At 45.9% G+C, this 71,864-nt stretch overlaps 1 protein-coding gene across 1 annotated transcript; it reads right to left on the bottom strand.

Moving 5' to 3' along the window:
* Positions 1–21,847: 21,847 nt before the first annotated feature.
* CAPN14 (calpain 14) lies at positions 21,848–47,732 on the bottom strand. Its single transcript, XM_019448143.2, has 21 exons — positions 47,473–47,732; positions 46,150–46,219; positions 45,206–45,324; positions 44,933–45,069; positions 44,298–44,472; positions 43,625–43,690; positions 40,907–40,992; positions 39,566–39,640; positions 38,341–38,504; positions 37,050–37,213; positions 36,504–36,512; positions 34,073–34,278; positions 33,065–33,101; positions 32,258–32,314; positions 30,707–30,764; positions 28,075–28,139; positions 26,697–26,765; positions 25,736–25,814; positions 25,011–25,127; positions 24,603–24,658; positions 21,848–22,268 (listed from the first exon to the last, which is right to left on the bottom strand). The coding sequence occupies exons 1-21, from the start codon at positions 47,695–47,697 to the stop codon at positions 22,242–22,244; spliced, it is 2,061 nt and encodes a 686-aa protein (XP_019303688.1). The 5' UTR covers positions 47,698–47,732; the 3' UTR covers positions 21,848–22,241.
* Positions 47,733–71,864: the final 24,132 nt, after the last annotated feature.

Below are 71,864 nucleotides of genomic sequence, written 5' to 3'. Positions count from 1 at the left end.
TGGGTAAGGTCACTCATGTGTCCCACCGATATTTATTGAGAGTCCTCTGTGTGGCAGTCACTATTGTATGCACAGCAAAAGAAAGTCTACTTTAAAAAATATTTTTTACTTTAGAGGGAGAGTGGCAAGTTAGCAGGGTAGAGGGGCAGAGGGAAAGAGAGAGAGAGAGAGAGAGAGAGAGAGAGAGAGAGAGAATCTTAGGTAGGTTCCAAGCTCAGTGCAGAACTGGATGCGGGGCTCAATCCCACGACCCTGGGATCACGACCTGAGCCAAAATCAAGAGTCAGGCACTCAATTGACTGAGCCACCCAAGCACCACGGTAAAGTCTACTTTGAGGAGGTTACATCTTGGTGGGACAAATAGATGAGTATTTAATAGATACAAATATATCTGTATTGTAAAGGAAAGGAATAGAGCAGTAGAAAAGAAAAATCAGAGGAATCATTATTTAGGTTGGGTGGGGGGTGTTACCCAGAGGAAGCGTCTTTGAGGCCAAGACTTAGAGGTGTATGGGAGCAGTCAAAATGAGAAGGAGCAGCATGTGATGCTGAGGGAAGAGTAAATGAAGATGGCTCGGAGTGGGGAGGAGCCTGTAACTCCAAGAAGACAGCGTGGCTGGAGCATAGTGAACAGATGTCGCCTCTGCCTGGAAGGCTTTCCTTAGTCTTGCACAGCCCCTTACATGCACCCCTCATCAGAGGACCATGCTGATTTTTATAAACCTGAATATTTGGGTCTCTTTGACTAGAATATGAATCATGGAGAACGAGACTGGGTCTGTTCATCTCTGAACACCCAGCCTCACACAGCGCTGGACATGAAGTAGGTGCTCAGTAAACACTCATGGAATAAATGTATGAATGAGAAATGTACAAATCGCTTCTTCTATAAAACTCCCTGGGCCCATGTGATCGGGCCACAGAGTTACCCACATTGTAACTACGGTGCAAAAAAACTATTACTCTTTTATTTCTCCACAGCTGATCTGGTCTTTCTCACAAGCTTTCCCTTCTCTTCTCAATTACCTTCCATCTGCCAGATAGTGAGGTGGAAAATCCTATATTTCGTTTATCTGGTTCGATTTTTAGATGTATGTGTCAGCAGCCTTTCGTATCACCTGCACTCTTGAGGATACTCAGTCTTTCAGATTTCTTAAAAATTTTTTAATGTTTATTTCTTTTTGAGAGACAAAGCATGAGCGGGGGAAGGAGGAAGAGAGACAGAGAAGGAGACACAGAATCCGAAGCAGGCTCCAGTCTCTCTGAGCTGTCAGCACAGAGCCTGACGTGGGGCTCGAACCCATGAACTGTGAGATTATGACCTGAGCCAAAGTCAGATGCTTAACCAACTGAGCCACCCAGGTGTCCCTCAGTCTTTCAGATTTCTGCTCTGTTTCCACCAAGATGGCAGCCAGGCAAACAAAGGGGGCTTTTCTGCATGTGAACCATTAACTCTTCTTCTACTAGCTCTGCTCAGTAGAAAATGAATTCATCCATGTTGGCATGGAAACTGTTTGAAGCAAAAGACTACACTCTATCAGGCACTCTGGACAGTACTGAAAGTATGGAGTGAATTTCTGATGATACCAGTATCATTACTGGTTATAACTAAGGTGACAGACCACATCCCAAGAGAGAGTCAGCACTCTGTGACTAACTAGTAAAACAAGCTCAGGTGGTTGGTGACGCACTTTTTCCTGGTCTCATTTTCCTTATCTGTGAAACGCGGAAAACAAAAATATGGATAACATTCTTTGAGTTTAATTTACAAAATCGAGGTGAAAAAGACATTTGGGGAAGGGAAGTTGAGAGATCCAGAAAAGAAATCAAGACCATTGTCCTCACTCCCTCGCCACCCCTCTAATCTGATTTGTCCTCCCAATGTTGTTTGTCATTTCACCAAACATCAAGATCCCATAGAGTCATGTTCCAGGTTGTCTCCTTGGGATTCTAGAACTTCCACTATCTTCTGATCCTGCCTCCTTTTCCAACCTTGTCTTTCCTGGTTTTGTAACCTCAGGCAATCTGTTTTAACTTCTCTCTGCTTCAGCTTCCCTGTCTGGAACTACTCCTTCCTGCCTTACCACGGTTAGTGGCTTACTAAGTCAACCTGACATGACCCAGGCCAGAGAGTAGTGGCTCAGTATACATCAGTTCCTTCCAGGCTGGGAGGCCCACCCAGACAGCCCATGTTACATCAGCTCCTTCCTCCAGCCTCTGCTCTGGTCCTGGAATGCCTTCCCAGCTGAGGCCACTCCAGAAAACCTTCCTGTCCTCCAGAGTCCCTCCGAGAAGGGCAAGCTCCCCTCCAGGAAGCCACGTGAGAATTCTTCACTACACCACTTTCTTCCTTGCTGAATACTGTAGAACCATACATTTCAGGGCTTAAATCTCTTCCATTTGTTCCACGTGACTTCTTTCTTCAACTGGCTGTAAAATGCTTGATGACCATGTCTTAGGCATCGTAGCACAGAGAAGCCAAAAGGAAGCCTAATCTCCTCACACTGGCTGAATTATCTAGATCCTCCTCGGCCCCAGGACAAGCGAACTCAGACGGGGGCTCACAGAGGCAGAGCTAGTCCGCCCAGCCAGACACACAGGCTCCTGCAGCAGTTGGAGGTTGCTCCCAAACAGAGAAGGTGGTAAGAAAGCTGATTTGCCCTTAAGTAAGTAACTGTTGTAATTATGGAACATTATTCTCAACAGACCAGAGAATGGAAACCAATTTGCATAACAGACGTGGTTATTCATGGAAATGTTTGTGATTTATCTACCAAAGCAGATGAAGACCCTAAAATTAATGTGTGAATGCCAGCTCCAGTAAGCCTAACACTCACTTCCTCACCCTCGCCTCAACAAGGCGCACAACTTGCCAACAGGTCAGCTTTGGTGTCTTCAGATGTCTTTTGTTGGGGAGCTCTGACAAATTGCAGGTCTGAGAGAGTGGCGCAGGAGCAAGGGTGAGGAAACGCACAAACCACCAGCATTTTCCATTAGGCCATGAGGTGAGAGTTGCTCGTCTGATGGACAGGTGTCTGGTTTGAGTCTGGTATGTCCTGGAAACTAGGACCGGAGGGAGAGGGATGGAACACGTGAACCCTGACAAAGAGAAGTTGGTAGGTTCTGAAACACTGGCCTTTGCATATATCAGAAGCATTTAATGATTTTTTTTTGTTTTTTTAAATATGAGCTTTTGTGAAAACCTGGATTTTCACACCTTGGCCCAGAATTTCAGATTTAAATGGTGAAATAAGGTGCCTCCCTGCACGCCCAGGGAAGCAGCCATTCTAAAATGCAACCAATACAGAATCATCTGTAAACTTGAAGAATGTGACATGCCACGAAAGTGCCACGTGTTGAAATAAAGAAGGTGGTCAATGGGGCCCTAGAAGCTGTGTGTTTCAAGCCCCCCCCAGGACATTTGGATTTAAGGCTCCACTGGTTGGACACACTAGGGAGGGGTCCAGGTACCCTACAACGTGTAAAATACCCATGTCCTCAAGTTCACGGCTTGAAACCAAGGGAACAACGAAGGTAAAAGCCTCAGTTTTGAAGCAAACAGACTCCTTTCCAGACCACTTTCCCTCTGGGGCTGTAATAGGGAAGAGATCTTAGAACCAGTGAAGAGACTGAACTACAGGGAACAAATGGGTAATCCCCAAGTGAAACCTCATAAATCTGGGGCTCTAAGGAGGGAATTCACACTTGAAGATACAGACCTGGGGCTTAAGGTATTTGTTTCTCCTAAAGACTAGCTTTTTTTTTTTTATGAAATTTTTTAATGTTTTATTTATTTATTTTTTTTTTGAGACAGAGACAGAGCATGATCAGGGGAGGGGCAGGGAGAGAGGGAGACACAGAATCCGAAGCAGGCTCCAGGCTCTGAGCTGTCAGCACTGAGCCCGACGCAGGGCTCGAACCCACGAACCGTGAGATCATGACCTGAGCCGAAGTTGGACACTTAACCGACTGAGCCACCCAGTTGCCCCAAGACTAGCTTTTAAATGTCTATTAGCAACACTTGTTTGCCTACCTTTTTTTTTTTTTTAATTCTTTGCAAGGGAAAGAAAGCTTTCAGTTTCAAACTCCAAAACTCTTAAAATCAAAGGTTGGCTCTGCTTAAGGTCCCTGAACACTTTCAATTATTTTTGGCTCAGGGGATATTTATACAAGCTCCCATGGACTCCTAGCAACATTTAAGGTAGCAGCTATCAGTTAAATAAACCGACCCATGTGGTGCTTTAAGGGCAGTCTGCAGGGTGGGTCACAGAGAGTCCCTTTGCTTAAGCTTAAGGGGAGCCCACACTCCTGAGAGGGATCAGCTGAAGGGAACTGGGGTGTGGGAGTGACTCAGAGGACACCCATGGGTGACAGAGGGTCCGCCCACACACTCAGCGATGCAGGTCAACACGAAATCATCTGTAGAGTTGGACGGCGTAGATGGCCGTGGAAGCTCCATGTGTTCACATGAGGATGGTGATGTCACACAGGCACGAGCACAGATGACAGTAAGTGACAGCTGATGGCGTGCAGCCAGGAAGCAGAGCTCACCGCTGTGAGGGGGCCGTCAGGGGGACAGGGGAGTGCACAGCTGGCAGCACAAATATTTAATCACTAGGAAGGCCTTTGCTTCAGCGGCTCAGGCTTGTCTCACTGTTTAGCCATCTAATGATTTGTTTGCTTTTCCAGGTGCCCAGAGGTGGCCCTTCCTGGAGGGCGGGCGTCCCCATCTTGTCACTCTAAAGGAGAATCCTCTATTGGATGTTGATGGACTGAACTCTCAGGACACATTACGGATACGTGAGAATAATGGGTAGGGACCCAGGTTCCCAGAGACTTGTCGCTTCTGGGTGCCCTGACCTGGGGATTTCTGACCAGCTGAGCCTTGAGCTGGGAAGGTCCCACAGGCTGTTGGAGGCTTAGCTAGAAACTAGCCTGCTTCTCTTCTCCAGCCTCCCACTGCCTCTCATTAAGGAGACTTCCAACATGCTTTATCTCTCTAAAAAAAAAAAAAAAAAAAGACATCTGATTAATATATGATGTAGAAAGTTGAAAAAGGCATTAGGAGGGATGCTGGGCATACCCAAGAAATGATGAGAAATCCTGGGAACTGACTACATGGAGACCGTCCTCGGCTGGGTAGAATGAAGTTACAGATATGGGATGGAGGGAAGGCATCCCAATTGTGGAATGGGAGGGCTGTAGGTAGCTGAGAATCCTGTCCTAAGGCTGGGCTTCTCCCCTGTCTTAGGAAAGTCAAGACTTAGGAATAACTGACCACACTCAGCTCAGCTCTGCCCTCTACCTCCTGGGGGTGACCAGCCACAAACTGCCTGTGTCCTGCCCGGTCTCTCTGGGGCAATGCCCCCCACACCCACCCCACCTTCCACACACACATGGCCAGTGCTGCGTGGCTGAGTGGGCTTACCAGGATCAAGCCCCTCCGGTTGACAGACCAGGGGCTACGACTTCCAACCTGGTCTCCACCAGTAATAAAAATGACACTTAGACTAGCTTTGTCTTATTTCTCAACTTATTGAGAATCTGGACAAGGAGGAGATATGTTATTTATTGGGGCCCTCAATGGCTTTGGTGGAAAGAGCACAGGGTTTCAAGCCAGGAGCCCAATGTCTGAATTTGGACTCTACTTCCTTTTTTTTTTTTTTCAGTATATGAAGTTTATTGTCAAATTGGTTTCCATACAACACCCAGTGCTCATCCTAAAAGGTGCCCTCCTCAATACCCATCACCCACCCTCCCCTCCCTCCCACCCCCCATCAGCCCTCAGTTTGTTCTCAGTTTTTAAGAGTCTCTTATGCTTTGGCTCTCTTCCACTCTAACCTCTTTTTTTTTTTTTTCCTTCCCCTCCCCCATGGGTTTCTGTTAAGTTTCTCAGGATCCACATAAGAGTGAAACCATATGGTATCTGTCTTTCTCTGTATGGCTTATTTCACTTAGCATAACACTCTCTAGTTCCATTCACGTTGCTACAAAGGGCCATATTTCATTCTTTCTCATTGCCACGTGTATATAAATTGTGTATATAAACCACAATTTCTTTATCCATTCATCAGTTGATGGACATTAAGGCTCTTTCCATAATTTGGATATTGTTGAGAGTGCTGCTATAAACATTGGGGTACAAGTGCCCCTATGCATCAGTACTCCTGTATCCCTTGGGTCAATTCCTAGCAGTGCTATTGCTGGGTCATAGGGTAGGTCTATTTTTAATTTTTTGAGGAACCTCCACATTGTTTTCCAGAGTGGCTACACCACTTTGCACTCCCACCAACAATGCAAGAGGGTTCCCGTTTCTCCACATCCTTGCCAGCATCTATAGTCTCCTGATTTGTTCATTTTGGCCACTCTGACTGGCGTGAGGTGATATCTGAGTGTGGTTTTGATTTGTATTTCCCTGATGAGGAGCGACGTTGAGCATCTTTTCAAGTGCCTGTTGGCCATCCGGATGTCTTCTTTAGAGAAGTGTCTGTTCATGTTTTCTGCCCATTTCTTCACTGGATTATTTGTTTTTCAGGTGTGGAGTTTGGTGAGCTCTTTATAGATTTTGGATACTAGCCCTTTGTCCGATATGTCATTTGCAAATATCTTTTCCCATTCCGTTGGTTGCCTTTTAGTTTTGTTGGTTGTTTCCTTTGTTGTGCAGAAGCTTTTTATCTTCATAAGGTCCCAGTAGTTCATTTTTGCTTTTAATTCCCTTGCTTTGGGGGATGTGTCAAGTAAGAAATTGCTACGGCTGAGGTCAGAGAGGTCTTTTCCTGCTTTCTCCTCTAGGGTTTTGATGGTTTCCTGTCTTACATTCAGGTCCTTTATCCATTTTGAGTTTATTTTTGTGAATGGTGTGAGAAAGTGGTCCAGTTTCAATCTTCTGCATGTTGCTGTCCAGTTCTCCCAGCACCATTTGTTAAAGAGACTGTCTCTTTTCCATTGGATGTTCTTTCCTGCTTTGTCAAAGATTAGTTGGCCATACGTTTGTGGGTCTAGTTCTGGGGTTTCTATTCTATTCCATTGGTCTATGTGTCTGTTTTTGTGCCAATACCATGCTGTCTTGATGATTACAGCTTTGTAGTAGAGGCTAAAGTCTGGGATTGTGATGCCTCCTGCTTTGGTCTTCTTCTTCAAAATTACATTGGCTATTCGGGGCCTTTTGTGGTTCCATATGAATTTTAGGATTGCTTGTTGTAGCTTCTAGAAGAATGCTGGTGCAATTTTGATTGGGATTGCATTGAATGTATAGATAGCTTTGGGTAGTATTGACATTTTGACAATATTTATTCTTCAAATCCATGAGCACGGAATGTTTTTCCATTTCTTTATATCTTCTTCAATTTCCTTCATAAGCTTTCTATAGTTTTCAGCATACAGATCTTTTACATCTTTGATTAGATTTATTCCTAGGTATTTTATGCTTCTTGGTGCAATTGTGAATGGGATTGTTTTCTTTGTCTTTCTGTTGCTTCATTGTTAGTGTATAAGAATGCAACTGATTTCTGTACATTGATTTTGTATCCTGCCACTTTGCTAAATTCATGTATCAGTTCTAGCAGACTTTTGGTGGAGTCTATCAGATTTTCCATGTATAATATCATGTCATCTGCAAAAAGTGAAAGCTTAACTTCATCTTTGCCAATTTTGATGCCTTTGATTTCCTTTTGTTGTCTGATTGCTGATGCTAGAACTTCCAACACTATGTTAAACAACAGCAGGGAGAGTGGACATCCCTGTCGTGTTCCTGATCTCAAGGAAAAAGATCTCGGTTTTTCCCCATTGAGGATGAGGTTAGCTGTGGGCTTTTCATAAATGGCTTTTATGATCTTTAAGTATGTTCCTTCTATCCCGACTTTCTCGAGGGTTTTTATTAAGAAACGTTGCTGAATTTTGTCAAAGGCCTTTTCTGCATCGATTGACAGGATCATATGGTTCTTCTCTTTTCTTTTATTAATGTGATGTATCACATTGATTGATTTGCAAATGTTGAACCAGCCCTGCATCCCAGGGATGAATCCCACTTGATCATGGTGAACAATTCTTTTTATATGCTGTTGAATTCGATTTGCTAGTATCTTATTGAGAATTTTTGCATCCATATTCATCAGGGATATTGGCCTGTAGTTCTCTTTTTTTACTGGGTCTCTGTCTGGTTTAGGAATCAAAGTAATACTGGCTTCATAGAGTGAGTCTGGAAGTTTTCCTTCCCTTTCTATTTTTTGGAATAGCTTGAGAAGGATAGGTATTCTCTCTGCTTCAAACGTCTGGTAGAACTCCCCTGGGAAGCCATCTGGTCCTGGACTCTTATTTGTTGGGAGATTTTTGATGACTGATTCAATTTCTTCACTGGTTATGGGTCTGTTCAGGCTTTCTATTTCCTCCTGATTGAGTTTTGGAAGCGTGTGGGTGTTTAGGAATTTGTCCATTTCTTCCAGGTTGTCCAGTTTGTTGGCATATAATTTTTCATAGTATTCCCTGATAATTGCTTGTATCTCTGAGGGATTCATTGTAACAATTCCATTTTCATTCATGATGTTATCTATTTGGGTCATCTCCCTTTTATTTTTGAGAAGCCTGGCTAGCGGTTTATCAATTTTGTTTATTTTTTCAAAAAACCAACTTGGTTTCGTTGATCTGCTCTACAGTTTTTTTTTTATTCTATATTGTTTATTTCTGCTCTGATCTTTATTATTTCTCTTCTTCTGCTGGATTTAGGCTGTCTTTGCTGTTCTGCTTCTATTTCGATTAGGTGTGCTGTTAGATTTTGTATTTGGGATTTTTCTTGTTTCTTGAGATAGGCCTGGACTGCAATGTATTTTCCTCTCAGGACTGCCTTCGCTGCATCCCAAAGCATTTGGATTTTTGTATTTTCATTTTCATTTGTTTCCATATATTTTTTAATTTCTTCTCTAATTTCCTGGTTGACCCATTCATTCTTTAATAGGGTGTTCTTTAACCTCCATGCTTTTGGAGGTTTTCTAGACTTTTTCCTGTGGTTGATTTCAAGCTTCATAGCACTGTGGTCTGAAAGTATGCATGGTATGTCTCAATTCTTGTATACTTATGAAGGGCTGTTTTGTGACCCAGTATGTGATCTATATAGAGAATGTTCCACGTGCACTCGAGAAGAAAGTATATTCTGTTGCTTTGGGATGCAGAGCTCTAAATATATCTGTCAAGTCCATCTGATCCAATGTATCATTCAGGGCCCTTGTTTCTTTATTGACCGTGTGTCTAGATGATCTATCCATTTCTGTAAGTGGAGTGTTAAAGTCCCTGCAATTACCACATTCTTATCAATAAGGTTGCTTATGTTTGTGAGTAATTGTTTTATATATTTGGAGGCTCCTGTATTTGGCACATAGACATTTCTAATTGTTAGCTCTTCCTGATGAATAGACCCTGTGATTATTATATAATGGCCTTCTTCATCTCTTGTTACAGCCTTTAATTTAAAGTCTAGTTTGTCTGATATAAGTATGGCTACTCCAGCTTTCTTTTGACTTCCAGTGGCATGATAAATAGTTCTCCATCCCCTCACTCTTAATCTGAAGGTGTCCTCAGGTCTAAAATGAGTCTCTTGTAGACAGCAAATAGATGGGTCTTGTTTTTTTATCCATTCTGATGCCCTATGTCTTTTGGTTGGCGCATTTAGTCCATTTACGTTCAGTGTTATTATAGAAAGATATGGGTTTAGAGTCATTGTGATGTCTGTAGGTTTCATGCTTGTAGCGATGTCTCTGGTACTTTGTCTCACAGGATCCCCCTTAGGATCTCTTGTAGGGTTGGTTTAGTGGTGATGAATTCCTTCAGTTTTTGTTTGTTTGGGAAGACCTTTATCTCTCCTTCTATTCTAAATGACAGACTTGCTGGATAAAGGATTCTCGGCTGCATATTTTTTCTGTTCATCACATGGAAGATCTCCTGCCCTTCCTGTCTGGCCTGCCAAGTTTCAGTAGAGAGAGCGGTCATGAGTCTTATAGGTCTCCCTTTATATGTTAGAGCACGTTTATCTCTAGCTGCTTTTAGAATTTTCTCTTTATCCTTGTATTTTGCCAGTTTCACTATGATATGTTGTGCAGATCGATTCAAGTTACGTCTGAAGGGAGTTCTCTGTGCCTCTTGGATTTCAATGCCTTTTTCTTTCCCCAGATCTGGGAAGTTCTCAGCTATTATTTCTTCAGGTACACCTTCAGCACCTTTCCCTCTCTCTTCCTCCTCTGGAATACCAATTATGCGTATATTATTTCTCTTTAGTGCATCACTTAGTTCTCTAATTTTCCCCGCATACTCCTGGATTTTTTATCTCTCTTTTTCTCAGCTTCTTCTTTTTCCATAATTTTATCTTCTATTTCCCCTATTCTCTCCTCTGCCTCTTCAATCCGAGCCATAGTTGTCTCCATTTTATTTTGCAGTTCATTGATAGCATTTTTTAGCTCCTCCTGGCTGTTCCTTAGTCCCTTGATCTCTGTAGCAAGAGATTCTGTGGTGTCCTTTATACTGTTTTCAAGCCCAGCGATTAATTTTATGACTATTATTCTAAATTCACTTTCTGTTATATTGTTTAAATCGTTTTTGATCAATTCGTTAGCTGTTGTTATTTCCTGTAGATTCTTCTGAGGGGAATTCTTCCGTTTGGTCATTTTGGATAGTCCCTGGAGTGGTGCGGACCTGCAGGGCACTTCCCCTGTGCTGTGGTGTATAACTGGAGTTGGTGGGCGGGGACGCAGTCAGACCTGATGTCTGCCCCCAGCCCACCGCTGGGGCCACAGTCAGACTGGTGTGTGCCTTCTCTTCCCCTCTTCTAGGGGCGGGATTCACTGTGGGGTGGCGTGGCCCGTCTGGGCTACTTGCACACTGCCAGGCTTGTGGTGCTGGGGATCTGGCGTATTAGCTGGGGTGGGTAGGCAAGGTGCACAGGGGCAGGAGGGGCAGGCTTAGCTCACTTCTCCTTAGGTGATCCACTTCGGGAGGGGCCCTGTGGCAGCGGGAGGGAACCAGTCCCGCCGGAGGGATCGATCCGCAGAAGCACAGAGTTGGGTGTTTGCGAGGTGCAAGCAAGTTCCCTGGCAGGAACTGGTTCCCTTTGGGATTTTGGCTGGGGGATGGGCGAGGGAGATGGTGCTGGCTAGCGCCTTTGTTCCCCGCCAAGCTGAGCTCTGTCCTCCGGGGCTCAACAACTCTCCCTCCCGTTGTCCTCCAGCCCTCCTGTTCTCTGAGCAGAGCTATTAGCTTATACCTTCCAGATGTCAAGTCCCGCTTGCTGTCGGAACACACTCCGTCCAGCCCCTCCGCTTTTGCCAGCCAGACTCGGGGGCTCTGTTTGGCCAGCGGGCCGCCCCTCCACCCCGGCTCCCTCCCGCCAGTCTGTGGAGCATGCACCGCCTCGCTGCCCTTCCTACCCTCTTCCGTGGGCCTCTTGTCTGCGCTTGGCTCCAGAGACTCCATTCTGCTAGTCTTCTGGCGGTTTTCTGGGTTATTCAGGCAGGTGTAGGTGGAATCTAAGTGATCAGCAGGACGCGCGGTGAGCCCAGCGTCCTCCTACGCCGCCATCTTCCCAGGATTCCTGGACTCTACTTCCTAGTTGCAACTTGGGCAAGTCATTTAGCTCAGCAGTCCCCAAGGAGAGTTTGTGGGTCCTTCCAGGGCCCAGATGAGTCAAACTGTATAAATAAAAGTGCCAAGCTGTTTTTGTCCTTGCAGGTTGTGTCGACCTTTACACCACTGGTGCAGAAGCAATGGCGGGTAAGCTGCAGATGCCCTGACACGAATCTACCTGGTTGTAACTGGACTGCACACTCTCATCATGTTCCTCCCCACCACACACTCACAGTTAAAAAAGGAGAAGAAAATATGCCAATTTCATTTAAGAAGGTATTAGATGAAGCAGTAAAAATGACTTGTTTTATTAAATCTTAACTCTTGAACTCATGCCTTTTCAGTATTTTGGGTGAGGAAAGTGCACCTAAAGGGAGTTTAGCAGCAGAAACCCCTGGTGAGAACCTTCCCATGAACAGCTTTCCCTGGTGCCCCAGAGTGCAGATTTCCAGCATGTTCCAGCAGTTCAGATTTCCATAGGTTTGGCTATATGGTACCACAGTGACTTCTCTGCTATTCATGAGCCACAGATGTGCCCTCTTCATTGAAGTCTGAATCAGCTCTGAGTTGGGGGAAATGCGCTCTTCCTTGGCCACCCTATCACAGTCCCAGGGAGGGCACATGACTCTGTCCCCGCTCATGGCACATTATTTCACCCTCTCATTATGTTTTATCACCCAATCTCTCCTTACATCAATCCCCTGTTAACGGTTACAAAGTCTTTACATGAAGCTTTCTTGATCACCTTCCTGTGTATTTCTCTCTCCCAATTGGGCCCTGATGGAGCCTCCTACAATAAGACAGTTTCCTCCAAAGGACCATCCCCTAGAAAGGAAGCCTTGTGGTCAACAGCCCCCCAGTGTTTAGTAAGATCCCATGGTAGTATAAAGGGGTTTTTAAAGCTCCTGCCCAGAAGGCCTGGTCTTACTGGTGTGAGTCTGGGTGGAGAATGCCTTGTCTTGTCCACTGAGTGCCTTGTTCACTTCTTGGACTGCATCTATTACACATCTCACAAGACAGATGGAACAGAAATTCCTTTCTGGCTGAGTCCTGAGAAGAACCTGTAAAGCCCCTATTAGCCCCCTTCCTTCCCTGCCTCCCTCAGTGCCCTCCTGATAGAGCATGGCCTGGGCAGGACAGCAAGGCTTGGGGCGGCCTCTTGTACAGCCTGTCCCGGGATGCCCTGTCCTCATCATACTTTCAACCTGGCCTTTGTCTGGGTCTCTGAGACGTGAGGTGGGACAGGGTGGCCTCCTCGCCCCACCTGCCTCTCTGGAGCAGCTCATCCTCTAGCCGTGAGGGGTTGACAGCAGACCTGTCTGGAAAAGCATCTATCAGGGCCTTCTGGGGTTCCGTGACTGGAGGAGAGAGAAGGCCCAGAAGGAGATAAATCATGAGAACCTACCACTTCCTGTGGACCTTGGGTAGGCCGCTTAATGTTCTCTGAACTTCCCATTTCTACCTCTGCCACTCTGTCCTCTGCTAAGCGACTAGAATGATCTCTCCAAAACACACTATATCCTGCCACAGCCACTGTCCCTCTCAGTCCTGTCCCATGTTGTTCCTTCCACCTGATCATCCCTCTCTCCCCGGGTTCCTCTTAGCATTCACACCCAGCACATGTCCTCCAGGAATGCTTCCAAGACTCCCAGGTTAATCTGAGTTCCCCAGTGTGCTCCTCATGCTCTGTGCTGGGCTGGCTTTCTTGCATTTTCCTCCAACCACCCTTCAACAACCTCCTTAAGAACAGGAACTCCATTTTCATCCCTGGGTACTGGGATCTAGCCTAGCCTATTTTTTCTCACAAAAACTATATAAATAATAAATTCAAGTACATATGGTAAAGTAAAATAAAATAGAGGCCTATCTGTCTTCTCTGTGCTTGGGGTTGTTGAACAAACATAAGCTGTTACTAGAGCCTGGTCTAACAAAGTAACCAAGACAGAGTTTGACTAAGCTTAAATCCCACAGCTAATATGTGGTGGCGGCTGGACTCTGACCCTTTTCTTTCCTCTTCACTTAGGACAAGGGGAGGGAGCGGCAGAGTCCCTGGGAAATGGTCCAGGGGTGTGGTCTTCAGCATTGCTCAGTGCCCTGCATGGGAGTGGGTCTGTGTGCTGAGGGCTGGTGGAGAGGGGGCACTGAGGGGCCACCCACCACACATGTAGACATAGCACCCACATCTCAGTAGCCAAGCTAGACACTTGGAAGCTCCCATTTCTGCCCCAGCCCCCACTTCCCTGCTCTGGCCCCGGGTGTCCCGGGGGGAATGACCCTGTTGCAGAGGTAGACGCCAACCCCACTACCAGTGAGCCAGTCCACTCACCAAACAGACGGGCTCACGACCAGAGCAAGAGGCTCAGATCACGTGGTCAACTGGATCAACTTAAAACACAGTGGAAAGCAAGAGGGGAGAGAGGGGGGAGTTAACACACTTAAAATGCCGTGGGAGAGGGTGAAGGACTACCCTACTGAATCCTGGGTTGCACAATGCCCATGTGTCTGTCCCTCTGCCACATCAGCCCTTCCCACTGATGGTGTGGTCACAGCACCAGAGTGGAGGCTTGAGCAAGGAGCCCAAAGGACAGAAGGGGCTGGAGCCTAGCTGCACAGGGGCTCCGTCAGAGAGACACGGGAGGGAGGGATGGCCAGCCACAACTGTAGCTCACCAGTCAGCTGGGAAGCGTGGCTCTCTACCTGCACTTCCGGGGCTGAGAATGGGACTGTATGGGTGGCACCGATGGGCGGCTGATTGGACATGGACAGCCTTGTATGTTGGGTCTGTTGTATGTTGGACTTTTCCCGAGTGTTTGGTGCTTCATATGCCTCATGTATATTCAGTGAGTCATGAATATTCTGTGTCTGCTCAGCTCCTTCCTCCCTTCCTGTGTTTACACACGTGCTTCCCCTCATCTGCATCTAACCTGTCTCTCAAGCCGTCTGCTTCTACACTTGCTTTGATGTATCCTCATTAGTTGGTTTCTCTTATTTTGGAGAGCAGAATCAAATATTCTCAAATAATCCAGCAAAGGCACATAATGCCAAGTCTGTTCCTCAAACTGGAACCCCCAGCTGGGTGCAAAACCCCTACTTTACTGGGTGCAAAGCTCTCTCACACTGAAAATCTTATCTGATCTTTGCCACGGTCCTGTGAGGCAGGAGTTACCAATAAATCAGAAGATGAGCACACCAATATCCGGAAAGCGACATGACTTTCCCAAGACCACACAATCACACAGCCCGTTGGTGGCCAAGGGGATGTAAGCTCAAGACCTCTGGCTTCTGGTCAAGTATGTTTCCAATTTCACCAGCACCTCCCCCTACAAGATCAATCATTTCAACCCCCTGGAAGACCCCACCTTTCACAGCAGACCTCACAGAATTCAGACCTCTCTTCCCATCTCCCGAGCCTCACAGCCTGGCCCAGCCTGATCTGAAGCCACCATCATTCCTGGAAGCCTGAGTGGAGTGTGCGTGCACACACACACACACACACACACACACAGAAAGGATAGGGAACAGTGCACAGGCCTGAGCAACAATCTCACAGGAGCACTTCTAGGTGATGCCTGCAAAACTAACTGTATATTACAACCTCCTAGAGTCCACAGAAAGCCTGGCTGCAGCCCACTCCTTCCAGAAGTTCCTCCATTCATGAAGAAACGGTCGTAGTTTGAGGGAAGGAATGTCTGCACCCCAAGAACAGCGTGGTCCTCTCAGCGCTAAACCTCAGGCCAAAGGCACTCTAACGATCTCCGATTTCTCCCTTCTCAAGGAAGCCAAAGACCAGGAAAAGAATGTTCTTCGCGAGTTAAACATCTGAGCTGCACCCAGAGAACCCCCAACCACATTCAGTGGGAATGAGGGTTAGCACACAGGCCAGCCTTGCTGAGGGGCCTGAACCAGGCCCACGTCCCCTAGTGTGTGTGGTACCGAGGGGTGAAAGGTCAGAGGAGGCAGCCTGGGGGTCCGTCCATTTAGCCTGAGCCCGTGCTGCTGCCAGCTGTGTGGCCTCCGCAGGGCTGCTTCCCACCGTTACTGTTGATGAACAAATTGGCCTGAGAGCTGTGGGAGTGTGAGCTTGGTGAAGCTCCCTGTTGGGGGAGCCTTGATGCGAGGCCAATGCGAAGCCAACACAAAGACAATGATCATTTCGATCCTTTGATTCGGCCAAAACGAAAATGAATCTGGAAATGGGATCTTTTGTACAAAAGCTTTCCAAGAGATGTTTTCCGAACAGGATCGCAGCTTGGGTCTCAGGCATCAAGGGCCTTGTGGCCTCTGGTTTGCTCTGGCTCAGAAACCATTTAGCTTCCCCTTAGCCGAGAGGGCACAGCACAGGCCTGGCTCTGTGCTAAGCAGTTTAAGTACGTGGTCACATGTGATCCATGGAGCACCCTCTGGACTGTGGATATGAGCCCTGGTGACTCATCAGGGTAACTTATACCAGTCAGTGGTGGAGCCCGACTCAAGTACACATCCTTTTTTGTTTTTTTTAAGGCCAGCCTGGGCTCTTGCAAATTTGCTAAGCCCAGCCAGAGGCAGATTTAGAAATGATACAATACAATCTCCTCTAACTGCACACATGACTTAAAAAAAAAAAAAAAAAAGTTGAATTGAGAAATTAGGGAATTCATCTGCAGCCCATGAATAGCTGGTCAGGGAAACAAAACAACACCCTGACTCCCTGATAAGGTGAGGCCTGAGCCTTCTGCCTGCACCCCCAGCCCCCCCCCCCCCCCGCCCCCGGCCCCCCTGTGTTGGGCTGCACAACTTCTGGTCTCTTTCTCTGGCAAGCCAGAGAAGCTGAGCACACTGAGGACAGAGATGATGACTTACCAAGCTGGCCTCCCCTCGGGCTGGGTCTGACCCTGGGCCAGCCACCTCCTGCTCACAAAGCTTCCACCGTCACTTGTAACCTGAAAGCAAAAGGCTCTGGAACTTGACCCAGCTGGTTAATGCTTCTGGGAGGGTGAATTCTGAATTTGTAAAAGAAAATGATGTTCAAGTCCACAGGATGTCAAAATAAGAAGAACGTCCCCAGGATGTCAAAATAAGAAGAATGTCTTCAGAAGAATGTCTCTTCAAAATAAGAGAAGTCCCCAGAATGTCAAAGCCTGATGAGACTTTCAACAGTTGTTTGAACTGCCCCTGGGACCAGGGCACGGCACAGGACATCAGAGTAAACTGTACCTTAAGACATATCAGAGGGACCCTTTTACAGGTAGAGGAAAATCGTGTTTCTTTAACCAACCCTTATATGCTACCATCTTTGGTTAGCATCTCAAACACACCCTGACTTTTCAAGGACAGGATTCACCTGAATTACTTCAAAAATTGTTCATCCATTCAGTAAATCCCAAACATGAGCTAAGCATTAAGTGAGGTGCTAAGCTATGTCTTGCGGTACCTGGGTGAGTGGCCTGGACGCGGTTGAATCTCCCAAGGAGCTGCGTTCACAATAGTTTAAAATGGTTTTGCTTTTTCAGAAACAAAAAGCTATACATTATTTAGGGGACAGTATTTGTAAAACAAAGTACAGGTCATCCATGAAAAACTAAGCAGAAAAAAACCAGAAAGGAAAGTGAGTTCCATGGGACTGAAGCTGGTCTTTTGAACCGGTCGTGCTGGCGGGGCACTGAAGCAGCCCAGTTTCCCAAGCTGGAGACTGAAGGTGTCACTTGCCCGCACCGCGAAGGAGCCCTTGCGTGGGGACAGAGCGCCATCTAGTGCTGGTGTGGCCTCAGCACATGCCACAAACGGGGGAAGGCAGGCGCCTGCCTCCAGGTAAATCAGGTGGAGCTCACAAGGGCACTGACAAATGCCAGAAGAGCTGGCATGTTACCTCTCGATACTGTGAGGTGAGTGTTGTCACCATTTTATCAGTGACGCTGCGGGGATTCAGAAAGATGAAGTCATTTCACCAAGGTCCCCTGAAGTAAGGCAGGGATTTGAACTCGGTTCTTCTGACTCCCAGGTCATTGTCTGCACCCTGTTGACTTCCTAGCTTTGCTGGGGGAGAGGAAGGGCCTGAGCACCTCAGGATGAGGCTTGAAGTTCTTGAGTGATACCTCAGCCCCACAGGAGAGGACCCGGATGCCATGACAGAGCTTGCATGGGCCTGGCCACCGCCTGCCTGTGCCACCTGGGCCCACGCTGCTCCCTCAAACAGAGCTGAGCCCTGGCTCCTCTGCCCCACTGGCTGTATTCCTGACATTCCATTCCATTCTGCACTTTCCTCACTTCTGGGTCTTTTACCTCCCCGCCCCATGCAGTACATTCCATCAGGAACCTTGTCTTTCTGCCCTCAGTGTCTAATCTGGTGCTTCTTTACTAAGCATCATCTGCCAAGAAGCCTCGCCCCACCCGTCCCAGTACCAGGCCACCTGTCAGTCATCTGCTGCCCCAGCAGACGGCCACCCTGGTCCCCAGTGCCTAGCACAGTGCCTGATCCACGGTAGGAGGCTGACCAGTGTCTTCCGACAGGTGGATGAATGTCTGGCTGGATGGCTGGATGGACAAATGGATGAGACGAGAGCTCACTACCCAACTGGCCTCACCACTTCCTGACCAGTCAAGTTAGCCGATGAGCCCGTCAGGACAGAGCATCATGGTGAGGACAGAAGTCTAAGGGCGACTGGCTGCATCCTGGAATGTGGACTCGCCACGCCTTCTCACGATTAGGTCAGTTCTAGATCACACCTGAATTGCCCAGCGGAGTGTCTGGAACAGGTGCTGGCAAGTATACGGTCTCATGGAAGACAATCCCAGAAGTTGCCTGGTCAGTGGTCCAGAAAACCCCCAGCTGGCAACCTGGGCTCTGATGCGGAAACTTCTCTGCTCCCCAGGTTGCAGGCGAGCAGAGGGCAGCGTCCTTGTCTGATTGACTTCAGAGGAGCCTTAATAACGAGACGGTCACTTTCTCAGAGGTCCCTAGAGCTGAGTGCCTGACATTGGAGAGTGGGGCAGTCCTCCTAAGGCCACACTTCAAATGGCTTGAACAAACAAATGGCTTGAAATGTTCAGAACGGGGACGTGGAGGGAGAAGAAAGTGGAAATGGACTACAAAATCTTGGGTGTTTCCAAAGAGCTGTCACTATGAGGGAGACGATTGATTTATTGAGTGCCCATAGTACGTTGGCACTATTTCATATTCATAATGAGCCAGTGATGTAGACATTCCGGGCTCCATTTTACAAAGGGGTAAATTAAGGCCCAGCTAGAATGCTCCTTCCCAACCTCTCTTCACTTTCATTCCTGTTGGGTTTTGTACCCCTGAGTCCTCAGAGCCCTGGAAAAGAGACAGTACTCAGGACATGAGGTCAGCGACCCCAGATGGCCATCTTTCCAAAGCTCCCTGAGAGCCCGACACACAGCCTGCTTCTCCACTAAGCCCAGCACAGCTGGCCCACTTTGGCCTACCCCTGACCCGTGCAACTCATTTCCTCCTTTTTTCCCATTATAAACATAAATGCATATATTTCATTGGGGAAACATCAGATTGAGAATCCCAGAGGCTCAAATCATTTCTCTAACCCAGTGTGACGGTGGCAAGAAAGAAGTGCTATTTACTGTCAGCTCCCGACTGCCCTGCCCCATGCTCCAACTGGAATCTAGAAGGTTCTCTTTGGTGGCTGAGTTTTTATACAAAACACGAGAGATGGAAAAGAGAAAAAACACGGATAAAGAAAGGGCAGGTATTTTAAGTCCCCTCTTGTAAATGTCCTTTTCTTTCACCAGGTAGGGTCCTTTTCTTCTTTTTTTTCCTGGAGATTTTAAAAGCTTGCACAAGTGCTCATCCCGGTGTTTTCTGCCTGTTTAGGCTGGATGGGTGGACAACCCCACCTTCTGGATCCCTGACCTCACCTGTCTTGGCACCAGAGGACCGATTCCTTGTTCTTCCTTCATTGGGCTTCTGGTATGCATGTTTGCTGCTTATCTGGGTCATGATAAAACTTTTGGCTTTTGACTTCCGGGAAATAGAGATGTCCACCTGTCAGACCTTCAACCTGGCTTCATTCTGACCCTTGTGCAGTGTATCCTGTCCCAGATCTTTACTTACCCCACATGCCCTGGAGTAACAGAGGATGGGGAAGAGATATTTGGGGGGAGAAATGGCTCTGCTCCTGGTCTCCAGTACTCAGCTTTGGGGGACATTGGAAGGAATGGAGGAGGAAGTCAGCAGGGCATAAGGCATCTCTGAGTTGCCACAATGACAGCCTCAGGTGAGTGAGGATAACACATGAGTGACATAGGAGGGCAGTTCAGACCATCGAGAAGCTAGAAGGGAGATCCTATCAGGCTTAACTAACTTAGATAATAAATACCATCTGCACCACACCATCACACTGTAGCCCAAGTGTCATGATCGAGATGATAGTATCACGTTCCCAAACCCCAAAATCTTCCAAAGTTCCTTCATGGGACCAAAGCAATAGCTGTTTAATTAAAACAAACATTTACAATAGCAGAATCTAAAGACAGAGATACTGACAAATAAATAAACATAAAAATCTTGGCTATAATACACGATCATCATTTATAAAATTGGTAATATCTCATGTACCTGGAACTTTATGGAAAACCATTTCACATTTCATCATTTGGAATCAATAAAGGTTTTTCTAAGTAAAATTCTTTTATACTTCCTAAGCCTGGCTTACAAAGTGTTTGCTCCTGCTAAGGGTCCATTTATCTGACCGTCAAGTTTCCTTTTGTTCTGCCAATGGGCACCCTTTTATCCCATCATTCAGCTTCCTCCTTTAGTTTTTTATGGGCTTGGAAACCAGACAGTCATGTTTATTAGACAGTTTGAAAATCGAGAATAAATAGGATTTTAATGAGTGGCTCTGTGTTGCTAACCTATGCGTAAAATGTATGGGCTTTGGGAAATGGCTATTATTCTGGTTTTCTTCCAGGTTCTGGGTTGGTTGGGATGCTGTTAAAGTGAGGCAGCATGGTAGTGCAAAAAATCGAATATACCCACCAGCACTGATTAACTCTATGATATAGCATGGATTTGTTGTTCTTCTTTAAAGTAGCACAGAGGGGTGCCTGGGTGGCTCAGTCAGTGAAGCGTCTGCCTTCAGCTCAGTTCATGATCTCATGGCTTGTGAGTTCAAGTCCCACATGGGGCTCTCTGCTGTCCATGCAGAGCCCACTTCAGATCCTCTGTTCCCCTCTCTCTCTTTCTCTCTCTCTTCAAAATAAATAAAAACTTAAAAAAATAAAAATAAAGTAGGTACGGAGAGGGTATGGAGAATTATTTGAAATGGATAGTCCATAGGTCAAGTAAACAGATTGACACTTGTTACATGCAGAGAGCCCTTTGAGAATTCAGGTGTTTTAAATCCATTTGTTCCCACCTACTGCCCCCCTACCCCGCCACCCAATTCAATCATCTGGAGATATGGTAGCAGAAGACCATCCAGTGACCTCAAATGCCAGAGCCAGCCCAACCCACCTAGACTCTGCCAAGCCTCTCATATTCTGTGTTCTTAAAACTCAATATAGCCCCACCCCACCTCCACACAAATGAAATTTAGCCTATGCCTCCACCAATTTATAGATGCTGGTACAGTTGTTTAAGGACATATTAGTCCCTCTTCAGATCTTGAAACCTAGACTATTACTCCAAATGGGATATTTGGCTAAGGCTATTTAAGGTTAAGGCTATTTAAATTGGATAGCCATCATCTTCAAGCGACCAAAATGTGATCGACAACAACATAAACTGTAAAAAGGCTTATCATTGAATTAGCAGTAAGTCTAGAGATAGATGATTCCAGAGTTGGTTGAGTAGCTCAATAAAGTCATCAGTGGCTCAGGTTCTTTCCATCCATCTGCTGTGCCAACTTCACACATTGGATTTCATTCTCAGCCTTGTAGCATAAGCCTTGAGAGCTGTTGTTATTTTCTCTCTTGTAATGCAAGGGTCTGACTTAGGCTTTGGTTGACCAGTCATCTTGAATAAACACTTTACCAGCCATAGGACTAGATAGAGAGATCTTGGTTCGTTTCTATAACTGACCATTTGAACCTCTTGTTTCTGTTTTTCCCCCCTCTTTCCACTTTAAATTCCCACTCTTGTGTTAAAATTCACCAACAGAGAATGAATCCATGAAACCCTGCCCACAACCCCAATAAAAGGAGAACCCCAGGCATTCTCTCCCTCTCTCTCTCTCTCTTCCCCTCACAACGACCTCACTGTGCAGCCCTAGGGGTGCTATGTAATTTCCAGGTCTTATAAGTAATAAATCTTTATTTTTTCAAAGTTAAAAAATAATAAATTGGACAGCCATGGAGGCAGTATTGTTAAAGGTTGACATACCAACTCTGGAGTCAGATTTCTTAGACCACGTCAGCTGACATCCCTGCTGTGACAAGGTTGTGGCTGGAGAATGACAATTGGTCTTTACAAGTCCAAGGCAATCTTTGCTAATTCCTTTCCCTTTTTGCACACTGCCTATCCAAGGGGAAGGTCTGCAGAAAAGAAATCTTCCCAGCTGAGAAGGCGATGACTGGAGACACGGTCCTGAAGAACAGTAAATGGGCTGAATGTGGATTGGTTTCAGTCAAAGGCTACCTTTGAGCCACATGCAGAGTTCTCAGTGAAGGCAGACAGGGCTCCAGCCTTCTCAGGAGTACAGAGTCATCATCAGCCACTGAATATATTGGGGAAGCAAATTACGGTCAGTGCAGGCCCACCTGTGACATTCAGCTAAGGGTGCTTCATTTCTCTGTCACCAGACCCTGGAGGCTGACACAAGACTTAGGACCTCCTCCCCCTCATTCCTGGGAAGCCACGGAGACGGGACATTAATGGATGGTTTAGCCAGAGGGACCACACCATCTGGTAGTAAGTATAAATCAACCTGAAATATAATCAACCTTGACTTCTCATGGTGCCGGTGAATGATGATAACCAAGATACAGGCTGATTCTGTATTCAGTTCTCAATGCAATTTTCCGTCATGAATTCAACTTGGCATGCTCATGACAGCGGTGTGCAGGTGTGTGGACCAACTGGGTAGCAGAAATCCATTAGAGTATATTCTACATGTTTACATTTAAGGGCCCATTTATCTGACAGCTTTATGTGGGTGTGATGAACAGCCCCTCTAACTCACACACCTTTGGAGAAACCACTCCCCAAGCCAATTACATCAAAATGGTGATACTGATGATGGTGGCGATGAAGATGATAATGTGAAGTTACCAATGGCGTCAGAGAAAACCTGCGTGAAATTCTAACAAGTTGGCTGCCACTCCCTGTAGGCCTCCTTGGATGGCCCTAAGGATCTCTTTTTCATGGAGCCAGAGGTGGTTAGAGCTGAAGAGGGCCTTAGAGACCACCTCGCCCAACTCATTCATTTTACATGTGGGGAAGCTGAGGCCCAGATCTATTCAAGTTGATTTGCCTAGGGTCTCACAGCTAGTTATAGGAGTGCTGTGGGTTCTACCTGGGGCTCAGTCCAGTTCTCTTCCCGTGATGGCACATTGCATTGCTGGGGTCTGCTCAGGCTGTGGACTACCCTGTTTCATGGTGTCCTGCTCTCCCAGCTCTGAGTCTGCACTATAGAAGCACTGCTTGGGATCTGGACATGAGCTTGGGGATTTGAGATGGAGATGGACCCAGAAGATTCTAACCATTGTCCCTCTAGCTGAATCTTACCTTCACACTCAGACGTGGCCATGACTGAGGTGAGACGCATGCTGAGGGTCCCAATATCTTGGGAAAATATTACATGAAATGGACATTTGAGGTCAAGGAAGAAACCTCAGCTTTTACTAGGACCTTTTTAAGCAGCCCAAATAGAAGATGTGTTTTTACAAAGAAAGGGCAGATGGTTTAATTCCAGATTCCAGTGTCTTTGCAGCAAACCCAATTGGCACCACATCTGACACATAGCAGGTACACAGAAAATCCATGAGGTTTGAAGGATCGGGCAAGACAATCAGTGTCAGGCACAGATTTGTCCTCTCGGTTTATCGCCTCTTTCACTCAACAAACATTCGTGAAGTTCCTATTACATGCAAAGCACACTGTATGAAGTTCAAGAAGAGGACATCCAGACAGATCAGAATCCCTACCTTTATGGGGAAGGCTAAGCCAGCTGTTGAGAAAGATCTGACCCTGATCTTTCCAGACATCTTAAGCCAATTTTGTCATTCTTTATACTCTAGCCAGGACTGCACACAATGTTCCCTCTAGAGGAGGGAGCCTTTCCTACTCTCCACTCTGCCTCCCTGGCTCCTTCTGATCTTTAAGGTTTCAACTTCGATGTCACCTCCTCCAGCAAGGCCTCTGTGAAATGCCCTATTCAGACCAGCTATCTTATTACTGTCTGTGCTGGACTTCATTGCTGGCCTGGGTCTTCACCCCCCTCTGTGTCCGTGCCCTCTGCAAGTGACTTTGATGTTCCTCTCATGACGAAGAGAAGGCTCTTTCCCCAAATGCTGGAAGTAGGCTTGGCCACGTGACTTGCTTTGGGCAACAGATTGAGTTGCAAGGCACGATGTGCCTGATCTCAGACACCCTGCGTGTTTAAGCTCACTTCCCTGTGCTTCTGCTATTGTCCTGAGACCATGAGACTAGCCTGGCCAGAGCTTCCTCAATGAAGGTACCCCAGAAAAGCCCCCCGTTCACCCACTGATCATGAGCCAGCCAGCTGAGACCCACTGACTTCCAGCCACGTGGCTGGGGAGCTCCATGAGTGTTGCTGTCACTGCTGAAGTTAGGTGGATTTGTCACATGGCATTATTGTAATCATAGTTATTGGGTCCCCTGAGTCAGTCTCCTGGTCCCTGCATAGGTGCCCAGCACAGAGTGAGTGCTTCGTAAAGAGCTGGCAAATAGACAAATAGGTGTAGTCAAGGCAGGGCTACATCCCAAACTCAGTAGAATGAAGGACCCAGAACCCTGGTCCTTCACATGGACATGCCGTGACCACCTCTCTCTAAGATGAGGTGTGTCAACCCCACAGAGAAGGGCTTACCTCTGGCTTCTGGAGGTAGATCCCTTTGCCATCTTGGGTTAAGTTCTGAAAGGCATCTGTGAACATGCACCAGAAAGGAACACAGATGTGTCTGGAGACATTACAAACTGGTTCCTCCATCCATCCCCTCACCTGCAAACCCGGTTTCAGCCTGTGTGCAGCCATGTGTGCACTTTACAAGTGTAAGTGAACTGCCTCAGACCTTTGCCTCTTGGACAGGCAGGGTATACATGAGTTTGGAGCAACATAGCTGGGTTTCTTGGGTGCAGAGCCAGCGTGCCCCATAGCTCCTGGCCTATTGTTTCCGCCCTGGTAGCTGTCTTCTCTCCTGCTTGGACTGGGGGCAGGTGGGCAATCTGTGAGGCATGCAGAGGAAGCACCGGCCCTGCCTCCTTCCCCCCAGCTTACCCTCCATGTTCTCTGCACGCAGCATCAAGTGGACGAAGCTGACGAAGTCCATCTGGAGGTTGGGGCCGCCATAGCGGATAAGCATCAGCTGGCAGACGTCATTGCTGAGCATGATTCCTGCATTGAACACAGACTCCCGCCATGTGTGCTGGGGACCTCATATCCCCTCCCCTCCACCTGAGGCCCCTTGATTGAAATTGTCCCTCCCCTTCCAGGACCTGCATCCTGATAACACGGGGATCTTCTTTTGTGGGGCTCATTAGTTTAATTATTAGCCAATTTTCTTTGTCTCATCTCAACTCCCCCTTCCTGCCCCCTTCGGCCACCAGCATGAGGATCTTTTTAGCGAGCGGGTTACCGACCTTCAAGGCAGGAGGCAGTCTATGCAGCCCTGGTCAAGAGCATCCGCTTTTGAGCCTGATCATCCTGGACTCAAACTCCAGACAACTTACCTAACTTGCCTGAACTCTAACTTCTCCCTCTGTAAAGTAGGGATTATCCCACGGTGTTGAAGATTACATGAGAGAGTGGATGTTCCAACCCCCCCCCCTCAAATGTTAGCTATGACCATAGTGATAGCAATAATAAATCCTTCTGTTATTTGCAGATCCACATCTTGGGGCCTCTGGACTCAGGGAGCAACTGTGCACATTGGAATTACTTCAGAAGCCACGCACCCCTCCCCTCTCCGCTCCGCCCGCAGCATCTGCTCGGCCTGCACCTACCTGCATCCCTCATGGCAGCCTGCAGCTGGGTCCTGTTCAGGTATCCTGAGTGACTGCTGTCGTGCTTGTGGAAAACCTCCTGCAAAGAAGCCACACCAAAGGCTCGGGAACCAAGCATTTCTGTGCACCACATGAGAGCCCCCCCCCCGCCCCCGCCATGCCCCAGCATCCATGCTGCTATTCGCCAGCGTGAGGCTCTGCCAGCAGCACCTGCTGCCAGCATGAGAAGAGGCAGAGGGTCCGGGCTTCTGAGAAAGGGAGCGTTTTTTGCTTTTGTTTTTGTCACGGGGATGGACAGTCTGGGTATAGCAAAATGTACTTGATTGAGGCACGTCATCCTAAACCTTGAAGGGCTTCCAACTTTCTGACTCAGGAAGGTGAGAGGGACAGTTGTGAGTAATAACTGGAAAAATGGGAAGAAGCCACTTGATGCAGGACTTTAAATGCCATGCTAAGGAGTTCAGACTTTATCAGAAGACCATGGAGAGTCTCAAACAAAGCAACATGATCAGACGTGCACTTTAGAAATCCAGGAGACTATCGGGGCGCCTGGGTGGCTCAGTCAGTGAAACATCTGACTTCGGCTCAGGTCATCATCTCACAGTTCGTGGGTTCGAGCCCCTCATCGGGCTCTGGGCTGACAGCTCAGAACCTGGAGCCTGCTTCGGATTCTGGGTCTCCCTCTCTCTCTGTCCCTCCCCCTGCTTGTGCTCTGTCTCTCAAAAATAAATAAATGTTAAAAAAAATTAAAAAAAAAAAAGAAAAGAAATCCAGGAGACTATTGCAACAGGCTTTCTGAGTTTGGGAGAGAGGGAAGGCTGGCCCACCGGAGGGAGAGCAGAGCAGATTGGGTGAAGAGTGGGGTACATGGGGCTGAAGGGGTAGTGATGCCTCACCCAGCTTTGCAGAGCTGCTGCCTCTGCCCCTCCCACAGGGACGTGTGGTGAAGACACGCTCTTACCTGACACAGCATCAGCTGCTTCCACAGGTCCCTGAACTCCTGGATGCTCACGGTACCCGACGCATTAAGCTGATAGAAGGTTAAGGTCAAAGCCGCCAGGGAGTTGCACTCACACCTCTGAGAGCGGCAGCTGGCCCTCCACACGACGGTGCGTGATTTGTGGACAGCCCTGTCCCGTGTCTGATCTCCCTACTTGGCCTCTGCTGGCTGGTCAGTCCAGCCCACGGCTCCCTCGCCCTTGCTAGGAAAGGACAGAATGAGCCAGAACACAGCCACACTGGGAGAAGTCTGATGACGGCGGTGATGATGGTGATGAAAACAGCTACCGTCTAGTGAGACAGGAGAGTTCGACCCAGCCAATTTGATGCGATTTAAATAAAAAACAGTAACTCTTTTTATGTTATTAATTGCTCAAACCAACTTCTGGAAGGGGTCAGTCACAGGGTGGCTCTTTTATTTAGTCATTTTAGAAAAGGTTAAAAGCTTAATGAGTGGCTTTGAGCCATGTCCAAATACCCCTGCCTCAGAGAGACTGGGTCAAAATATCGTCACACACAACTCCATCTGGGTCCTTCGGGTGGCTCTAGGGCCGAGTTACACACTGTAATTATGTTACTTCATTTTCACCTCATAGGTGAGGTGGGTACTCACTCCCCTCTAGAGTGGATGATAAAAGGGGGGCTGATGAACTTCCTGCATCTGGTGATGAGGTTGGGACCTCCTGCAATGCCTGCGCACCTGACTCCCGTCCCGTGATGTCCATGCTGTCTGCCAAGTTTCTATAAAGACTGCTTTTCTATTCACAACCCTCCCACCATGCATTCACACACCTCTCTGTAGTACAGATAATTAAACCGTGATTAAATGGTTCACGTAGAAAGAGGGTTTGCTAGAAACATCGGAACCAGGAAGGCAGAGTCTGTGGCATGCACTGAACTTACTGAGCTCTGATTTCCTGATCTGTCAAGGCGAGCAGCCACTGCCCTGTCACCAAATGAAAACTTGGAACCCTGAGGCTCTTGTAACAGTTTCTTGTTACTTGGGGGATTGTAACTAACCACCACCCAGCAGCTGCCTCATCCTCGCTATCAGGAAATAAGATTATTTTTAGTAATAGCTAATAGTGAAAATGTAATTGATGACAGCACTAAACACTTTGCCTGGGTTTACCCCATTTGCATTCTTCCACTGATACTACAGAGGAGCTGTAGCATCTCTATGGTGCACACAAGGACCTGGAGGCACAACGAGGCTACATGATGTGTCCGAGATCACACAAATAGTAAGTGCTCGGGCTGGGATTCAAACCCAGGCAGCCTGGCCCAGAGCGAGACTCTCCACCAGCAGCATGCGTCCTGCCACAAACCTGAAAAGATACATCCAGTAGGGCCAGGATCCCCTGGCAGGCGTCCAGGCTGAAGAAAGGCTGGGCACTCCCCAGACCTGCAGAGGGACAGAAAGAGTCTGCATGGGGCCCCGCCCTAGGACTGCACAGCCCTTTTCTTAACAGTAAGAGCCAGCACTATCTAGGCCACCTGTAGGTTCTAATGACTGTCATTCATGGGGGGTAGCAGGAAGTAGGAACAAGAGGGCAGGGAAAAGAGAGAAGGCTTAGTGGTGATTCCTACACCCAAAAAGCACCATAAAACCCTGCAGAGAACACCTGATTATAGCCTGGTCTTCTTCCACAGAGGGTCAGATGAATGGAGCCCTGTGTACCTAGGAGAGAGGTACCCTCACAGAGTCACGGGCTCCCAAGTCTGAAAGAGATCTGAGACATTAATTTGTTCAACTTCCACCTAAATGGGAGGTTTCTTTCCTCAGGTGGTTGGTGGATGGTCTGTCAGTTACGGGTGCTCACTTTTTCACATGGTCGGATAGCTCCAGTCAGGAGAAATTTATGTTAATTCCGAAAGAACCGCCTGCAAAATTCAATCCCTAGTCCAAGTTCTGCCTCCAGAAGAGCATGAACAGACATCTGTCTGCTCTTCGATGTTTCTCCTGCATTCTAAACATGGCTTCTAAACCCTCTCCACCTTCTTCTAGACCCTATGCTTTGCCACCTTCTCTCTAAAATGCAGAACCAAGACGGGAACGTACTCCTTCAGCTACAGTTTGATGAGCAGAGAACAATGGGGCTATGACTTCCCAAATTTTCAAGCTGCACTTCCCCAAAATTATGTTCCAAAGATGATGTTCTGCAGAGAAAGTGTTTTGAGTTCAAATACATTTGAAATATTTTGTATCTATAGACCCTTTTTCTCCATTCACCATGCATCTTAGCATATAATAGGTACTCAGGAGCCAACATGGAAATTTTGTTTTTGTTTAATGAAGAATTTCCCAAGCACAACTGACCGCAGAATCTAACCCCTTTTATTTCATGGAACACTTCCTAAAACTTCTTAGTCTCTAATCTTTCTTGCAACACAATTTCAAAAATACAAATTTAAATGTTTTCATTAAATATAGCCTGAATTCAGATGAGCTGATTTAGCAGCAACTTGAAACTGTTAGCTTGTGTTAAGCTCCAGGTCAATGAAATTAACCAGATATCTTTCACATAAACCTCCACAAACATGAGATCTCTTCTGTTAGGAACTTATGCAATTAATTTTTTAAAAAATAATGAAATGGCAGTTTTTCATTATCAACCCGACTCTGTTTCATCTTTTTGGTTTTGGGCACAGTCTGTTGTGAGCATTTTCAATTCTGCTATCTGTTATGTTAATGATTCCTCCCAGCTTTGTGCCATCTGCAGATCTGAAAAGCCTACCTCCCATGTCTTCTTCTGAGTCATTGATAAAAGCTGGGGAGATGAAGGGCACCAAGGGTAGAAACCAGAGACCCTCGTCTATACTTAGAGACTCTCATCTATAACATAGAATTACCCCTCTGGTTTTATATTTATATAACTCTTGGGAATGGAACACATCTCTTGTTGCTACTTTCCAACCCACATGTCATAATTTATCATCAGATAGTTTACCAAGTATTTTGCCCAAATCCACAGTTCTCTGGTCTGCCAATCCAGAAATTCTCTCAAAGGACTACAAGAAAGCAATTTGCCCATACACTCTTTGGAACACCATTTTGCATGCTTGTAATCAAATAATCTAAAAAATTATAGATGTGCACACGCTATCTCTTCTAGATAATTTCCCTAGATTTTTTCCCCCCAAGATGTGGGGGAGCTCTTATAGTCTATAATTTCTAGAATCTCTCCTTCTGGCTCTTTTATGATACCTGAATTTGGCTTTGCGGAACCATCTGGAAATTATTCCAAGCCCTGAGCTATACAACACCCTGGACTACAATTTGTTTGGACTTGAAGTCTTGGTTTCACATAAAGGAGAAGTAATAACATATCTTCGGTGGCAAATACCCTTTAACTGTTTTGTTTACTTTTTTCATTTTGAAGTCCTTCTTCCTCCCCAGAGAAATCATGTTCTTCTCTCTTAAAATATACATATAAACATTTTTCCATGGACTTTAAGCTTTCCTAATAATTTATCTCAAGCGTCATATGAAGGCATCCACACTAGCCATTTGCAGCCCCCTAAGGGAATGTGCTCCCCTCCTTCGATTTTTATAGGTTGGTCAATTTAAATACGAGTTCATTAGAACGTTCCCTGGTCAGCTCGTCAATACTTAAGATTTATGTACCAGCTTGGGTATGGTCTTCCACACAGAATTTATATGCCAAGAAGTACTCGGATATTCTACTCAAATTCTCAAGCTAGCAAAACTTCAGAAATATTTATTTTCACAGCCATGTATCTCTACACACTCCAACTAAGCAAGAAAACCTCCAAAACCAAAACACTACTTTCCAAGCTACATAAACTTCTCTACTGCTTTCTCAGACCACATGACCCCCTGATGTAAGACACAGCTGTCTGGGGGACCATTGTGCAGCAATTCATGTGCTCACAGGGGAAAGAGAACAGACCCAGGGTTCAGCAACGTTGTGTCCCCGGAGTCCTACAGGATGACTCTGAAATACTCACTTGACCAGGTCATGTGGTTCAGGACCTTCTGCAGCTGCACTGCGTTTATTTCTGGATACTGAAGGGGAAGCAGAGTGGCAGGAGAAAACCATCGTTACCGAAGGCTCATTAGATGCAGAGCTGCCGCCACAAAAGAGGGCTGGGAGTCCACTCCCGCATCAGCTCAGCATGGTACACATGCCATTTCTGGGTGGAATAAGTGATTCTGAGGGTCAAGTCCCGAGGACCCCAGCAGGGCAGGGCTCTTAAGAAGCAGACTAATAATGGTGATTTTCAAATTGGGTTTTATCAAGATCCTTCAAATTTCGGCAAGCTATTTGGTTTGAATTTGATTTTATTTTTTAATGTTTTATTTTTGAGAGACAGAGAGACAGAACATGAGCAGGGGAGGGGCAGAGAGAGAGGGAGATAGCAGAATCCAAAGCAGGCTCTGAGCTGTCAGCACGGAGCCCAATGTGGGGCTCGAACTCACGAACTGTGAGATCATAACCTGGTCCGAAGTCGGAAGTCAGATGCTTAACCGACTGAGCCATCCAGGTGCCAGTGAATTTTATTCTTAATAAGGCATCTTCAGCCAAGGCTCCAAATTTTAATTTCAGAGTTTCTCAGAAGCAATCCTTTACATTAACATTTAACTTTAAAAAATATAAATGAAATACAAGCAACATACAGTTGAGCTTATGAAATAGATACATACTCACAATATACCTTTTTTTTAATCTGTTTTTTACATATTGGGGTTCTTGGTGAGATTCCATTAGATAAAAGGACTGCAACAGAAAATGTTTGGAAACCTCTGGTATGGAGGAAAACCTTTATAACAACTTATGTAAGAGTCTGACTATCCTCTCTGACTACATTATGCAAAATTCCAGGGGTGAATATGAGAGAACATAGGTGCAGGTATATTGTGAATTAAATCCAGTGTTATGAACACAAGGAGCTCATGGTCTTCTAGTTTTAATGACCTCACTAAGGTGTCAGACCCCATATTTCTAGAGTATTTCTTGCTGTATTCCTCAATGGATTTAGTGTCCTAAAGGTTAGGGACAGAGGGGCCTCCAGAGCCTTGCACACATATCACTGGCCTCCTGATCTGGGTCAACCCAAGGAAAGAACTCAAGGGAACCAGGTATGTAGCCCCAGGCCCTCCTCTTCCCTAATGCCCTCTTACCAGCCCTATCCCCTCTCTAGGTGACCACCCAAGGGATCTTTCTCCTTGGGCTCTCCCAGAGTGCTAGGGCTTGTCATGACCATGCTCTGAGCCACTACCGACACTGATTCTTGGCTCTACTATAGTCCATTTTCTCGGGGATTAAAGATTAAAGCTGTTTCTCCTACAACTGATCAATGTTGCTTCCAAGAAGAGATATGCATTTTACAGGAGCCTTCTGGAGACAGTCCACTTTCCCCCAGTTGTCTAAAAACTTGAGGACTTAAATAGAAAGTGGCAGTCTGGCAGAGAGCAGCCTTACATCATGCTTCGTACACAGGGTCAGTACATAGTCCCCGGCTTCGCCCACTGCTCGCCACCACACCTGGTCAACTTACCTTTTCAAAGAGTTTAGTGAAGAATTCATCCTGCCCTTCATTTTCGTCTGCTATTTCCTATAGGAACAGACACACAGAAAGACTTAGTCGTTCACCTGGATACGTGGACACTCATGGGCACACTAACGTCTCATGACCTCAGGCCCCAGAAATCCCTAAGTTTGACCTTGCGCATTGTCTTAAGTTTTCTACCACCATGTTCACATTCTTTGTTTCTCCAATTCTCACTGCCTTTGGGGAAGTAGCAAACAGTGAAATGGGCAAAAGAAACACCAGGTAGAAAGTAGCAAAAGCAAGTAAATGTATCACTCATGTACCTGGGGCTCTGGACCCTCAATGACAAGGATGTGACCAGAAGGATGTGACCAGGACAGCTCCTCTGGTGCAAAAACAGCAGAACCTGGGGGTGCCTGGGTGGCTCAGTCGGGTCTGACTCTTGATTTCAGCTCAGGTCATGCTCTCATGGTTCATGAGGTTAAGCCCACATCGAACTCTGCACTGACAGCACAGGGCCTGCTGGGGATTCTCTCTCTCTTCCTCTCTCTCTGCCCTTCCCCCACTCATGCTCTCTATCTCCAAATAAATAAATAAATAAATAAATAAATAAATAAATAAATTTTTTAAAATTATAGAAAAACAGCAGAACCTGGGTGCCCTCAGGGCACAACAGGTAATGAAGTATGGGTGCCATGGAGTAGGGTCTGCAGGATCTGCCGACTTTCCCCCACAGCCTGGATGTGAGGGGAGAAGCCCACCATCTTGGCTTTGGAAACAGTCCTGCATGTAGAATCCCACTTGCCTACGTACCTTAGAGAGGACAGCACTGGAATTGCATCCAATTTCACTGAGGGAAAACAGAAGGCAGAATTACTTCTTGGGATCATCTGGGGAGCACTTTGGCCAACAGTCTCCCTCCCCTGGGAACACATCTTCCAAGTTCCTTAGCCGTGTGCCATGTGGGCTTTGCCCAGCTCTCATGCCTTACTCTCACATCTCCTGCTTGAAGTCGACAGAGCAGCCATGTGGCCCAGCACACTGCTTGTCCCTCCCAACATGCCTGGCACTGTTCCTCATCTCCCCACCTTTGCTCACACCAAGCCCCTTTTGTTGTTTCCACCCACATTGAACTACTCCTACTCATACGTATGACTCGGCACCGACAGGCAGTGAGGCTTGAGGTCAAGTCAAACTACCCAGAGCCAAACCATGGAGAAAAAAAGAAAGGGAACTGGATTCTAAGCATTGAAGGGCTGTCGTGTCAAAACAATCATAAACAGAAGAATAAGTTGGGCTGGAATGTGTTTGTATATTGATTCACCTACACACACTTATGGCATCTGAGCCTGCTCATTGATGACGGCCTCTCCTCATCTGCCCAATCCCCTCTATGCATCTCCTAGAAACTAACACCTCCCTGAAGTCAGCCCTGTCTCCCCCCAGGACCATGGAAGGTTGGCTCAGATGCTCTTCCTTGGTGTTCTCCTAACACCCTGTGCAGATAAATGCTTGCACTGGATGCAGGATAACATAAATAACTACTCATATGTCCCATCCCTTCCAGGCCCTGAGCTTCCAGAGGGCAAGGGCCAAGCCTGTTGTAGCTCTTTCTCTTGAATGTCTAGCAGACTGTTCATTTGTTAGAAGGAGAGCGGGGAGGAAGAGGAGAAGGATGCTCTCCATGCAGGGAGCTCCCTGCTCTCCCTACCCCTCTTCTGTGTTGGCCACAGACCCCGTCCTCTGCCATTTCCACCTCACCTTCTGTATCTCCCCTAGCCCCAAAAGCCCCCCACCTCCAGGGAAGTCCCATGTCCTTACTGAAAGATGTGCTTCCTGGAGAATACTCTCAGGACAAACTCTGCTTCCTGGCCAGCCTTGGATGTGCAGGGCACAACGAGGTATGTCCCTGGCTCCAGCTGCAATTCCTGACTCACTTCTTTCTCTGTGAGAAATGCTTCAGGCCATCTTATGGGGGCATTTTTCCAGAAAAACTCAGAGGGCAGTCTCCTCTGGTCACCATAGTGCTGTGGGTGGAGGACGGAAGAGTCCCAGTTAAGGTGATCCCCAGGGTGTGTAGCCTGGCCTGGGGCCCTTGGCCAGGAGACAGGATAAGGTGGTCTCTGATTAGCCAAACCCTACTGCTCCAGGGGAGGGGTGAAGGGGTGAGGAGTAGAGATGAAAGAATAGACCATGACAGGAATGGATACCGTTGCTGGAACCCTGTGCGAGGCTGAGTAGACATGTCAATTCACTTGACTTTATGTTAAAAACAACATCATATACAAATGATGTGAGAAATGTCACCAGGCCTGTACTTTCCATTTACAGTTAAGGGTGTGAGGCTCAGACAAGTCAGGTCATATACCCAAGGTCACCTAGCTGGTAAGAGTCTCGGCCACGGTTGGAACTCAGGGCAGCTGAGCCTCCAATGTCCATGTCCTTTACACTTCCCGTGGCAGCCCCCATGTATGCGATACAACTTCAAGGTTAATTATGACATGATTACGGTCACCCATACAGGTGGACCGCCAAACATCTCCCCGCCTACATTATAACAGCTACGTATGGATAAATTGGACATTCTACATCATCTCAGTGGAGGGGAAAGAGAGTAGGACAAAAGTTCAGAGGACCTGAATCAGGGCTCCAGCTCTGACATTGCCTGGACACGTGTGGGTTTTTTGTTGTTGTTGTTGTTGTTGTTTTATCTCATACTCCCTTTCTCTTACTCTCTCTCTCACCCTCATTCTCTCTCTCTCTGTCCTTTCTTCCGCCTTTATTTCTCTATCTTTCCCTATCTTTCTCTCTTGCTGCCTTTCCCCTTTGTTCTCACTCAGGGTTGTGGAGGGAGACAAGGACCATAAGCAGGATCCTCACTCTAGTTTATATACAGATAACAAAGACGTGACCTATCCACATAAAAACATATTTCACAGATTCTACTCAAGGCCACAGAAATAAAATAAATCTCCTGATGATGCATGCTTTCTTTATCAGATGATGAGAACTAGGGAATCATCCTATTGCCATCTTTGCTTGGCCTCTAGGAATCTCAGAACTAAATTTTATACTCAGCCATATTAGCTGTCCTAGGTTTAGGGTTCCTGGTAGAATCAACTGCTTACTTTATCCATGTATGACTTTTTTTTGTGCCTTTAAAATTTTTTTAAACTGTATTTATGTTGTGAGAGAGAGTGGGAGGGGAGGGACAGAGAGAGAAGGAGAGAGAGAATCCCACACAGGCTCCACACTATCAGCACAGAGCCCAATGCAGGGCTTGAACTCACAAACCACGAGATCATGACCTGAACCAAAATCAAGAGTCGGATACTTAACCGACTAAGCTACCCAGGCGCCCCTTGTCTTTTAAATTTTGAACTGGCTTATAGTTTTGTTCTGTCTATAATTTAATTGTAGGTTGACCCATATATATATATATATGGGTCATATATATATATATATATGGGTCATATATATATATATATATATATATATATATATATATATTTGGAGAGAGAGAGAGAGAGAGATGCATGATATAAATAACTATTTTTAAAATTTTATAGGCAACTTTGGGAGCCTTCATCTTCCCACAGGAGGGAAAAAACCAAAACTGACCCAAGATACCTAATGCAAAAATGGTTTCTGTTAAAAAAAAAAAAAATCAGTTAAATTTAGTTTAATCAGTTTAATGTCAAATAATTAAGTTTTCCACTCCTGTTTCTTTGGGAAACAAAACAATAGCTGCCACCCTTTTGGAGGCTGGGATACCTCAAACCTTAATTGATCCTTCTAGGCTGCCACTGCAGGTAAGGGACAGAGTGGTTCTTGCCCTCTGCCTGGATTTCTGTCCCACTTTCCTGAGCCTTTGCCCCTTGTCTCCAAGGAGATGGGCTGCATGGTCTCCCAATGTCCCATATGTTATAGATCTGTTTTATTATGAGCTTCAAAACTCAGGCAAGGATGTGATTACCATTCTCCCTATGCTGTGACAGCCTCTAGCTATTTATGTAGGGATTTAATAAATTCTAAAATTTATTGGTTCTGCAACAGGCTCGGAGACCTCCCTATAGATGCAGAAGGATTTCTCAGGGTCCTTGGCAAGCACTCATTTCTTCTACACACACGGGAAGCCAGCATTTTTGCCAGACATCCTCGTAGCTCCTTATGTAAGGCTGCTACGGTCAAGCTGAACCTCACGGGTGACATCACTCCAAACCAGGGCCAGCTGGTCAAGTGTGGAACTCACCTTGCTCAACTGAAACACACAAAAAAAGAGAGACCTCATTAGGCACAAATCCAACTCTTGCACAAGCCCTAAGTGACAGAGGCTGATGTATAGGGAGGCTCTAGCCAGAGACCCCCTTCCCTCCCTTAAGACTTGCTGTTCTAGTCAGGGACATTTTAATCCATCATCAAGAATTCTGGAAAAGGGTGAGGGAAGGCAACCTTGGCTCCTTGGGAGAGGAAAAGAACACCAGCCACCAGTACTGATCATAGAAACTGCGTGCCGGGCACCACAATAAAGTCCTGGTGCGTGATGTTCTTTTACTCTACCCTTTGCATAAATATCATCGTCCCCACATAAATATCACTTCCCCACAGAGGAAGCTGACGCTCAGGGGCAAGGAGGTGACTTATTCCAGATGACATATTCCTAAGGGACGGAGCCAAGGCCTGCACCCAGGTCTGTTTGTATACAGAGGCAGATGGGGAGGAAGTCGGGAAATGGAAGAAAGGATGACCAGTGGTGGGAGACGCCCTGCGAGGCTACATGCCCCCGAGGCCCACCTACCCTAAAGAGGTAGAAGCCAATGGCCAGGTAAGGCTTCCAGTTGCGGTGCCTGTGCCTGGGCTTCTGCAGCAGGGACACCAGCACACTGCAGGGCATCGGGAACCTCCTGCCCTCCTGAAGGCTCCAGACAGACAGCAGGAACTGCGGGTTCTTCCAGAATGTGTCTGCAGCAGAACACAGAGAGGTGGGTCAGGCCTCCCCACGCCCCTAGCATCTGGCTCCCACAGACCCAGGACGCCTCCCCTGGGCTTGCCACCCAGAGGTCCATGTGGACAGAGTCGGGTTCTCAGCCTCCCCTCTATCCACCCTCCCACTCCACCTCCTCACCCCGTGTTCTGCCATAGACATGCAGACCGGAGTATTCTTGCTGCTGTAGCCCCTTCACCCAGCGCACTCACTGCCCGATGAAGTGACTGCATTCATGAATGGAGGAGAACATGTCCATGACCTCAGGGAGGTTTGCATTTTAACACGGACCAAGCCTTAGCTGAAGGGCAGCTTGAGCCTTGGGGCGGACCTCTCTGGCAGGAGGGGGGAGCCGGAGCAAAGGGCGCCTGGCCGGCTGAGACCGTACCCCATGGGTCTTTCCTTCCAAAGAGATGGCTCAGCACCTCCATTGTGGAGAAAAGGACACAGTCACCAAACCTCTCCACTTGGAGAGTTCAGACACATTTGCCCCCTGTAACCGGTGAGCTAGGAATCCTTGATGTTATGTCACTACCAAAACTGTAGGCAAGGAGGGGCTGATACAGATGATAAAGTTACCATTTCACTCCTGCCTTTAAAGGGTGGTTATTTCGGGGCGCCTGTGTGGCTCAGTCGGTTAAGTGTCCGACTTCGGCTCGGGTCATGATCTCACAGTTCGTGAGTTGGAGCTCTGCGTCAGGCTCTGTGTTGATAACCTGGAGCCTGCTTCAGATTCTGTATCTCCCTCTCTCTCTATTCTTCCCTCGCTCTCTCTCTCTCTCTCTCTCTCTTAAAAACAAAGATAAGAAAGAAAGAAAGAAAGAAAGAAAGAAAGAAAGAAAGAAAGAAAGAAAGAGTGGTTATTTCAGCATGGAAATGACCTCGTCCTAAAATCAAAGATTTACTGTGGCATGTGTGCCGAGGAGGACACAGCCCAGGGCCAGAGCACACAGCTCGGTCAGTGAAGTCCCTCCATGCCTCAGCCAGATGGCCCATGCAGGGTGAGGGCCTCACCACCATCCCCAGCAGCTCTGTCCGCATCCCCACCCCTGCTGGCCAAGCTGCCACATTAGCCCCAAGGGCCGGCTCCTGTGCACGTGCTTACCTCGGGGTGACTTCATCGGGCCACCGGCCGTGATCCCCTTTTCCCATCTTCCCTCCCGCATGGTGTATGTCCACTTCTGGCCCACATCCTGACTCAGCAGGCCCGGGGTCAGTTTACAGATGACCAGAAGCATGAAATGTGTTTTAAAGTCCTTCAGTGTCATCCTGTGGAGAGGAAGAGGGAATAGCATGACATCTCCTCATCAGGACCAGAGTGGGGGCTGGAACCAAGCTGCCCCACCAGCCCCAGCCCCACACCACACCCTGCTGAGCTGGCCTTGGACACAGGAGAGCAGAGCTGGCTAGATCAGCGTGAGGGTGCATCGGGGGTGATGGACCACCCCCCTGCCCCCTACCCGTGGCTGCAAGCAGCCTCCCACAATGGGTGCCTGGTGGCAATGTTCTTGTTTCGCTGATTGCGGTGATAAAGCTGAACTGAGGCACTCATAACTAGCCAATTAAGATACAAATGTTTGATAATATTTGCACAAGTCAGTTCTCAATTATAAATTGATAAAATTCTTAGCCCCTACTTGCCAACTTTGTGGCTCAAAGCGTGCTAGCCAAACTGGCTGATGCTCAGTTTACTTATCTGTAAAGTGGAAATAATAGTATTTTTAGGGCTTTGGAGTTCAGTGATGACTTCCAAAGAGAGAGGGGTCGCAGCGGTCTAGAACGGGTGCAGAATGGGAGAAGGGGGCCCGTGGGAACAAGGGTGGAAGAGTAAGGGCAAAAAGCGAAGGGCAAAGGGAACAAATGGGGCTCATGTCAGACACCCAGAAACCATATTAGCTCAGGGTGTCTTGGTGGCTTTTCATAAAAAAGGGGTGAGTGGCTTTGGGGCAGGTGGGAGTCATGTCATGGCGCTCTGGGGGGTGCAAGTGAGATGGCTCAGAGTTTATAAGCTCATCTTCCTTTCAGGCCAGGAAAGGCAAAACCTCAGGATTGAGTGCATTGAGACAGAGCGCAAGTCAGAGAGAAGGAGGTGGCCAGCCAGCCCTCTGCTCTGCTTTGAGGGTCCACTGAGACCCACACCAGTGGTCACAGGTCTCACTGTAGAGACTGTGACCGTTTGCAGGGGCTGTTTGCCCGCTAGACTGCGGGCCCCTGGTGGGTCTTCTTGATCTCTACACAAGAGGTGCCTGGCATACACATGGCACCCGATAAATAGCCTGGGTACCCAAATGTAAGCTAGGGTGTTTGTCCCGAGTCCCCGAGTCAGATACCAGAATTCTCCGTCATTGCTTTTCCTCAGGAGCAGAATCTTCTCCTTGGGGCTCAGTAGCTCCCACATACCCGAGCTGAAAATAGAAAAGGGATGTTTCCGAGGGGGGATGAAAGCGTTGCAGAGGACGTGGCAGAGATGCTTTAGTAAATCCTCTGCCATGTCATTATTTACCTCATCTTCATGCTGCTTTGCAGACAACCACACTTCACGTCCTGCTTTATAAAAGTAACATGTAACCTTAACTCATCCCTCACTGTGCCCCAAGCTCTGGGCCAGGCTCTCGACATACTTTCTCTCATATAAGGCTGACCACAATTTTTATTGCCGTTCTACAGATTCGGAAACAGAGGTTAAAAGAGATTAATTCACTTTCCAGAAGTCACATAGTTATGAAATGTCTGAGAGTATTTGAGCCTACATTGGTACTCTGTATTTTCAAAGCCCGTGGTTCTGAACTTCCATTGCTGACCATGAAGGAGTTAAGGCTTCCCTGTGTCAATTCCCCACCATAAACAACTAAAAATGGGATAAAACATTGAAACAAACAAAACAAACAAAAAAAACACCTGTTCTCAGATGTTAGACAGCAGGCAGCATAGGGTTCTGACCCCGAGAAAAGGGGAACAATGTCACCTAGACCAGTGTCACCTAGACTCCACCCAAAACTAAATACCTGGAGGGTGACACAGGGAATCACATTCCGATAATAGCGATAATAGCGGAAAGCCCAGAGGTCATGACCGGTCACCAGAAGGTTGAGGCCAATCCAGATAGTCTACCTTTGACTCAGCAGGCTCAAGAGCACACTGAACCAGGAAAAGAACACTGGGTTAGACTCCAAACACCTTGCTCAAGTCATGCTGAGAGACCTCGAGGAATTCCTTCGCTAAAGCATCAACATCTTCATCTGTAAGATGGGGATAAAATGCCCTACCTTACAAGAGCATTGGTCAGAGGACTAGAGGTAATGAAAATTCAAAGTACTTGGTGGAAATATGCAAATAGGGGAGACTTCCGCACATGTGAAGTAAGTGCAATTTTTACTTCCAAATAAATAAAAAAATAAACATGGGCAGGGAAAAAAAATATTCAAAGCCGCTTAGCACAGGGCTGGCAAGCTCTCAACAAACATTAGCTCAATTATTATAATGAATGAGAACACAATCTATATATCATTAAGCATCTCATGAATGTGAGAGCTTGACCTTCACAATCTGAAAGCTCCCCTGTCAGGCTGGAGCCCAAGAGAACACTTGTGAATTTGTGTGCAGGCGGCCAGCTCCTTTGCCGGCTTGCCCCGCCCCCTCCTGGCCCCTGGCAGCCGGTGTCAGGCGCTCACCTGTCACTCCAGTCCCCTTTCCATTCTACTTTGCCCCAGGGGTTCCGCAGCTTGACTAGATATTCTGGTCCGTGTCTGCAGGTCACCTGTGCAAAAGGAGTCGCAATTTAGGTGGCTGGGCTGAGTGCCAGATGCAAATGTTGCAGATACCAAAATGGACTTGTGCCTGCCAGATGAGACCTTGAAAGGGAAGATTAAAGGCACTGAGGGTTAAGAGAAGAAAAGAAGGCTCTGCTGCTTCTTAGCTGCTGAGACCTACGGCAAGTTCCTTAACCTCTGTGTTCCCTCATCTGTAAAGTAAAGCTAATTGTCACATCTCGCTGCAATGGCTTGAATGGCGGCCTCCAAAAGTCCGGTCTACCCAAAATCTGTCAGGGTGATCCTATTTAGAAAAAGGCTCTTTGCAGATGTAATTAAATTAAGGATCTCGAGATAAAATCACCCTGGATGAGGGTGGATCCTAAATCTAGTGACAAGGGAAGGGAAGGAGAGGGGGAAAGACACAGAGGAGAAGGCCATGTGAAGATGGGGGAAAAGATTGGGTTCTGCATTCCAAGCTAAGGAAGCCGGGAGCCACCATCAGCTGGAAGAGGTGAGAAAAAATCTGCCCCCCAGAGCCTTCAGAGGCTCTCACGGCCCCTTGATTTTCAGACTGCCGGCTTCAGAACTGGGAAAAAATACATTTCTGTTGTCTGAAGCCACACAATTTGTGGTGATTCCTTATGGCAGCCCCACTTGGCTAATATACCCACACCCAGGGTTGTTGTAAGGATTGAGTTAACATTTGTAAAGCAGTTAGGACACTAGTTAGAGCAGAGTAAGTGCTAAATTTTGTTAAATATGTTAAATAAACGTGAAACAAAACATAGGCATAAACATGTAACTGCTATACTGAAAAGCTGCAAAAATAATACAGTTTCTTTATTGACCTCACCCTGCCCTTCCCTACTGTTAACAGTTTGCATAAGCAGGGTGTAATTATCAACTAAAGAAATGGAACATCAATGAAATGTCAAGTCGACTACATCTCATTTGTTTAAATGGATTTTTTTTTAATGTTTATTATTTATTTTTGAGACAGAGAGAGACAGAGCGCAAGTGGGGGAGGGGCAGAGAGAGAGGGAGACACAGAATCTGACACAGGCTTCAAGCTCTGAGCTGTCAGCACAGAGCCCGACGCGGGGCTCGAACCCACGGACCGTGAGATCATGACCTGAGCCTAAGTCAGACGCTTAACTGACTGAGCCACCCAGGCGCCCCTGGTTAAATGGATTTTAACAGGTAAAAATACATGGTTCAAAACAAAAATTATATGAAAAGCGCTGTATTACGTAGTCTCTTGCCTACTTAGACCTCTCCATTTCCAGCCATGCTTCCTTCCAAACACTTTGAATGCTTCTGTATTCAAATATGAATATGTATTATTATTGCCTTTTTAAAAAAAATTTAATGTTTATTTTTGAGAGAGAGACAGAGCATGAATGGGGGAGGGGCAGAGAAAGACAGAGACCCAGAATCCAAAGCCCGAGGAGAGGCTCAAACTCATGAACCACATGATCATGACCTGAGCTGAAGTCAGACACTTAACCAACTGAGCCACCCAGGCGCCCCTACTGCCCTTTCTTTCTTAAAGAAAAAGTAGCATACGATATAAATTCTCCTGTCCCTCACTTTTTCTACTCAACAGCTTTCTGGAGATTTTCTGAGGCACTGCATGAAGCACTTCTCATACTTCTGCAACAGCACAGTGACATAAAAATCTAAGTTTTGTTAAAGGACTATGAAAATAAGTGAAAAGCTCTTGGCATGCACACACACACACACACACACACACACACACACACACATGACTGGTGCAGATCTGGGAGGAGGAAGAAGTCAGGTTGCAGTGGAGTTCAAGAAATTTAAAACAGTTAAAGGGAATCAGGGACTTGGGGACATCAGGCCCTCCAGGGGACATCAGAGGGTGTTTAAGACTGAACCGGTGGATTCCTTACCTGCATGCTTTTCTGTGTGGCCTCCTCCACCAGGAGTGCCCTCACCAGCCACCCTTCAGGGGCCAGCTCAATGTCACCTCCTCTACGAAGTCTTTTCTGACTTCCCCCAACCCAATCAGGAGAATGTCTTCTCTCCTCCCTCTGAACCTTGAAATCCTTTTGTCTATTCTATCGGCCCCCCCAACTTTCGACTTTGCTTTCTTACCATTCTTGCATATGATGTGTCTCCATACCTGACTATAAGCTCTGTGTAGGCAGGGACCCTGTCTGATTCATCTTTCCCTCAATGGGGGAAGAAAGATGAATAGCAATGAAAAGAACCTGAGAGGTTGACGAAAAGGAACTTCTGAGAAAGAAGAAAGAATTGGGGTGGGAAGCCCCAGATATGAAGGTCATCAGTGGCAGCCCAGAGTGAAGGGGTCTCAAGGAAGGGGTGGAGTCCAGCAGGGCTGGATGGCTGATCGGCTGGGCTGCCACAGGGCAAGAGGGACCGGGATGGTGCCCCACAGGTGGCAAAGGCCAGACCCACCCCATCACTCCAGAACACAGGTGCACAGGTGCAGGGCACCCACCACCTGCTTTAGCAGGCCTGGAAAACCCATCAGACAATTTTCCTCTCTAGACTGGGCACAAATAATAACACTCACCAGAGCCTTGGTGAGAAGCCTTGGGAGAGAAGGAGAGGGGCCTGAAGAGAAAGAAAGGGGCTGGTTCCACCCACCTTTCTGATTCCTGTGAGGGTATAGGCATGGCCTCCCACCAGCCCGTTCTCCAGCACCCTCTCTTTCTGTGGAGACAAGAGAACTCCTGTCAGCCCACTGCTAACGGTTTATGTGGGGGTCATAGGGACCTGTGTGGTCAAAGCAAGGGCTTAAGGGGAGGGCTGGGAGAGACCCACGCTGTGTCCTCAGAGTGGTCAAAGCTCTTCGGCACTCACAGTCTCATTAGAGCCTCTAAATCAGGGTGCCATTCTGCAGCGAGCCCCATCCCATTGTACACAGGACAAACTCAGATTCAGAGCTGCTAAACCATCATGTGGGGTGGCATGGCAGTTGCTCCTGGAGGCAGGGCTGAACCCAGAGCTCCCTACTCTAGTTAGAAGTTCTTGGTTGTTACTAAATCAGGCAGTAAAGACCAGTTGTGCTAGTAAAGCGTCTTGCCCCTGGGTGATACTTAGTCACTGTCAGCACCCTTGTCTGCATGCCATCTGCATTCTACTGTGGCCTTGCCCACCCCGAGGGTTCTGCATGGCCGCTCTGGTTTGAACATCAGGACTCTAGGTGTAGGAGCTGGGTGGGAGTGTCAGGGCCCACACTGAGGTGAGGACAGAAGTTGGTGGATGAAGGGGATGGGAACAGGAGAGGACATTCTGCCAGCACACAACCCACTCGCACCCCTGAGTGTGTCTGGCAGCCAATGAGGGTTCTGCTGTAGGTGGCCCAGGTGAGGATGTCCCAGAGGTTGCCAGGGGCCTCTGCCGGCTTGATGGTCATTGTCACCCCTCCAGTGAAGTCCACAAGTGCTTCAGACACCTGTCCACGCTGCAAGTCTTCATAGGAGCCAGACAGCCTGCCCGGGGAAGGAGTAAACATGGGAGGAGAGGGGAAGGGGCATTTGTATTGTAGCCTAGGATGATCCAAGTGAGTCTAGTGAACCCCCTGTTTGGTTCTTCTCTGGGCATGCACCTGTTACTCCTTCCTTCCATCCCCGGGGCAAAGGAAAATCTACACTCTGACTTCCTGTCCTTGTTAAGTAACTCCATCCATTAGGGAAAAGAGAAAATTCCTGACTGCTTGTTCAGATGGGGAAAAGTCTACATAAGAGATTCTGGATACATCACTTCTATATTCAAGGAGCCATGCCTCAGTGGCTCTTGTACCTCCTTCCTCTTGCACTCTCCCAGCATTGATGAGTTAGAAACAGAAAGACAGAGAGTGGGGAAGGGAGGGGAAGGGAAGGGAAGGGAAGGGAAGGGAAGGGAAGGGAAGGGAAGGGAAGGAAGGAAAAAAATTTCTGGTGGTTGTCTTACTTAGCATAGGCCTTTTCCAGAAGAGCTCCCCAGAACACGTTTTTGTAAGTGGAAGAGACAAAGACCAGCTGGCCAGCTGTATTCACAGGAAGTCGGTCATCTATCACCACAGGAACCCACTTCCCAAAGTGCCAGAACTGGAAGGAGAAAGTGTCCCCTGGTGAGTAAAGATTGCCATGGAAGGCAGTCAGCTCAGGAGGCAAAGACATGACTCTTCCAAGAACCTTCTTTCCTATGGCTTCCTCTGGGCTGGGGCACCAGGAGGATACTCACCCAGAACTGGAAAATGCCGGCATAGTTCTCAGTGAAATTCTGATTCAGGGGAACGACACGGCTCAGGATGTCCTGATGCAAAGTCAGAGCTTGCAAAGCAGCCAAGAACCAGCAGTCACCTAGGCCAGAGAGTACAGTGTCTGCATGGATGTACCACACATTCAGGCACATTCTACAAGTGTCTGCATGAATCTATTGAGGACTTATCACATGTAAGAAATGCCTAGTCCCAATTGCTATCCTCTCTGGACTTGTAGCCTAGTTTCACAGAAGGGAAAGATCTACTTAGAGGAAGACAGTTAGTGAGGAGGAGGTGGAGAGGGGCATTGGCTGGAATCTCAACTTGACACCAAGAATCAAGTCAGATTCCTGGACCAGCTTTTGGCTTCCTGAATGCCACATCCTCAGGAACTTGGACCCAAACACAACCAAACTTTTCTAAAGTCCTACCTCTGTAAGTGATTTATGTTCCCCTGAGAAAGCCTCAGCTCTTTCTGGACTCCATTTCTCTGTCTGTGAAATGGGTATCACTACATTTCCCTTCCCCAGTGGCCAAGGTTTTTTTTTTCCTATTCTCCTAAAAGGAAAGTTGGGATGAGAATGGGCTTACTTGGACTCTATCTGGGGTATCTAGTGACTGGTGTGCTGAAAAGGACTCATTAAAGGGATTAGAGTAGAGAGAGAACACATTCTCCCAAGACAAAACTTACACCTGTCAACTGGTAATGAGGGTTATTGTTAGGCAAGTTTGGGCGTTCCCATACATCCTCAGAGGACCAGCTGTTATCATTTTCCCAGCAAGGCCACAGCACTTCAAGGTGGAGTTCAGCGTGGCCATTTTCCCCCATTGGGATCTCTCACTTCTCCTCTTCCCCACCCTCACTCTGGGCTGGGCCAGGCTCGCAGGTGCCAGGCCTATGTCTCCAGGGGCTGTGCAGACTTACCTACCACTCCCTGGCACAGGTCCAGCCTTTTGGTGTCAGCAGAATAGAACTGGGGATTGCTGTGCAGCTCCTGCAGTGACAGACGGAATTATCCTTCAGACCAATAAGAAGTTCCTGGAGCTGCAGCGACTGTAGTTTCCTATACCCCAGAACTGGACTTGTGGGGACATAGATATAGGATACATGTGAAAGCAGGGCTGGCCCAGACAGTCTGGCATATGGATTCAGCCCACCGTACTTCTCACTCCTTCTTGCAGCCCACGTAAGCCGGAGTCCTGGAGAACTCTGTGTGGGCACTGAGATACAGGGCTGGTACCCACAATGCCTTTTCTTAGAGCTTCTGTTTAAAATGGAAGTATGTCTTTTGGAAGGTGTTCTCATGTTTTCCTAGAGATCTTCACATTCTCCTCACTGTCGTCCTACGCCTTCCCACCCCACCCCCCAAAATAATGGTTTCTTTGCCTTTCTATGCTGAGACATGGGGCAAGGTGGTGGTGGAAGGTGGGGAGGGGTGGTCTGTGCTTCATGGGAAGCACCAAACCCCTGGGGTTCTGCACTGGCACAGCTCTCCTGAGGTCAGGTGTATGACAGACTCTATGTCAGCAGTTTCCAAACTTTCTGGGAAAAGTAGAATCTTGGCTGCTCTCTAGATTGGGAAGCCCACTTGGGAATCTTATGCACAGAAGGGACTTGGTCTGGGGCTGCAGACTTTGATGAGAAGTCTGGACGGGCACAGAAGAGTAGAGAATTTGTAGCACACACTGACTTTACTTTGTTATAGATGTGATTGGGAAATCGTTTGTGTAAATCAAGTTTGGCGGGGGCCAGACTGCCTTTGAACACATTAAGTCGCCTTTTAAAGGAACCATCAGAGCAGTTTATAAAGTGAAGAACATTGTTGTAAAGTGATTAATAGCTTCTTAATTTACGTGTTCCATGGGCCTGACTTTGGGGTTGGGAGTGAAGATATGTGAAAATGTGTCTCTTTGCAGATGGCCTCAGCAGAGACTCAGGGCATCCTACCATCTTAGATGAGGTCAGACAGTACTTTGGCCACAGCTGCCCAGTGTATTTCCGGGGAGGAGCTGAGAGAGAGGCACACCTCAGACCCCTCTCAGCATCACCCCTGGTTTTCTCCATCTGGAAAATAGGAATGTGGGCACTCCCCCATTCCCCTCACATGGAAATCAATGACAGTAAGATGCTGCATCTGGAACACTCCACCATTCTTTGGTCTGGGTTGACCTGGTGTGTGTGTGTGTGTGTGTGTGTGTGTGTGTGTGTGTGTGTTGAGGGGATGCTTGCCCACAACTCCCCCCTTACCGGAGGCCTCCTCCACTGCAGGCCGGGTGGCAGCTTCCGCAATAGGGGCCCGCTGCCCACAGAGCACAGGCTGGCCGGGAAGCTGTCATCTTCAAAGAGGCGGCCTTCCATCAGGCACCTTTCCCTCAGGGCCTTGTAGTCCTGCTTGGGGAGCTGCGAGGAGCCCCCCAGTGAGTTCTTCTGCCCCATCTTCCATCTGCCTCGGAAAGACAGACACAGAGACATGGCAGAGTGTGGATACGGACCCCCTGGGTCTTCTGGGATGGTCTCTGTTGCTCCTGGAATGGAGAGCTGATGTTCAGTTTACTTGCTGCATCCAGAGAAGAGAAGGATGGAGAGAAAGTGAGATGGGCTGGGGCACCTGGGCCAGTTCTCGTCCTAGAGAGTGAGGGTCCTTGAGCGCTTGCTCCAGTGCTGGGGCTCGAGTTGGGGGTCCAGGCTCCACTACCAAGGCCTGAGGGAAAAGAGGGGTGTCGCCAGCCTTAGGCTGGGTCCTGGGCCTGTGACTATGCCAATGTCACTGGGACACTTCTGCTTAGCAGGGAGGTGGGGAGGAGGGCAGCAGGAAGCAGAAGCTCAGTCCATTGGGCTTGAGGGTCCTGGTGACAGACAAGGAAGGAGCAGTGGCTGCGCCTTCTGTCCTGCCCCTCAGAGCCTGCTTGCCATCACCCCTACACTCGCACACGTCCTTCCTCCTGCACCTTCCCCATCTCTGACTTTCCTCCTTCTATATTCTCTTCAAAATTAACTCCTTCCTTAAAGACATTTTTGGCAATGTAAAAAAAAAAAAAAAAACAAAAAACAAAAAACATTCACATACATATCATGGCAAATACTGACAGTTGTCTCTACCTACCCATTCACTCCTTTGCCTTATTAATAGGATCCCAGTTTGGGTCACTCAATTATAAAACTTGATTTCCAAGACCTCCTTGTAGGACAAGTTGGCCACCAATACAGTGCCGGCCAATTAGATCAACGTGGTAATCTATCAGGTGGGGCTTTTGGAAAAGCTGTAACTTTACCAGCTTTCCCAGTTGGCACCACTTTTGACCTCTGCCCTTTCCCCTTCCTAGAAAGCAGATGTAACACCTGGAGATAGAGTAGCTGTGTTGGGATCACTAGGAGAAAGCCACATGCCAGGAGTCTGGATCTTGATGATTTCCCTGAACAAACGTACAGCCTTGGTGGCTTGCCTCTAGACTTATTACATGAGAAAGATAAGCCATTTGCTTATTTAAGCCACAGTGGTGGCCAGACTCTGCAGGGTTCTCTATGTCAACCATTGTTGTGTCTGTTACAGGCAACCACAGCACTCCTAAGTGACAGTCAATGACATGCAAAATTTTACATACATTTTTAGGAGATCAATGGATCCTCCTTCTGAAGCTCATCAACAAGCTTCATGTTAAGAGCTCTGCAAGCCAATGGGACCCCACCAACCCCAATATTCTAGTGCTTCCTTACATCTCCTACATCTATTTTTGTGCAGTGGTGATTCCATAAGTCAATGTTTTTATGGCCTCTATTATTTGCATTCTTGTCTACTTAGAATCTGAAAATGTCAGAAGCTAGAATAGGCTTTCGAAATCATCAAATCTAGTATTTCCCCAAAATTATTTTAGCTGTGGGGTTCCTTCTTCAAATGAAATCCTATAGAAACTCAAGGGTAGAGGCAGGTTGGACCACAGTGCATCTTTACAAGGTTTCTCATTTTATGGTTTGAAACCCACCAGTCTTATCTAGCCCCACTCATTTTTTAAGTATTAAAACCAAAACCCATTCATCCATTGGCTCATCAAAAATTTTACTGGGAATTTGTCATCTGGTGGGCTTGAGCTAGGTAGGCATCATTCCCCAGAGGCAGTCCCTGCCTTTATGGCTCTTCCAGCCTAGTGGGGATCAAATGATCTTCCCAGGGTTGCATGGGAAAATTTCACCAGAGCCCTATCCAGAACCCAGGGCCCTGATCCCCATAACAGTTCTCAGCCCTCAATGCGAACAGCTCTCATTTGCGCCAGTACAGTGCTTGGGACAGATTGTACATGCACTCAAAGCAGTCTGCCATCAAGTCTATGCCAAGTACAAGTACTCCCTCACAGCGGTAGGATGATCTGCGGGTCCTCATCATTTGTCAAGGTCTTACCCATCCTCCAAAGTCCAACTTTATCTCCTCCACCAGGAAGCCTTCCTTGACTTTCTGGTCTTCACTGAGTTCCCCTCACCTTGCCTGTCTACTGACCCACTGCCTACCACCTAGGACACTGGTGCTTCTAACTGGTGCTTCTCAAATTATCACTAGCGAAGTACCTATATTCTTTTATCTTCAACTTGTCACACAAATTAATGAATAAAAATTATCAGAAAAATGAAATTAAAAAACAGATACACAAAATACAAGGCTTCCTTTAAAAATTCTTTTCAGATTCAACAGAAACACAATTATTTGGTCCATTGCTATAAAAGTTCCTGAACACTTACCTTTGGTTTTGTATTTAGCTCATCAAGCGCCGTGAGGGACCAGTTCACGAAACGGCCTTGTCCTTGGATTCCCCTGCGGGCTCTGCTCTGAGTGATTCACACACTGAAACCTCACCTGTCTAACACCCGTTTTCATCCCCCACAGGATTAACGCCAGCGGAATGCCATTTGTCTCACACCCTTACCTCTCTCTGAGGTTAGTCTGACTCCCGGTTGTTCTTCTATGTTGCAGGTATGCTTCCTGGGGGAAGACCCAGCCCCGTCCCAACCGGGGTTACAGGGATCCAAACACTGTTACTGGGGCCTTGTGTTTTCTCCGCGAGTTGCTTACTGATATGGACAATCAGGCGAAGCTTCCTGCACCACATTTACACTTATAAGCAAACACAGAGCCACAGAGAGGCTAAATCTTGCTGTTTTTGTCCCTTCAAGCCTGAGTGGCAATCCTTCACAGCTTGTGACATGACAAATAATAACAGGTCCCTCAGCTTCAGAAGCTGACCCAGGCTCGTGCCCTCCTTCCAAGGGCTGGGTCGCACTCAGATCTCTCCCCATGCCCGAAAACATCCCATCACATAACGAGTCCTGGTGCCTTGTGGGGCTCAGAGGATAAAGTGCCCAACACAAGATCCTCTCACCCTCCAAACTTCAGAATGAAGCCACACACACAAATATCTTGCCTTTAAATAAGTATTCCTAAGGCACTTGAAGGAGAGTCTACACCCAGATGTGGGCAGTTGGTGATTCTTATATGTCCTCTGTATGTTACAAGCTGTGGGTGAAATCAGCTTGTTCTCAGATTGCCATAGCTATCTGCAAAGGGCCAGATGCATCTTGGTTGTATGTGGAAATTAATTTTAACTATTGTAAGTAGACAGTGCTGCAGCAGGCCATTAGCATAAGACTATGCAAATGAATGTGGAAAAGGTGACCGGGGCACCTGATATGCAAGTGCGCAGCCTAGAGACACCCCCCCCCCATGCCTGAACGTCCTTTCCTTGCCTCCCCAGAGGGTGCTAGACTCCTCTGTCACGTTCTTCATGTCAGGGTTCACTCATACTCAGCAAATAAGTACTCAGAGCCTCCACCTTCACTTGTAAACATTGGCTGTCCTTGACTTCGCGATAGACGTTCGGGGCAAGAGGGACATTTATGATGGGGTGTCCCTCGTGCTCCTAATCCAGATGAGGCCTTTGGGTGCTAACTGGCTGGTGAACACTGAGGGGCATGGCTAGGTGAGACACCTGAGTGTTCCATGCCTTGAGTCCCTGCCCTGATGTTCAGTGAATTCAGATGTTTACTGAGCACCTACACTGTGCCAAACACTGTACTTACTCTAGGCACATACACTTAGCCCTTAACTCACATAAGGGTAGAGACGGGGCTCTGGAAAAGAAACAAAAGAAGTAAGAACCACATTCTCATTCACAGGTGCTACGGACCTAAAGAATCCTCTTAGGGGATGATTGATTGCCAGAGAACTCTGGCATCCTGCCACAACCCACCAAGCTGTCAGAGGTAAAATTGGAAAAGAAACCTAGGCTTCTCGCACCATGGTCTGTCTGCATGATAAAAAGCATCGGATTGGAAACATGATCAATCCCAGGCTCTCAGCAGCTGGAACAAAAGAACAAGACTACGTGTCGGCCCTGCCTGATTTATCTTGGGCAGGGACTATACTTCTTTTGTGTCACTGGCGAGGTACAGTGGTCATGGAGCACTAGACGTGGAATTAGAACACCCAGAACGTGGCTGGGTTTGTCCCTTCTTACCTGTGTGACCGTGGGCAGACCCCTTATCTTTTCTGAGTTGGTTTCCTTACCTGTAAAATGGAGCTCACATATACTATGTCCCCTCTCAGAACTCAAAAGAGAGAACTGTGTAAAGTAGTTTGAAAAAAACTTTAAAGCGGGAGTTGGCAAACTGTGGCTCATGGGCCAAATCTGGCCCACCACTGGTTTTTGTAAATAAATTTTACTGAAACACAGCTACACTTAGCTGTTTTTGTACAAGGTAATAGTCTGTGGCTATTTCTGCAACATACTTTACAACAGCAGAGTTGAGTAGTTGCAACAGAGATCATATATTCAACAAGCCTAAAATATTTACTGGCTGGCCCTTTGTAGAGAAGTTTGCTTAAAGCACTGTGTAATTCACATAGACTGTTATTGCACAGGGGTAGGCTCCAAGTAGGAATTCAGAGAATAAAATGTGATTAACTGGGTCCATCATGAAGAATTTATCTTAATGCAACAGAATTTTATCTCTAATTGATTCATTACTTTTTTATAGACTCTTAGCATTTACAGTTACATTTGTGTCTCAAAAAGACTTGAAGATGTGGCCTGCCATTTCTCTGTGCTAAAGTCTTGTCTCTAATTAATTTTTTTAGATGTGATGACATCAGACATTCCTGGGCAGGTTTCACGTGGTTTTGCGGGTACTGATTATGAATAGGAAAATCCACATCTCTATGAACAGATCATGACCTGTTTGTAAAAGAGAAAATTATTTTGCAGTGTAGGGGAGCAAAATTTGCCACCCCAAACTGTCTCTTTGGCATGGGAACTATTTTAGGCTGATTGTTTTTAAGAAACGGAGGACTCAAGAAGTGTTTCTTTTTTTTGCCTCTCTCCTGACTGCCTAAATAAGAGAGTTTAGATAGAGGACTTATTTCAGAAAAGGAGCTATTACCGTAGATAACTACAGTACAGTACGAATTAGGTGTGGTAGACAGGGTAGGACCTAGAAAAGTCTGTTGGTTAAAATTCCTCTCTGTCTCCCATTGTTGCTATAGGCTCAGCAAACATTTGTTTACCAAACATTTACTCGTTTTCATCTTCCTGTGGATTGTCTCCCTTTCAAGTCCTCAACCCTACCTCCTTTTCATTAGCTTTGAATGGCATATAAGCCTCAATTGCCTGATTGCCATATTCTTTTGGACACCTCTTACATAATTAAATTTGATTTTCTCTTGTTAATCTGTTTCATGTCAATTTAATTCTTAGACCAGGCAAAAGAACCTGGGAGGGTAGAGGAAAGTTTTCCTCCCCAACAGCAAAATTAATGGTTTGAAAGGATCATGAAATTTTTTACTATTTAGATATGTCTAATTTAGATATAGTTTTTAAAAGGAGACCCCAAGCATTCCTTTATTTATTGGAGGAGACATTTGTCTTTGAGGAAACAATGAGGAATGTGGCCCAACTATGAGCTATTGAAGATAAGAATGGTATATATCTTTTTCTGGATTCAACAAAGCCAGGCAATATATCACGAATAAACAGATGTTTGATAAATGCTTGCTGACAGGCTGACTAAATGAACAAATGGATGGTTCTTCATTTGCAAAACGTAAAGAATGATAAAAACCTGCCCTCCCTGCCCCTCCTGATGTGAAGCTTAAATGAGATATAAAATGTGAATTTTTTTTTCTGAGCCGTCAATCATTTGGCTGCTCTTCTGTTGTTCTGATCACATCCCTAAGGACTAATTTAGGTTGAGGTTTGCTTTCGGAGGCTTCATTAACAGCTCTCCCATCTAATCCATGCTGGCTTTGGGGTTACTTTCCAGAGGAATTATGCAGATTCTAAGGCAAAGTACCCTGGGGAACAAAGTAAAATTAAGGTCAGCCTTCAAGGAGAAAGGAGTCTCCAAAGGGAACAAACACCTTGGGAGTAGATTGGGAGGAGGAGAGGCAGAAAGCCTCTTGCTTAGCTAGTGTTGCTGAAGGTTCCTATGGGCCGACTGTATGCCTATTTGGAGATGTTAAACTTTTTTGGAGCTCTCTACCACTCCCAACTGCCCCATCTTCCATCTAATTCCATGGGACACTGCACAGCCACAAATGTGTGGCCTCGTAGAAGTACAGACACCTTTGGGGAGATAGCTTTCCTTGGGCTTAGGAATATTGACTTAGCCTGTGTGGAATGATGTCACTCATTGCATGTGAACCAAATATCAGGCTAGACGGAATTTGGTGGTCACCCCATTCAGCATCTCTGTGTACACGTGAGACATCTGAGGAAGTTCAATGGGCCCTCAGCCTGTTTAGCCCTATGGGGGTGAGGCCCTCATCTAGAACCCAAGTGGGGTCACTCTGTTCCCTCAAGCCTGCTTCTGGTCTTACAGCACCCACCCAGGGTCAGTCCCTGCCCATGTTTCTCCACCACCGTCCACACTTTTAATGGACCAACCCCTTTGATTTGTCTCCTTTCTGAACATTTCAAAACACATTTGAATAAGAATCAGTTTTAAAACAGATCTAAATTAGTTCCTCTTATTTTTTCCGGAGCATTTACATCTTAAAAGCGTCCAAGACTTAGTGCTACATTACCTGGTCAGACAGAGGCAGTTTTTCTTCCAACTGATCCTACACTTGCTTCTGAGTGGCCATTCCACACCACTCCCCTCAGATCCACACAGTCCATAGCCTCAAAGCAAGTGGCTCACCTCTTGGTGTTTTGGCCCCCTTCTGTGTAAACAACCTGCAGCACACTCCTCTATCTCAACTTATCTTTTTATGTGCACACAGACACAGGGTTTTTCTTGCTCTCTCTGGTTCCAATGTATCCATCCTTCAAAGTTCAGCCCAAGTTTCCCTTCCTCCCCAGAGTCCTCTCTGCCCCTCCAGCACACTTGATCTTCTCCTCATAGGTGAGTCTCCTCACTGATGTACCAGTGTATTACCTTAGAAAAGGTATTCTAAGGGTCTCTGATCTTATGCGACAGAGACCATTGTAAAAGGAGCTGCCTGGAAAGGACAGTCCTGAATCTGTCATGACCTAGCGCTTACTTGACCATTGTTCAAGTGTGTGAACAGGGTAGGAGGATGCTGAGTAAGAGCATTCCCTGCCCCCACAAAGGCTCAGTCCCAGACTTGAGGAATGATAGCCCCACATCTTCAGTTATGATTTATACTACTCTAGAATATCATGCTGTGTAGTTAGAAACTAAGACAGAACTTTAGAAAAAGTAAGTCCATCAAAAACATCTTTTAGGAAAACTATTTGTCTACAAATACTAAAGCTAAACATATACACATCCTATGATACAACAATCCCTGGATATTACCCAATAAAAATGCTTAAATTTATGCACCAAAATACATATACAACAGCATTCATAACAGCATTATTCAAACTAGGCCTGGACTGGATATGGACTACCCATATGCCTGTGAACATGGATGAATAGTATTGGGCTACATTTACACAACAGAATACCACACAGCATTGAGAATGAACAAACAAGAACTACTTGGTACAATACGGATAGAATTCACAAACACCAGTGCTGAGTGAAAAAAACCCAGGCACAACGACCCTATGATGACATTTACGTAACTTTCAAAAAAAGGCACAACCAATCTCTGTGTTAGAAATCAGTTTACTGGTTACCCTTGGGGTGGACACATTTATCACAAAGCCAATTATGCCACTAATAGATGAGTCTATTCTATTCCTTTCTATTGATTGGTCAGTAGAGAGATTTACAGGGAGATTGAAAAGTGGTAGATTCAACTCATTTAAACAAGGCTTTATTGAGTGCCTCTACATGGGCCAGCAGTGCCCTTGATGATAGGAGTACAGGATGAATTAGAGTTTCTGCCCACAAGGAAATCAAGATCAGTGGCCAGGCTCTCCCTCTAGGGAGGGCCTTCTTCTCTTCACTGCAGGGTGCTCACTCTGTATAATGGTCAGCACCCACCAAGTCCAAGAATCTTCATTCTAAAAGTCAAAGACACCCTCTCACCCTATCTTGTCAGGGAGATTCCCCAGATCAAAAAAGGTAGGTCCACTCCACTGGCTCAAGGTTAGGATCACTGTCCTAGCCTTGAGTTCCTGAAGACTACACCTGGCATTCTGGAACAATGTTTAACCCATATCCAGGGTGCATCCCACCCCAAACCACAAAAAAGGATGACAAACTGAGCTGAGAGCTGACACCCTTCCTCTAGAATCATCCAGAGCTTCAGTTAGTGACTTCTAATGTCCAGAGGCCAGCAAATGGCTCCAACCACAGTGACTTCTAGATTTCTGGTCTAAATGAGTTCTAGCACCATACAGATAACTACTCTGTGAGAGATGTAGGGAAGGAAAAAGTTCTCCTAAACACTTTTAGGGTCCTGGCTGGGTCTGAAAATGAAACTGACAAAGACAGATTAACAGGAGAAAAGCACACAGATTTATTGACTTTTTACATGAACATAGGGGCCTTTATGTGGGAACACGGGATAAAGACCCAAAGTGGCCAAAGCAGGAAGCTTTCATACCTTTTAGACAAATAAATAATAAATCAGAATAATTGACCAGACAAAGGAGTTTGGGCTAGTGGTAGCCCAACTAAAACTAATTAGTCCTAAACCTCTTTAACTAAGACGTGAACTTCCTTATCTAGGACAAGAACAAGGAAGATAAGGGTTAGTTTAAGTAGGTGTGTTTGTCTATTGCCTTCTCTGGGCCTGTAAGAGCATGTCTCCAATAAAAGGAGAATTTATTTCCTGACTGTAGGCAGAAAAGGGAGAACTTTTTCTGTGTTTACTGCTGCTCAATTGCCTTCAGCTCAACATAATTTTTATAACAAAGAGGCACATTTTAGGGTGGCACATTCTGGTTTCCTTCAGGAACTATCTCCCTCTCACAGAATGTGAACAGCATCACTGTTGTAGTTTTCACATCTGATTTCACAGAAGTCAAACCAGCCTCCCTATTCGCACCCAGAGAAGAGCCTACCTCCCAGAACATCAGGATCTCACAAGGCTCCAGACAGGAACCAGTCGCCTCCTGACCCCTTCCAAAATCAAGGAAGATCTGAAGCCACCTGGAATGCTCTGAGCCCTGGGAAATGTCAGCACCTAGAAGTATGAGTCACTCCACAAATAACCATGGATAGAAATCAAAGCTGTAGGAACCTCAGAGACCCCCTAGGCCCAAAGACCCCCTTCTTTTAATGATGAGACGGAGGCCAAAGGGCTGAAGTCTATTCCTCAAGGTCACACGGATTCGCAATGGCAAAGTTGAGAACAAAATGCAGGTCTCCAGACTCCACGGCTCTTTCCATATGCACTCTAACCTGCAAAGTTCAAGCCAAGAGAAGCAGCTACCTTTCCCTGATCTTCTGAAGCCAGAGTCTCTGGAGGTCCCCAGGGGCTCTGGGCTAAACTGGATCCACTCTTGGAGCTAAAGAAATTTACCTGCACTGAAGATCTTGCTTCTTTAAGCAAATGGACAGGCTCTAGTCTTGCTGCCCAAGACCAACCTTATATATGGGCCTTTTTAAGCACATGTGCTTAGCTGTGAGTCTGAGTTCCTGGCTCCCAGAGCCTTGGCTCCTCCCTACTGTATGTTCTCTGGAAGGGAGGGGACATCCAGGCTTTGTGAAGGTATTATACAAATCCAATTATTTTCTTAGAAAACCATACAGACAGAACTTGTTCCAGTAATGCCTTGACAAGAGAGAATTAGTCATCTTCTCACTTCCAGATAAGGGAGGGCATTTGGAGGTTTGATTAGAACATTATTTCATTACAGGAAATAATACAATGTATTTTTGTGTGTGTGGTCTTCGGAGTTTGATGCAGCCCTCAGGGCTGTTTCCTGCTGAAAAGGAGCCCTGTGATTCCTCTGTGCTGTTGAGAGATCTCCCTCTTCTTTCCCAACCCTACTTCCTGGGTCCCCCGTTTCTGTCCATTTTGTCTTCTTGTCTTTAGCCAGTCAGGGCTAGAAATGATCTCTATTGATGGTTTTCTTGCATTCCACGCTGGTTATTCTTCCCTCGAAGCATTTCGTGGCACTCCCATATTTGCCCTTCAATGAGGATTTCTTGGCTCTCGCAGGACCCTCATGCTCGTCTCCCAGCACAGCTCAGGCAGAGCTCAGCACAGAGAAGAAGTTGGCTCTCACTTGCCTGACTCCACACTTACACTCCTTGGGTCTCCAGGACATAGAAATGCCTAGTAAGTTCTCAGTACCATCAGAGGAATTAAAGAGTCCCTCACTTCTAGAACTCCTTCCTCCTCTTCTTTCCGTGTCTCTGCAGCAGTCTTTGCTCTGACTCTAATGTTTCATACCTTGATCTTTTTGTGCAACTATCTATCACCTCACTGATTTTATTAGTACTGAAAAGGAAAATATATAACACTGGTAATAATAGATGTGATGGACTGACTGTGTCTCCCCAGAAAATTGACACCTTGAAGCCCCAACCCCTTGGTGTAGCTGTATTTGGATTAAATGAAGAAATAAATCAGGTCATGGTAACGTGCAAACCAATAGAAGAAACACCAGAGATCTCTCTCTCTCTCTCTCTCTCTCTCTCTCTCTCTCTCTCTCTCTCTCCATGTGTGCATACCATATGCAGGTACAGTGTGAAAGCAGCTGTCCATATGCCAGAAGGAAAGATCTCACCAGAAACAGACCCTGCCAGACCTTGATCTGGGACTATGAGAAAAAAGAATTCTGCTTTTAAGCCACCTAGTCTATGATTTTTTGTTATGGCATTCTGAGCAGACTAAGACAATAGCCAGTGTTCCAACACTTATAGGACACTTGTGACATGCCAGGTACAATGCTAAGTACACCGCATGCAGAATCTCACTGAATCTGCACAACTTTTGAGATGGTACTATTGTCCCTATTTTACAAAAACGAAACTGAGGCACAGAGTGGTAACTTCGCCAAGAGACCCGCAGCTAGTAAACAGCAGAGAAGGAACTCAGTCCCAGGTGTATCATGGTCCACTAACTTTTCATCATATTGATCAAGAAACCATGTCTTTCTGTCACAGGTAGGTAAAACCCAAAGCTTTCCTCCTGAGTTCAGAGTTCTTTGAACGCTTGCCCCATCTGGTGTTTAAACAGCCACCCCAGGGGCACCTGGGTGGCTCAGTCGGTTAAGCGTCCGACTTCAGCTCAGGTCATGATGTCACAGTCCATGAGTTCGAGCCCCACGTCAGGCTCTGGGCTGACAGCTCAGAGCTTGGAGCCTGCTTTGGATTCTGTGTCTCCCTCTCTCTCTGCCCCTCCCCTGCTCATTCTCTGTCTCTCTCTGTCTCAAAAATAAATAAAAACATTAAAATTTTAAAAAATAATAATAAATAAACAGCCAGTCCATCCTTACACTATTTGGTCTGAAGGTGTTGTGTGGACAGCAGGGGTAGTGGGCTTAGGACTCATCAGACAGGGGATAAAATCCTGTTTGGTTAAGAAGACTTCAATGTTCTCTTCTGAAAAATCAGAATAATGATTCAACCCTATTAATGGTACATCATGTCATGATTGTGAAAATGTTTTATAAAAACTGCAGGGATCAATGTGCATGCAGAGGACTGTTGTTATTATTAGTCTCCAAGTTATGTCTCAGACATAATGTTTTCATTTTTATCTCCTCACCTTGGCACTGATCTTCCCTCACTTGTCGGTCATTGTTTCAGGAGCTTCCGGCTGGGGCTGTTTCTCAGCCTTGGGTACACTGCCCCATACCTAGTGCAGGGTTGGGGTCACTCTGCATCAGAGCTGTTTTTGTTAGGTTGTCACTGGGCTCGTCATAAACTGTGTGGAAGAGGGCAAGGCCCAGGGGCCATTTCCTCCTTTGACACTCCTGAGAATTTGACACACCTCTGTTCAAGGTGAAGGAAACAAATAGCATGATGGGCCTCCCTAGCACACCCAGAAATCACACAATCATGAAGCTATTGGGTATTCCTGCAAAGAAAAAACATCCAAAGACAGAAAATTTTTAAAAGGTCTACAATATGATTTGTTTTCATTTCTTTTCTGGCTCTAAGTCTGGTTCTCTAACAGATAAAAAAAATGTTGTCTAGACTTTTTTCTCTCAGTGTCTCATTGTAGACATGTTTTTCTCTGCTTCTATTCTTAATTGTGTTCTTGGCATTATTAAACCTGTCCAAATCGATACACATCTATGGAATATATTTCTAACCATTCCTTTCCCTGCTCCTTACTTTGTTCCTGACATCATTTTCCCCGGAGTGTCTTATAATGTTACCTTTACTTATGTATCTGTTTGGGTTGGTTTGTTTATTTTCCTTTTGACTTGTGACCTGGCCTATCTTTCTTGGCAGAAAGTTTGTTTGCCACTGTCATGGTCATGATAGGGAAAACTGACAGCTGGGGGAAACAACACAATTTCCACGTTTCCTTCCGAGAGGTGATGGCAAGGTTTCTGTTAGGAAAGAAGTCCTATGGTGAATAAACCATGACTAATCTCAGGGATACAAAAATGAGTAAGACAGGTGCCTAATGCCCAGAAGATCCCAGAAGGAAGGCGGGGAACATCCTGAAGTCTGCAGCATCCCAGATGGGTGATGACTCCAGCAGATCTGCCAGTATGGTGACTGTAATTCCTTAGAGTTTTGTCGTGTGTATAACCATGTAAAGTAGTGTCTCTATCGTGGAGGCTGCAGGGTCTGCAATCAAAGGAATTCCTAACCTTAACAATTATGTCTGTTAGCCATCCTCACCCTCACATTCTCTGAAATAAAAGGGTTTCTCTACATCCAGAAAACAACAGGCTTTTATGGAGTTGTGTGGGCGAAAGCCTTCAACGGGAACATGGCAGGGATTTCTGTTGAAACAGGTTGTCCTCCCACAGTTTCGTGGAAGGGTTTGTGAGTGCCTTTCAAAACATAAAAGGCCAAACACCCCTTTAACTGAAAAGCATACTTCTGATAGGCTTCTGGAATGAGGCAGCAGCTGTTAAAACATCAGTCACCTAGAGGGCCTTCGTGTCTGGGCTTCCCCAGTGCACGGTGCCTCCTACCTTGATCTGCCCTCTCTGGAACTGTGGTGTTTGTGTCCTAGAAAGAGCTTACCTTTGGAGCCAGAGAAACCTGGAGCTTGAACCCAACTACACCATTTACTGGTTGTGTCACTGTACCCAAGTTCATCTGCCTGATGCACAGAAGAGACTATCACTGGGACCCTGAGGACACAGCAAGGAAAGGGATTATTTGAAAGGAAGCCAGAGGTGGAGACAAGAGGACAATGCCCCAAATCTACCTCCTCCAGGAAAGTCAGGCAACTTTAAAGGCAAATGGGAAAGGCCAAGGTGAAAAGTTGCAGCTTTGTTTATTGGTCTTATTAACCCTTTGGATACTGGTTTCAGGCAGATAGCTAGCCTTGAGACACTAACTTACCTCTGAGGGTCTCGCTCAAATTCTCTGCAAGGTAGTAACCATATGTACTTGGTAAGATGAGCGAAGAATTCAACATTCATTTTGTAATGAATACAAAGTATTTAGGTCAGTGGCTAGTACATAATAAGCACTCAACAAATTTTGCTAAAATAATGATTATGATTATTCCATATGATTGGATTCAGTGTTTCCAGATGGGCCTTTGAGAAGCCCTCAACCCCCCAAGACTGAGGGTGCTGCCTACAGGACATCCAGGGCATGCCTGGGCTGCAGATATGATAGTTCATGATTAACCAGCATGAAGAAAGATGGTAATTGAAATCTGCAAGCAAGTAATAGCGCAGGAGTAGGTTGATTGTTTGGGGCTCACTCTATATCCATAGCGTTTGCCCTTCATGTGATAGCCCTTCCAAAAAACTTTCAATTTTTTAGTGCTTTAAATTCCTCACAACACAATGGAGGGACTGGCTCCCTCACTGTTGAACGTGCCACATCAAGCTCTATCTTGGGTGTACTGCTTCAGTTCCAGGCCCTAGACTTCATCAAAACCGTGGCACGTCCCCTGCTCTGCCTCATTTTAGGTACTAATCTTCGGTTTCTCCCTTGACACTTTGAACTGGCCTCGAGAAAATGACATGAGTCATCTGTGTGAGCACACCTAGCATATGTATCAGGCTATTGGCGAGTACTGACAGTCATCGTTCCCTATGTTTGTCTTCATGCAGCTAGAACGTCCTGGTTATTTTTGGCAACCACATCTAAGTGTTGACTCACACTGAGTTCTCCATAAGTTAAATCTCATGTCTCTTCAACATGTGAATTCTGGCCCGTCCTGTAAAGGAAGACCCTTTGAGGAGATCCTGGGACAATGCTTCAGTGTCCTGGTCACTATAGCTAGATAACTCCCCAAGCTCCTCCTGGGATCTCATTTCTATTAATGCATCACCAGCTACCCAGGCTTCTAAAAAAGAACACTTGGAGTACATACGTATACATGTAACTAGGTGTGTAGGATTCTATAGGCACACAAATACATGCGCCTGTTAAATTTGAGAGGATTTAACTACTAGGATGCTACATCCTAGATGTTCTATTGTAATAGAATATTTTTTATCTGACCGAAAAGAAAAGAGTGCTGTTAGAGATCACAACTCTCAAGCCAGGGGAGCAAAGAAAGAAAAATCTAGACAGGCATCTAGAAACCAGGAACAAAACAAGAATGTTCCTTTTTAAATTTTCAGCATGGTTCTGAAAATTCTGGCCAAAACATGGAATATAATTATAAACCAAAATAGTGTTAATAAAGAAGACAAACACTAGCTGGATGATCTTCATATAACTAGAAAGCCTAAAAATAAACTAGAAATTATTATATTAATGAGTATTAACTGAGATAACCATACTTAAGACAAATATTCGAAGAGTAACAACGTCCCTGTATACAACAATAAGCAGTTAGCAGTTATCATAATAGAAATACCTTATCCAGAGTGACAATAAAAATAGAAAATAGCAGAATAATCTTAAAGGAAATGATTTGACCCATTTGATGTAGACTACAAAAAGTGTACAGAGATGTAGAAAACATTTGAATAAATAGGAAGTCACACCATCTTGGATGGAAAAAGTAAATATTAAGAAGACGTTTATCCTCTTAAAATTAAGTTATGGCTTTAATGAGATTTTGATTGTAAAAATCCCAAGGATTCCATTTGGCAGAGAGGTGAAGAAACAGAGAAGTTCATTGGCAAAACTTCTTTAAAATTGTTGTTGGTGAATAAACACATGACAGACTAATGTCCTTATTGTAAATAAGGAGTTCTTTTCAAAACAATGAGAAAAATGTTACATGTTTTTAGAAAAAGGGAGGATAAACAAAAATAAACAATCATGGAGGAAATATAAATGGTTACTAAACACACGAAAAATTTCCAAACTTTTTGTAATGATGCATATACTGATTTTTAAAAATGAGGTATCATTGCCCACTTCCCAAACTGGTGAATATTTTTAACTAATGATATACAGTGCTAAAGGGGTAAAAAAACAAAAACAAAAACAAAAACCCTAGGAACTCTGATATCATTGTGATAGGGATATAAATTAATGTACCTCTTTTGGAAAGCAATTTGGTGGTAAGTACCAAAAGCACTGATAATGTTCTGAATAATTCCATTTTTTAAAGTGTATTTACTTATTTTAGAGAAACAGAGCAATCAGGGGAGGGGCAGAGAGGGAGAGAGAGAGAATCCCAAGCAGGCCCTGCACTGCCAGCATGGAACTTGACCCAAGGCTCGAACTCACCATGAGCTATGAGATTATGACCTGAGCTGCAATCAAGAGTTGGTCACTTAACTGACTAAGCGCCTCCCAATAATTCCATTTATAAATATGTATTAAGTAAAAAAAACCATGGGTGAAAATATAGGCACAAAAATACTCCTTTTTCATTGGTGATCATTAAAACAGAATAGATAACTTTGAAATAGAGCTTTTATTGTTGGTGACGATAATTCTGCAAATGACTTATATGTCCATCATGGAGTATGGCTAATTCAATTAATGAAATTTCCATGTAGTTGAATATTAGCATCCATTCCAATTTAATGATTTGAATAATTTTCCAGGATATGTGAAATACTCAAGGTATGATGTTGACTGGGGAAAACAGCACAGCTACTTTTCACAATTACTTTTCAGTTAGAAGAAACAAAACATGGAGAAAGAAAGAGAGAGGGAGGAGGAAGACAGTGAGGACAAGAGGAAAGAGAATATCTAAGAAATTTCAAACCCATGTAAGTAAGGGAGGGTGGATATTCTTACAAGATATAAAAATGTATCATAAGATCATAGTGATTTCAATGGTATGTTACTAAAAACAGGCAAATTTCTGTAAAACAGGTAATTCTGAATAAAAACAGTTAATTCTGAAACAGGCTTTATGTTCTTCAATCATTTGTACTAATTTATCTTTTTTTTTTAAGTTTACTTATTTTGAAAGAGAGCGAGCGAGCAAGGTAGGGACAGAGAGGGGTGTGGGGAAAGAGAGAATCCCTAAGCAGGCTCCACACTTGTCAGCGCAGAGCCTGACGTGGGGCTAGATCCCACGAACCCGGAGATCATGACCTGAGCCTAAATCAAGAATGGGACGCTTAACCAACTGAGCCACCCAGGTGCCCCTGTACCAATTTATCTTTAAGAAGACTTGCCATGTAAGAGAGAATGGAAAATTATTTAGCAAAGAACTGCTAAAGCATCTAGAACCATCCCATCTCTTTATGCAACAACAACAATGAAGATAATGATGAATTTAAAAGTTACCTATAAAAATGTCAAACTACAGAACAATTTGGAGAAAAAAAATTCTTAGGTTTCTGAGCAAAATAATTCTAAGTTTAGTGCAGTAATAGAAGGAATCATAAATAATAAAATCAATAGCTTTTACTATAAAACAATGGTAAACTTCAGTAAGTTAAAAAATATATAATCAAAATTAGAAAGCAAGGGGCACCTGGGTGGCTCAGTCGGTTCAGCATCAGACTTCAACTCAGGTCATGATCTCACGGTTCATGAGTTCAAGCCCCACATTGGGCTCTGTGCTGACAGCGCAGAGCCTGGAGCCTGCTTCAGATTCTGTGGTCTCTCTCTCTCTCTGCCCCTCCCCCATTCATGCTCTGTCTCTCTCCTCTCTCAAAAGTAAACAAACATTAAAAAAATTTTTAATAGAAAAAAATTAGCAAAATGCAAACTAAATAAAATTAAAACATGTACAATTTTAAATAGTGAAAAAAAACAAGACTCAGCTGCTGAGTAGCCGACTTTTAAAGACATGAGCAGGCTATAACTTCCACTGTTGTCTGCTTGTTAAATACGTGTTTTAAAATGATGACCGCTTATATCTTCTGCCTTTATCAGACTCCCTCTGCCCCTGCATCTTTTGTGATGGTGATGGCTCTACTGTCTTATAATCATTGGCCAGCTGCAGGCAACTCATATTTCTAGTCTCTGCTCATCAAGAGCCACTGCCATCGTGAGTCAAGTTTGGGGGCCAGCGCTACCCCTGAGCTAGGGATTTTTTTTTCCTTTTTAAGTAATCTCTACACCCATCATGGGGCTCAAACTCACAACCCAGGATCAAACCTTGCGTGGTCTACCTACGGAGCCAGCCATGAGCACCCGAGCTAGGTTTTAAGAGATGCAGGCCCAACCCTCCTCCTCCAAGAGCTTCCTCTAGCTCCCCCTAGTGGACAGACGGACAAGACTTACTACCTGGGAAAGATGCTCCTGACTCAGGCTGGTACCAGGCTTCTTCAGCTCTGGATTCTTGTGTTTTTGGTGTTTCACTGCTTTGTCACTTTCTCACCCCAGGGAGGTTGTCTAGCAGAATGGTGCGGCCCAATGCTGCTGGTAGGGAAAGATCGATGTATCTGAGTGCGGACCAAGAACTTGCTTCCGTGTTTGCTTTGATCAAGGAGTTGGGAGCCACCCATGTTCCTCACTTCCAAGGAGTCCTGGGATGAACTCATCATCTGCCAACATTCTCCCTGCACCACCCACCTACCTGCTCATTCTCCTTCTATCTACTGCCTCAAGGGTTAAATTAGTTTTTAGAATTCCAGCGATTTGGGTAAGCTGCCTCACACATTTTGTGGACTGAGGGGAAAGTAGGTAGGATGATAGTGAGGTCCATACAAGATGCTCGGGTGGGCAAAGCTTTCAAGCTCTCTGTGCCTGAGTGTCCCTCTCTGGGAAACATCCCTATCTTCACTTTCAGGATTGCTGTGAGGACCAGATGCTGTAAGAGTAATGCCCCCTCCTGGCCCACTCCCCTTCCCCCACTCCAACCACAGGTGCTACACAAGCAGAGTCAGGCTGAAGGTAATGGTGGGGAGGTCTTCTAACTACAGCTCACATCTCGCAAGTTATATATGTCTTGCTTTTGGGAGATGAGGTTCTCAGGAAGAAAACTGAACCGTGGGGGCTCATCAAGCAGGCATACACCACTGCTCTATGGTGTGGGCTTTCTTCTTGGGGTTTTTGGACCTTCTGGATTAGCTCTGCTCCTGATACACTGAAGGATGAAGCTATGCTCCTGCCCATGAGAGCTCCCGTGTACAACAGACACAGGTCCCAGCAATTAAGTAGACGTGGCAGTAATGGCATGAATGTGGAAAGCAATTCCTGGACAACTGAACACCTGCACTCATCCTGATCCTATTTTTCAGCTCCTTTTCTTTTTATAAACTTCTGGAGCACGATTTGCTAATCTCTTTATTTTTTCCAGACTTCCCTGTCCTTGTGTGTATTCAGGTATCACTCATTCAAGGGGGGAAGTGAACTACTATTTACTGAGTGCTGTATATCTAGTCTAGAATTATATCTATAAATAGATAGATGTAAAAACACAAAACTATTAGGTCCCCAACTTACACTGTTTTATTCCATCCCCACAATAGCACTGTGTCATTCTTAGGTCTAGTGTCACAGATGATGATGTTATCATAAAGAGATTAAATAGCTTTGGCTAATTCTCAACAATTAGGAACTGGCTGACTCAATGAACTTTCCCCTCCAATGGAGGCCAACAAAATGAACTATGGTTTACCCAGGGGCCAGCCTGAGAGGGGTCTGGGTTTTAGGGTTGTGGACACTGGGCGCTCACTTGAACTATCCTAACTCCTCCAGCCTCCCCGAGCCACTCAAACCTTTATTCCAAGTTGCCCTTACAATTTCCATCTCTCTCCCTCTCCTTCTGGCCAGACCTTGGTGATCTGGGTGAGAAAGGACAGAGAAAGGGGAAGAGAAGGGAAACTCCCTGATTTGATAGTATCGCTCCCAAGAACCTACAGTGAATGCCACAGATTCTGCTATTAGCAATTGTTTTCTTTTGAGTCAGTGAGCCATCCTCAGTCAAGATACAAAAGAACCAAAAGAACTACCCACTGGCTTATGGGCTTGCTTATTAAACAGGTCCAGAACCCAGGGCAGCGCACACGCGGTGACTGAAAGTCATGGTGACCATCATGTGAAGAGCTAACAGTGTATGTTGAGCACTTTCAACGGACTGGGCACTGCCCTAAGCACTCCACATCCATTTTCTCCTCCAATCCTGAAAAATCCTATTGTGCTTTCCATTTCAGAGACCAGGGAGCTAGGGCTTGGAGAGTGGAGCCACTTTCCCAAGATCACATGGCAAGGATGTTGGGGGACCAGGATTCTGTGTTGTCTGATTGGGAACTTCCGTGAGCCAGCGGGGTGACAGAGTACAGGAAATAGGTGTTGGGTTTGGGAGAGGCACTGGCAGGAGAGGGGCACCCAGGAACCAGAGAGGGCTGCAAAGTAATCCTGCTGACGTAATGGTGAGTAGGAAAAAACTGAGTTCCAGGAGACTGTGTGCAGTTGGTACACTGTTTATCGAGTTCCAAAGCCCTGGGCATCAGCAATATGTTGTTTAGACTTACACATATATGTGCTAACATTAACATACAAAGCAAATAAGTAGAACACACCAAATTCCGGGTAGGCTGGAAACAGCATAGGGGAGGAACACATAAGTAGGTGTGAATTATCGCTTATTTTCCTAGTCCTTGGATTGGATGATGGGTTTACCGGGTGTTCATTATATTATTTTAAAATGGGTTAAGTAAAAGAAAGAAAAAAATGCATTGGAAAAGCCAGATAGAAAGAGTTTATCTGAAGGCACAGACTATGAAACAAATCGAATTTTGTGCATCCAACGACCAGATTTTTTTTTTTCAAAACTAGGGGAATTATAAACGAACAGCCAAGTATCCATTTCCAAACTTAAGAAATAAAACATTGTAAATACAGTTGGAGCCCCTCGTGTGCCTATCTCCAGGTCCATTTTCCCCTTCCTAGTCTCCAGAGGACACCCCTTTCCTGACTGTTTTATATTTCCTCACTTCACATTTCAAAAACCCCTACGCATCCATGAACAACTCACTGTGGTTTTTGTGAGATTTCAAACTTGAGAGAAGTGACGTTAGGCTACACATAACAGCCCACCCCTTGCTCTGTTCACTCAGCGCTGTGTTTGCTCATCGGTGGCCCTTGTTCCCTCATTTTCCCTTTTGTGTCATATTTATTTTATTATACGAAATCTATTTTGTTTGTAAGAAATTTATTTTATGAAATGAACACGGCGAAATGTGTCTATCCACCTTCTTGGTCAGGGAAATTCACTTGTTTATAATATTTTACTGCCACACACAGAGCTGCCATAAACAGCCTCATACTGATCTTTCTGGGTGCGTGTGCAGAGTTTCTCCAGATCACGCCTAGGAGTGGAGTTGCAGAGTGGAGGACGCGCACATTATCAGCTTTGCGCAGATAATGCCAAATTGTTTCCCAAAGCGTTTGTGCCAATCTACGCATCACACAATGTGCCACATCCTTGCTGCCGCTTGGTATCATCCAACTTTTTTTATTTTTGGCCACTTTGGTGGGTGTAAAGTGTTATCTAATGGTGGCTTGGCGTTTCTCTAACTACTAATGAGGTTTCTCATTTTGTTTTGTTTTAATTTATTTTTGAGATAGAGAGAAAGCACGAGCTGGGGAGGGACAGAGAGAGAGGGAGTCAGGAACCAAAAGGAGCCCTGCGCTGAACATAAAGAGCCCGATGTGGGGCTCGAACTCACAAACTGTGAGATCATGACCTGAGCCCAAGTCAGATGCTTAACTGACTGAGCCATCCAGGTGCCCCAAGGTTGTATGTGTTGTAAATATCTGTTCACAGTCTTTGTGTATTCAATTGAATACTAGTGCTTATATTCACCAATGTCAAATTTATTAATCTTTTCCTTTGCAGTTTATACTTCTGCTGTTTTGCTGAAAACATTTCTCCTGACCTTGTAGCAATATACGTGTGGCCTCTATTGTAATTTCTCTGCATATCAGGTTTCCACATTTGCTGGCTCATTGTTCTCTTGGTCTATCCCTGCACCCAAACCACACCATCTTCACCACTGCAACTTGATGATGACGTCCACTAGGGCAAGTTCCCTTCACCCAGTTGTTTTCTATTCATGGTACTGTCTTCTGCTCCTTCTGCTTCCTCCTCCTCCTCCTCCACCTCCTCCTCCTCCTTCAGTTCTTTCCTCTTCCTTCTTCTTCAATACCTTAGCTATTCTTGGACTATTGTTAGAATCACCTTGTTATCTTCCAGGGAAAACCTTATTCAGATTTTAATTTAAATCCTATCAATTATTGAATCTAGCAATTATGCTGTAAAAAATTCACATCTTTGAGACCCGGAATCTTTTCATAATTAAATATGGTGCGGCTCTCCCATTTACTTAGAACTTCTTTAAAGGTCTCTCCATTCAGTTTTATCATTTTCTTGCACATCTTTTGTTAGATTTATCCCTAAGCTTTTTTTTTTCCTTTTTTTTTTTTTTTTTTTTTTGGAAACTGTATCTTCTGAAAAGATTCTCCTTTGTAACTCTTGCTAGTACATAGGAATGCTGCCTCACAGCTCTGTTCCTTCCCAAATAACCATGCAGGATTGAGAGCTAGAGTTAGATGTGTCAACAGGCACTCAGGAAATTAGACACCCGGGGCTGACATTCAGTGGCACACAACAGTGTGGCTGTGCCGGTTACTAAAATATTGAAATATTTCCACAGTGGAATCCCCTGATTTCTTCCCCAGCACTCTGGCCATCCTGGACAGACCCAGACCTCCCCAAGCTCCAGATACTACTAATGAGGTTTAACATCTTTTCTTATGTTCTATAGGACATTCACGTAAACACTTTTGTAGAAGGAATTTTTGTGTCTTCTGGCATTTTTTTCCTAGTGGTTCTTCTATTCGAATGTTTTCCTTTTTCTTATAGATGTACAGGCATTAACTATATAGATGCTGTTATGTTGGCTTTATGTACTGTGATATCTTTTTGCTCTCTTTTGTATCTCTACACCCAGCACAGCACGGGACCTTAGGCTAGGCTCTTCTGGGAAGTCAGGTGTCTCTGTTCTTTTTTTTTTTTTTTTAATTTTTTTAAATGTTTTTATTTATTTTTTAGACAGAGCATGAGCAGGGGAGGGGCAGAGAGAGAGGGAGACACAGAACCTGAAGCAGGCTCCAGGCTCTGAGCTGTCAGCACAGAGCCCAATGCGGGGCTCGAACTCATGGACTGTGAGATCATGACCTGAGCTGAAGTCGGACGCTTAACTGACTGAGCCACCCAGGTGCCCCAGGTGTCTCCATTCTGATGGCTCCATTCCCACGCCAGCCATGTGAGTTGTTATTTTGGAAGTCGCCCCTATGCTCAGATGCCAGTGCTAACATCAACACCCAGGGCAAAACATTCACCTGAGTGGTTACTCCAACAGGGCTGCAAAGAAGCAATCGGCTCTGGGTTTCAAGGAGGGAGTCAGGAGATCTGAGCTGTACTTGGAGAGATTCTAGCCAGCACCCATCTCTGATAGCCCCACCCAAATCCCTACAGCTCCACCAGACTCTTCCACTCAGAGCTCCCATGGCTATTGCGACCACAACCTATTTCAGATTAAACACATCATCTTTATTTAATTTCTTGTTGTTGTTGAAGTACAATTAGCATACAGGGGTATATTTGTTTCATGTATACAAGATCATGAGTCAACAATTCTATACACTACTCACTGCTCGCCATGAAAAGTATAGTCACCTGAAAGGATGCTCAACATCACTGATCGTCAGGGAAATGCAAATCAAAAACCACAATGAGATACTACCTTATACCTGCCAGAATGGCTAGAATCAAAAAGACAAGAAATACCAGGTGTTGGTGAAGACGTGGAGAAAAAGAAACCCTCATGCACTACTGGTGGGAATGCAAATTGGTGCAGCCACTGTGGAAAACAGTCGGGAGTTTCCTCAAAAAACTAAAAATAGAAATACCATATGATCCAGTCATTGAACACATCATCTTTAAATGCTAACTCTGCCCCCTTCCCGACTCCTCTGACTGGTGGGCCAGCATCTCCAACCGTCTTATCTCCTGCAGTAGAGAATTTGAAGTCATCCCAGACTCAGCCTTACCTTCATTTCCTCTATTGCCTACCAAGGTCTGTCAGTTCTATGCCATTACAAGTCTCTTGCATACGACCTTTTCCCCATCCTAATTGCCGCTGTCTTGTAAATTTTTTAAAAGTTTCCAAACCAGTCTCTTGGCCTCCCGCCTCCTTTGCTCCTCCGGCCCCTCCCTGACCGCTGCCTGCATCAGCAGTCCAGCCTGGACCATTAGCCTGCTGGGTCTTGATCTGTGGCAAGGCAGTGTATGGGAGCCATCTGCCCCGGTGGGGAGGAGTGGTTTATCCCTGGCACTGCTTAGAGTGGAGCCAGTATAAAGCCGATGAGGTCGATTTGGTTTTATTATGGTGTTTAAATTCCGTACAGACACGTACTGAATTTTGCCCACACGTGGCCAAGTGTTCCCACCCCCATCCTCCTCAGTGTGACACTGGAAATAATACGTTCCGCATCACAGCTGCTGTGCAAGTTTAATGCTACACGCTCCTAAGAACTTAGCCCAGGCCCCCGCACACGGTAAGCACCTAGTTAACAAGTAAGAGTAACAGCAGTGCTATGGTTCCTCATCCCCTACATGATCTCTGCTCTGGCAAGCTGAGCCTTCTGTCCTGGCCTGGGTCACTCCCTTCCACCTTCCTGATCCCTAGACTCTCCCCTTTACCCGGCGTGGGATGTCTTCCCTGCTTCTCTGATTCATCACTTGAGATCCGGCACATAGT

Source organism: Panthera pardus, unplaced genomic scaffold (assembly GCF_024362965.1).
Source record: "Panthera pardus isolate Hobbes unplaced genomic scaffold, ASM2436296v1 HiC_scaffold_26, whole genome shotgun sequence".
NCBI classification, from domain to species: Eukaryota; Metazoa; Chordata; class Mammalia; order Carnivora; family Felidae; genus Panthera; species Panthera pardus.
This window is presented reverse-complemented; position numbering and strand designations above follow the sequence as displayed.

Excerpts from the sequence above, each read along its gene's own strand:
- CAPN14 (XM_019448143.2), bottom strand. The coding sequence starts at position 47,697 with ATGTCTCTGTGTCTGTCTTTCCGAGGCAGATGGAAGATGGGGCAGAAG. Across the intron at positions 38,505-39,565 it reads AGCAATGACGGAGAATTCTG|GATGACACTGAAGGACTTTA; the intron begins GTATCTGACTCG and ends TCCTCTCCACAG. Across the intron at positions 28,140-30,706 it reads GAACCACATGACCTGGTCAA|GTCTGGGGAGTGCCCAGCCT; the intron begins GTGAGTATTTCA and ends GTCCCTCTGCAG.